This window comes from Cydia splendana, chromosome 26 (assembly GCF_910591565.1).
Source record: "Cydia splendana chromosome 26, ilCydSple1.2, whole genome shotgun sequence".
Taxonomy (NCBI): domain Eukaryota; kingdom Metazoa; phylum Arthropoda; class Insecta; order Lepidoptera; family Tortricidae; genus Cydia; species Cydia splendana.
This window is the reverse complement of record NC_085985.1, coordinates 279,110-351,198: the sequence shown is the minus strand read 5'-3', so window position 1 is coordinate 351,198 and position 72,089 is coordinate 279,110. Positions and strand designations below refer to the sequence as shown.

At 40.5% G+C, this 72,089-nt stretch overlaps 6 protein-coding genes across 6 annotated transcripts in view; 2 read left to right on the top strand and 4 right to left on the bottom strand.

Moving 5' to 3' along the window:
- LOC134803454 (phosphate carrier protein, mitochondrial) overlaps positions 1-12,176 on the top strand; it is a 17,671-nt gene extending 5,495 nt beyond the window's left edge. The window contains exons 4-9 of the mRNA XM_063776272.1: positions 3,749-3,918; positions 4,980-5,141; positions 5,503-5,682; positions 6,282-6,419; positions 10,637-10,768; positions 11,579-12,176. Coding sequence (XP_063632342.1) covers positions 3,749-3,918; positions 4,980-5,141; positions 5,503-5,682; positions 6,282-6,419; positions 10,637-10,768; positions 11,579-11,665 — 869 coding nt within the window. The 3' untranslated portion in view covers positions 11,666-12,176. The remainder of the gene's footprint in view (positions 1-3,748; positions 3,919-4,979; positions 5,142-5,502; positions 5,683-6,281; positions 6,420-10,636; positions 10,769-11,578) is intronic.
- Positions 12,177-17,077: 4,901 nt separating this feature from the next.
- LOC134803102 (zinc finger protein 184-like) lies at positions 17,078-26,473 on the bottom strand. The gene is made up of 4 exons (XM_063775812.1): positions 26,281-26,473; positions 21,475-21,654; positions 18,235-18,627; positions 17,078-17,906 (listed from the first exon to the last, which is right to left on the bottom strand). Exons 1-4 carry the CDS (start codon positions 26,330-26,332, stop codon positions 17,275-17,277), a joined length of 1,257 nt encoding a protein of 418 aa, XP_063631882.1. The 5' UTR covers positions 26,333-26,473; the 3' UTR covers positions 17,078-17,274.
- A 9,098-nt stretch (positions 26,474-35,571) lies between these two features.
- On the top strand, positions 35,572-37,773 carry LOC134803493 (zinc finger protein ZFP2-like). The gene is made up of 2 exons (XM_063776292.1): positions 35,572-35,613; positions 36,714-37,773. Exon 2 carries the CDS (start codon positions 36,842-36,844, stop codon positions 37,700-37,702), a length of 861 nt encoding a protein of 286 aa, XP_063632362.1. The 5' UTR covers positions 35,572-35,613; positions 36,714-36,841; the 3' UTR covers positions 37,703-37,773.
- Positions 37,774-42,956: 5,183 nt separating this feature from the next.
- On the bottom strand, positions 42,957-48,356 carry LOC134803602 (probable cytochrome P450 313a1). Its single transcript, XM_063776404.1, has 3 exons — positions 48,218-48,356; positions 43,469-43,648; positions 42,957-43,202 (listed from the first exon to the last, which is right to left on the bottom strand). Exons 1-3 carry the CDS (start codon positions 48,354-48,356, stop codon positions 43,006-43,008), a joined length of 516 nt encoding a protein of 171 aa, XP_063632474.1. The 3' UTR covers positions 42,957-43,005.
- Positions 48,357-48,983: 627 nt separating this feature from the next.
- LOC134803601 (cytochrome P450 4d2-like) lies at positions 48,984-54,519 on the bottom strand. Its single transcript, XM_063776402.1, has 9 exons — positions 54,363-54,519; positions 53,930-54,019; positions 53,203-53,313; positions 52,470-52,655; positions 51,721-51,917; positions 50,502-50,550; positions 49,965-50,154; positions 49,083-49,234; positions 48,984-49,012 (listed from the first exon to the last, which is right to left on the bottom strand). The coding sequence occupies exons 1-9, from the start codon at positions 54,517-54,519 to the stop codon at positions 48,984-48,986; spliced, it is 1,161 nt and encodes a 386-aa protein (XP_063632472.1).
- A 15,631-nt stretch (positions 54,520-70,150) lies between these two features.
- Positions 70,151-72,089, bottom strand: part of LOC134803396 (probable cytochrome P450 313a1) — a 3,530-nt gene continuing 1,591 nt past the window's right edge. The window contains exons 3-4 of the mRNA XM_063776214.1: positions 70,863-71,042; positions 70,151-70,440 (exon numbers count right to left, since the gene is read on the bottom strand). Coding sequence (XP_063632284.1) covers positions 70,244-70,440; positions 70,863-71,042 — 377 coding nt within the window. The 3' untranslated portion in view covers positions 70,151-70,243. The remainder of the gene's footprint in view (positions 70,441-70,862; positions 71,043-72,089) is intronic.

Genomic DNA, 72,089 nt, shown 5'->3' with positions numbered 1-72,089 from the left:
GCCCTCTATTATGACTGTTATGAGTTATGAGCAACTTTAATTTACGACCGCCAAAGATGTCAACTGACGCGCACAGCTACAGCCAAATATCAACTTTCGTGCATTTCGACAAGGTTCATGATGACGCGCCGCACACGACAGGCGTAGCGTTCAAGGGTTAATTGCATTTTATAAACGAAACGATTTCTATTTATTGTGCTGTATTGTGTCGTGATCACTTTCATTTAGTTCATGCGGTTAATGTGCGAACTCGTGACGGCCGCTATCTCGATGTTATGTCTATTAACAGATGAATCATGAGACTGAGGAGCATTCATTGTTAAAGTTAAGTCTTAATCGCAGGTCTAGAAAGACGCTAAGCGCTAACACCAAAGAATAGAGTGTATAGAGGGTTATTGTCCATAGTAAATTGTGTAGTCACAGTAAATTTACTGCCATTTATCGACACAAGAATATAACTAAAAATGAAAATGTATATTATTTATTTATTTATTATTTGTTAGCCTGTTGTGTCCCACTGCTGGGCAAAGGCCTCCCTCTCTTTCTTCCACGCGTCTCGTTCTATGGCAATATTAGGCCAATCTTTCCGAAAGACGTCGAGATCGTGCCGCCACCTCCTTCTAGGTCTGCCGTGCCGCCGCACTATGTTTGGTGTCCACTCGGTAGTTTTCTTGGCCCACAAGTCGTTTGGCATACGGCAGATGTGTCCGGCCCAGTCCCATTTAAGCTTGGCGGCTGTCAGGGCTACGTCGGCTACTTTGGTTTTGGAGCGCAAGATGGAATTTCTGATTCTGTCAGTCAATTTGACACCTAGAATACTGCGCTCCATCGCTCTCTGGCAAACCTTGAGGGAAAGCTTTTGAGCATTAGTCAAAGACCAAGTCTGAGCGCCGTAGGTGAGGATCGGAAGAATACATGTATAAAATATCATAAAATATCAATATCAATCAAAATCAAAAAAAATGCATGTACCTAAATAAATTAAATAAATAAATAAATAAATCATTTTTTTTTTAGGTTTGACCCATGTTCTTTCACTGATATGTGTTAAAATGTTAAATATAAAACGGTGTTCTACACGAGTAAGGTAAACATACTGGTGCTCGACGCGGTCCCAGTACAGTACATATCATCTTGAAACTTAAGTCATTGTCAATGGAGGTGACAGCAAGGTGTCATCTATTGGGCATTAGCATATCGAGCACTAGTACGCTAGTACGATTACCTTATAGACCAGCGGTCGGCAACCAGCGGCCCGCGAACCTCTCACTTGCGGCCCGCGAGCCTCCCTGGCTATTTTGTATGTAATATTGACAAATGACAATGTCTGATAAAGTCATAAATATTAACAAAGTGCGGCCCGCGTCCACTTAGTTAACTGCTATGTGGCCCTTGGCTGCTAAAAGGTTGCCAACCGCTGTTATAGACCAAAGGTATGGAGCATATTTTTTTTTAGATTTTCCGAAGCACGTTTTTTTCTTAGACTACCGGAGTTAAACGGAGTTACATATATCTTTGCTAACACTTAACCCGTTGAACGCCACGCCTATCGTGAACCTTGTCGGAATGGTCGGAGGTTGATATTGGTTAGTAGCCGCGCGCGTCAGACGACGATCAAAGGGGTAAACACGTCTAATCAATGGCGTCTAATCGTGTGGCGGTTACGTCCAGCTATTTTAGTACCAGCGTACAAGTATGACGCAACGTTCACGGCGACGCTCACGTAACGCAGGCCGTGAACTTTTGGGCGGCTGCCATCATTCAATGATGTTAGTGGTGCAAAGTCACTGCCAATTACGATGTACTTATAGTTAGGTTTTGTAGCTAAGCAATGCGGATAATGATTACACGAGACAATATAATTAGCCAAGGGAACTTGGAAGTTATTTGGCCTTGCAAATACGATAGAATAATATCTTACTCCATAAATAAACTAGCGACCCGGCGGCTTCGCACGGGTTAACAAATTATACACCTAAACCTTCCTCAAGAATCACTCTATTGATATGTGAAAACCGCATGAAAATCCGTTCAGTAGTTTTTGAGTTTATCGCGAACAAACACAGAAAACAGACAGACGCGGCGGGGGACTTTGTTTTATAAGGTGCAGTGATGAAAAAAGTCTTACATAATTCGACTTAGTCCCATAGCTCAACAAGGCTTGCTTTGTGAATATAGTCGCTATTAGGTATATCAGAGCAGCTAGGGTGCACAAAAATATCTGAGCATACATTAACACTTTGAACGCCCCGCCTATCGTGCGCGGCATGTCATTGTAAACTTTGGCGGAATGCACGAAGGTTGATATTGGTGTGTAGGCGTGTCCAGATATTTGTGAGCAGCTTGGCCGCTCCAATACATCTGACGGCGACAGTACTTCTAGTTCTGTAGGTATATCTAAGAAATGTGTATAATGCTTTACACGAGCCAACATAGCGAACTGGCACTTGTTGTAGAATATACGATGCGTATAATATATTACGTATGGAAATTTATCTTACTAGGCAAACATTATCTTACTGATACTGGCTCACAACACATAATTTATGCTTTCGTGTTGCTTTAAACTCAAACAATAATGATGTCTTATTAGCATCTATAAAAAATTACATAACAAAAACTGAAAACAAAATGAAAACCATAGAATTAATTAACTGTATCAACAGACCTTTTAAAGGGAAGAAAAAATATAATTTTTGGTTACAAATTATTTTATTTCATTAAAAAATGTGTCAAAGCATAACTCTATTTTGCATTCCATATTATCATTATTGTTAAATAGCCAGTTCAATCTAAGCCAAGGACATAAATGAATCAATTCCATGAACCTAATGAAATCAATGTAAATGTAATCAGGATAGTAGTATAATTGGATAATTTTCTTGCACTGCACCTAAAGCACGACATTATTTACTTATTCCCCGATAATGCCACGCGATATCCGGATAGAAATAATCACTCAATCACTGACAAGGTCAGATACGTTATCTACAGACTTCTGTGAATTTGGGTTATGTAATCAAACTTAAAACTAAACTTCGTTTATACACACTTATCTGATCCAGTTAAATTTTGCTTTTGTTAGGGTCGGCAACGCGCATGTAACACTTCTGGCGCACAACAACATGGGAAAAACTATGTAACGAAAAGCGCCTACGAACAAAGAACCCGCCTAGCGGGTTGCATGGCAGTGAAAGTGTTAACTTATTCTGATGATTAGTGATGAATGATGATAATGCAATATGCATTAATATGCTAACATGGAGTTTATCTCATTGGAAGGTAGCAAAAAAAAACTCCTGTGGAAACACCGAGTTTAGGCTTATTAGAAAGGTCCCGAGAAGTACTTAATAGACATGCAAATGCGAAGAAGAATGCGATGAAGTGTTTTAGTGAGTAAGTTCTTCTCTCTTTTTTTGTAACTGAAGTGGCGCTGTATGTAGAAGGTTTTTACAATAAATGTCTTTCTTCTTCTTCTTCTTAAAAAGTACAGTCAGCAAAAAGGGGCTACTAATTTTTTTTGACAGTTATATTAATTTTATCCATAAAACTTATGCCACATACTAAATTGACAATTCGATTTGTCAGTCCACATTATAAGAAAGATCTTAATTTTCAATGATTATAATAATTACCAATTGTTCCTACCGAACGACCATGTAGACACACATCTTATGAGCCCCCTCCCTCCCCACCAACCTCAACCATTCTCTAACAAGCATCGCTAACTATACCCGTTTGTCGGCAGGCATCACCCACACGGCCGTGGTGCCGCTCGACCTGGTGAAGTGCCGCCTGCAGGTGGACGCCGACAAGTACAAGAATGTGGTGAACGGGTTCAGGGTGTCCGTCCGGGAGGAGGGCATGCGGGGGCTGGCCAAGGGCTGGGCTCCCACCTTCATTGGATACTCCCTTCAGGTACAGTAGCCAGTTTTTTTATTCCTTTCATAGGGTAAGAAATAAAGATGAGGTATGGAAAGGGGGTGTATATTGGGTCGCATAATAATTGATTGCCCTAATGTAATGTTACGCATAAAACTCATTTCGCATACTTGTTATTGTGCTGAAACTAATAACATTTCTGAAAAATTATACAAAAAACCTAACCTATCCTATTCTACACAACCTATGCAACATATTTTCGAAAATACTCTTTGTTTCAGCTGGAGAAAAATTAAGCGAAAATAATTTTATGCGTAACATTACATTAGGACAATCAATTATTCTGCGACGAGATCGGCACCCATAGAAAGAGGATAGTTGGAGATCTTAAGCGTTAGGAGGAGATCATTTTACTTCAACCCTTAAATACAGCTCGCATTGAAAGCTCACTGCGTGGGGATGGGAATAGGGCGTTAAGGCTGCGTTTCCACCAGAGATGTGCGCTGGTTCTCAATAAATACATCCCTCGCAACGCATCCTCGTACATCAATGATGGAAACGCAGCCTTAATGTAGGGGCACCTTGAAGCATTTTAGTTTCCTCAGAGAAGAAAGTTGTTCAGCATAATCTATCTGTCTACCGTAATGTATGTCCTGTAAGATTAACACATTCAACACCAAGAACCCGACTGTCGGGTACACTGTTCGTAGCGACTACGCGCTACATACGACGAAACCGTGGCTACGCGCTACGAGCGTAACCCGTAGCACTTAGTGGTATTGAATGTGTTAACCAGACCCAGTCCAGACGAGACTGTGAGTATCTAAATGAAAAAAAGCACTACTAACCTACGAAGTCTACGAACTTGGAACTTGTGAATCGCTACTTTATAGAGATTTGGGTTCGAAACTCACCTGAGGTTGAGGTCAATACCCTGTTTTCATTTTTACTCAATTTATACATACATACAATGATTAAAATAAAATACCAATTGTTCCTACTGAAGAACCATGTAGACAAACTTTCTATGAGTGTCTTCATACCTAACGTGACACCTCCCACCGTCACCCCTTCTCTAACACTCCTCTTCCTTCCAGGGTCTGTGCAAGTTCGGTCTGTACGAGGTGTTCAAGGTGGGCTACAACAACCTGCTCGACGAGGAGACCGCCTACACGTACCGCACGTTCGTCTACCTCGCCGCTTCGGCGTCGGCCGAGTTCTTCGCCGACATCGCGCTCTCACCCCTAGAGGCCGCTAAGGTAAATTATTCATATAACTTTTGCAATAGGGACCGTTGGAGGATCTGCCATCTTGTGGCCTGAATCGGAAACATATGTGCACATGTACATTGCCAAAGCAAGTGCTACCATCTACCGTTCTCGTCGGTACGTTTCCTTGTGCATAGTAGGTTCTGCCATCTTGTGGGCTACTTCGGAAGCATAAACGACACATTTACGCCTCGCGCCGAAAATCTGACGGCTCCTATGCTGCCCCCTATAGCTCATGCACGGGGCCTATACTGTATTTTACTAAGTATGTAATAAAAGTAAAAAAAATACCTTTATTAATACACTTATCTTGGCTAAAAATAGAAGCATAATAATGTATGTTTGTGTGTAGGTCCGCATCCAGACTATGCCCGGCTTCGCCAACACACTCCGCGAGGCGTGGCCCAAGATGGTCCAGAACGAGGGCTACGGAACCTTCTACAAGGGGCTGGCCCCGCTGTGGGGCCGACAGATCCCCTACACCATGATGAAGTTCGCCTGCTTCGAGAAGACTGTGGAGCTGCTCTATAAGGTAATCAGGGTCTGGAACGGGGGCTACACCTACAAGGGGCTGGCCCCGCTGTGGGGACAGATCCCCGAGGATGGAACCAGGAACATTTTTGTACAATGTCCCTACTTGGCACTTGAACCTGAGTAACCTGACTTAAGTTTCTGGCGAAAATTAAATATAAATAAAATAAATAAATATTATAGGGACATTCTTACACAAATTGACTAAGTCCCACGGTAAGCTCAAGAAAGCTTGTGTTGAGGCTATTCAGGCAACGATATAATATAATATACCAATACTTAAATACATAGAATGTGTCTGGAACAAATATTTGAGTTCATCACACAAATAAATGCCTTTACCGGGATTCGAACCCAGGACCATCTTCACATGTAGGTTTACTACCCACAGTACCCACTAGGCCACACCGGTCGTCGAATTCATACGTGTACAATTATATGATAGATCCTTTGTTAAATGTGATTGAATTTTAGCCGATAAGTTTAATTTAATTTCATTTTAAGTCATAGGACGAGCTTGTGTCAAAAGCAATATTTGAGGAAAATAGGTGTCAGTACTCAGTAATCATTATCTTAATACTAATCCTTATGTATTTCCAGTACGTGGTGCCGAAGCCCCGCGCGGAGTGCTCGAAGAGCGAGCAGCTGGTGGTGACGTTCGCGGCGGGCTACATCGCCGGCGTGTTCTGCGCCATCGTCTCCCACCCCGCCGACACGGTGGTCTCCAAGCTCAACCAGGTCTGTATATGGTGGCCGAGCCCCGCGCGGAGTGCTCGAGGGGCGAGCAGCTGGTGGTGACGTTCGCGGCGGGCTACATCGCCGGCGTGTTCTGCGCCATCGTCTCCCACCCCGCCGACACGGTGGTCTCCAAGCTCAACCAGGTCTGTATATGGTGGCCGAGCCCCGCGCGGAGTGCTCGAGGGGCGAGCAGCTGGTGGTGACGTTCGCGGCGGGCTACATCGCCGGCGTGTTCTGCGCCATTGTCTCCCACCCCGCCGACACGGTGGTCTCCAAGCTCAACCAGGTCTGTATATGGTGCCCGAGCCCCGCGCGGAGTGCTCGAAGAGCGAGCAGCTGGTGGTGACGTTCGCGGCGGGCTACATCGCCGGCGTGTTCTGCGCCATTGTCTCCCACCCCGCCGACACGGTGGTCTCCAAGCTCAACCAGGTCTGTATATGGTGCCCGAGCCCCGCGCGGAGTGCTCGAAGAGCGAGCAGCTGGTGGTGACGTTCGCGGCGGGCTACATCGCCGGCGTGTTCTGCGCCATTGTCTCCCACCCCGCCGACACGGTGGTCTCCAAGCTCAACCAGGTCTGTATATGGTGCCCGAGCCCCGCGCGGAGTGCTCGAAGAGCGAGCAGCTGGTGGTGACGTTCGCGGCGGGCTACATCGCCGGCGTGTTCTGCGCCATTGTCTCCCACCCCGCCGACACGGTGGTCTCCAAGCTCAACCAGGTCTGTATATGGTGCCCGAGCCCCGCGCGGAGTGCTCGAGGGGCGAGCAGCTGGTGGTGACGTTCGCGGCGGGCTACATCGCCGGCGTGTTCTGCGCCATCGTCTCCCACCCCGCCGACACGGTGGTCTCCAAGCTCAACCAGGTCTGTATATGGTGGCCGAGCCCCGCGCGGAGTGCTCGAGGGGCGAGCAGCTGGTGGTGACGTTCGCGGCGGGCTACATCGCCGGCGTGTTCTGCGCCATTGTCTCCCACCCCGCCGACACGGTGGTCTCCAAGCTCAACCAGGTCTGTATATGGTGCCCGAGCCCCGCGCGGAGTGCTCGAAGAGCGAGCAGCTGGTGGTGACGTTCGCGGCGGGCTACATCGCCGGCGTGTTCTGCGCCATTGTCTCCCACCCCGCCGACACGGTGGTCTCCAAGCTCAACCAGGTCTGTATATGGTGCCCGAGCCCCGCGCGGAGTGCTCGAAGAGCGAGCAGCTGGTGGTGACGTTCGCGGCGGGCTACATCGCCGGCGTGTTCTGCGCCATTGTCTCCCACCCCGCCGACACGGTGGTCTCCAAGCTCAACCAGGTCTGTATATGGTGCCCGAGCCCCGCGCGGAGTGCTCGAAGAGCGAGCAGCTGGTGGTGACGTTCGCGGCGGGCTACATCGCCGGCGTGTTCTGCGCCATTGTCTCCCACCCCGCCGACACGGTGGTCTCCAAGCTCAACCAGGTCTGTATATGGTGCCCGAGCCCCGCGCGGAGTGCTCGAAGAGCGAGCAGCTGGTGGTGACGTTCGCGGCGGGCTACATCGCCGGCGTGTTCTGCGCCATTGTCTCCCACCCCGCCGACACGGTGGTCTCCAAGCTCAACCAGGTCTGTATATGGTGCCCGAGCCCCGCGCGGAGTGCTCGAAGAGCGAGCAGCTGGTGGTGACGTTCGCGGCGGGCTACATCGCCGGCGTGTTCTGCGCCATCGTCTCCCACCCCGCCGACACGGTGGTCTCCAAGCTCAACCAGGTCTGTATATGGTGCCCGAGCCCTGCGCGGAGTGCTCGAAGAGCGAGCAGCTGGTGGTGACGTTCGCGGCGGGCTACATCGCCGGCGTGTTCTGCGCCATTGTCTCCCACCCCGCCGACACGGTGGTCTCCAAGCTCAACCAGGTCTGTATATGGTGCCCGAGCCCCGCGCGGAGTGCTCGAAGAGCGAGCAGCTGGTGGTGACGTTCGCGGCGGGCTACATCGCCGGCGTGTTCTGCGCCATTGTCTCCCACCCCGCCGACACGGTGGTCTCCAAGCTCAACCAGGTCTGTATATGGTGCCCGAGCCCCGCGCGGAGTGCTCGAAGAGCGAGCAGCTGGTGGTGACGTTCGCGGCGGGCTACATCGCCGGCGTGTTCTGCGCCATCGTCTCCCACCCCGCCGACACGGTGGTCTCCAAGCTCAACCAGGTCTGTATATGGTGCCCGAGCCCTGCGCGGAGTGCTCGAAGAGCGAGCAGCTGGTGGTGACGTTCGCGGCGGGCTACATCGCCGGCGTGTTCTGCGCCATTGTCTCCCACCCCGCCGACACGGTGGTCTCCAAGCTCAACCAGGTCTGTATATGGTGCCCGAGCCCCGCGCGGAGTGCTCGAAGAGCGAGCAGCTGGTGGTGACGTTCGCGGCGGGCTACATCGCCGGCGTGTTCTGCGCCATTGTCTCCCACCCCGCCGACACGGTGGTCTCCAAGCTCAACCAGGTCTGTATATGGTGCCCGAGCCCCGCGCGGAGTGCTCGAAGAGCGAGCAGCTGGTGGTGACGTTCGCGGCGGGCTACATCGCCGGCGTGTTCTGCGCCATTGTCTCCCACCCCGCCGACACGGTGGTCTCCAAGCTCAACCAGGTCTGTATATGGTGCCCGAGCCCCGCGCGGAGTGCTCGAAGAGCGAGCAGCTGGTGCTGACGTTCGCGGCGGGCTACATCGCCGGCGTGTTCTGCGCCATTGTCTCCCACCCCGCCGACACGGTGGTCTCCAAGCTCAACCAGGTCTGTATATGGTGCCCGAGCCCCGCGCGGAGTGCTCGAAGAGCGAGCAGCTGGTGGTGACGTTCGCGGCGGGCTACATCGCCGGCGTGTTCTGCGCCATTGTCTCCCACCCCGCCGACACGGTGGTCTCCAAGCTCAACCAGGTCTGTATATGGTGCCCGAGCCCCGCGCGGAGTGCTCGAAGAGCGAGCAGCTGGTGGTGACGTTCGCGGCGGGCTACATCGCCGGCGTGTTCTGCGCCATTGTCTCCCACCCCGCCGACACGGTGGTCTCCAAGCTCAACCAGGTCTGTATATGGTGCCCGAGCCCCGCGCGGAGTGCTCGAAGAGCGAGCAGCTGGTGGTGACGTTCGCGGCGGGCTACATCGCCGGCGTGTTCTGCGCCATCGTCTCCCACCCCGCCGACACGGTGGTCTCCAAGCTCAACCAGGTCTGTATATGGTGGCCGAGCCCTGCGCGGAGTGCTCGAAGAGCGAGCAGCTGGTGGTGACGTTCGCGGCGGGCTACATCGCCGGCGTGTTCTGCGCCATTGTCTCCCACCCCGCCGACACGGTGGTCTCCAAGCTCAACCAGGTCTGTATATGGTGGCCGAGCCCCGCGCGGAGTGCTCGAAGAGCGAGCAGCTGGTGGTGACGTTCGCGGCGGGCTACATCGCCGGCGTGTTCTGCGCCATCGTCTCCCACCCCGCCGACACGGTGGTCTCCAAGCTCAACCAGGTACACACGAGGCTTGGCACAGCTTAAAACTGTACAGCTCCACCATCACCAGAACCTGTACGAAATGATATGTAATATATGCGAAAGCTTTGCGCTCGATCGGTTAAAAATAACCTTGTTATCCCTTTGACCGCCGAAGACGTCACCTGACGCGCTACAGTGCAATATCAACCTTCGTGCATTGCGACAGGGTTTACGATGGCGCGCCGCACACGAAAGGCGTAGCGTTCAAAGGGTTAAGAAGAATTGTGCATACCAACAGATATCGATCACGAGTGTGGGAAGACTCCACTTGAGGAAGTTCGGAGGCGATTATAATTCCTTGAATCTAGATTATTAAGAGCCCACTGTATCCCACTGCTGGGCCAAGGCCTCCCCTTCTCTTTTTCCACTCGTCCATGGTGCTATATCTGACCACCCTCTCAAAGAGACCAAGCTATCCCGCCACTTATGGAATCTACGTAACGCAAGCGCCTCAATTGTTTGGCCGCATTTTTAACCAGGCACAAGAAGGGGTGGCCTGTGGCATCGTAGCTCTCCAACGGATGGACCGATTTGGATGCGGTTTTTCATATGTAAAACCGAATTTCCTTCACTGTGGTTCTATTAGCTATGTTTGATAGAAATCGATCCTGCAGTTTGAAAGTTCTTTTCCAAAATGATGTAAGGCATTTTTGGCATAAAATGGATTATTTGATATATCAATATTATCAATTTAATAGTTATTTGTCGATTATAATCCAAAAGTTTTGCCCCCGATATTAACTCATGTGTTGTTGTTACAGGACAAGACCGCGACCGTCGGCTCCATCATGGGCAAGCTCGGCTTCGCCGGCGTGTGGAAGGGGCTCGGCCCCAGGATCATCATGATCGGTACCCTCACCGCGCTGCAGTGGTTCATCTACGACGCCGTCAAGGTAAATATAACTTATCAGCTAAATCAGGTCATCTCTAACTACTACACGGCGTACGAGTAGTTTGTCAATTTGCCAAATTTCATACAGTCAAATTCCATAAAGGAAGCGGCCGACCGATGTGTATGCAGACTGCATTTTTTTTTTAATGATGAGAAAAGGTTAACTGGTTTTAAGGTTGACTGGTAGAGAATGCCTTGTAGCATTAAGTACACCTTTTGTACGTTTGTATTTTCCTTGTGCAATAAAGATAAAATAAATAAATAAAAAGAAATACCTTTGCAAGGCAAAGCTCGCTGCTAGATTCTCGTCGGTAATTTAGTTAAAACAGATAGATATCCGTTTAGGCGGTTAGGCCGATAGGCTCTTGAGATCAAGAGCCTTCAAACTCGCATTCTCGCAGTAAAATATGCAAAAAAATTACTTGTCATTATATTTCTTCCCTAATTCACTAAAGCGTCGACCGTACCGCTGCTTTAGGCTGCGTTTCCACCAGAGATGTGCGATGAAGCGTAGCGAGGGATGTGTTTGTTAAGAACCAATACAATCACCACACGCTGAGCGAGATAAAACAAAGTGATTCTATTGGTTCTTAACAAACAATCCTCGCTACGCATCCTCGTACATCTGGAAACGCAGCCTTTAAAAACACTGACGCTAAGTTTAACTCTAGTTACTTCAATGATTAATAAATTTACCCAATTGTTCCTACCGACAATTCTGTGGACAACATTACTATGAGCACTCTTCTACGACTCGTATATATTTTTAGAACATTTCCCCTACAAATCCTAAGTAAACATCGTCTTGCAGGTGTGGCTGCGCATGCCGAGGCCGCCGCCCGCCGAGATGCCCGAGTCCATGCGCAAGCGGCTCGAGGCCGAGGGCAAACTCAACTAAACCACACACGGCCCACTGTACTAAATTATGGACAAGACTTTAGTACTCTAGGGTAGCCTCGCCGACGGATGAATAATAAATTTATTAGCTGAAGTAAATTAAATGTTAAAGATATGTCCGTGCCTACTGTGCCGTCGGAAAATGCGACATTTCCACATGGTAAGATTTCGGAAAAATCTCATTTTTGTATGGGGACCGAAATTTTCCATTTCCAGTGAAATTTACCTGAAGTTTTCGGGAACTTTTTGGAAACGTTCCGTAAATTCTTTAAACAGTAAATTTACTTCAGCTAATTAAAAATCATCGCGGCGAGGATTCCGTACACTGTATTAATAGACCCGATGTGATTATAATTAATTACCATTTTCCAGTATAAGTGATCGATCATGTTAATTTATTTTTAAATAAATTATATTTTTATTTATTTATGTATTCCGTTTATTTGATGGCTGCGATAATGTAAGTAGTTGATCGTTGAATGAAAAACGGTAATAAAAGTTCATCTCGACAAGGGGTTTGTTTCTATTTAACACTTTATCCCTAATTATTAACCTTTTCGACGCCGTGTCAAACACAAAAGCTGTCACTTGGACGCCAAGTCACCGAAGTGTCAAAACTGAAATTGAACGAATGCATATGCACGTAGGTCTATGTTGCTCTGTGGTCTGCGACCGATTAACCCATTCATGGCCACGAACCGCTGAGCGTACACAATACGCCGGGCCACCATACAAACCGTTTTTAGCTAAAACGTATGACTCGGCTTATGGGTCTCGAGCCTGGCGCGCACGGTAAATAAATCGCCGCTTATGAAGCCGGCCAGTTGAACAGCATTATGCAACATTTTTACTAACCACCGTTTTTCTGTGCCTATCAAAAAAAAACTAATTATTGCAGTTTGGTTAGGCGGGTTCAAATTCCGGTAATCCATAGCCATGGTCACAAAATACGAAATCACTAAACAGCACAGGAGGAGTATAAAGTCGCCCACGAATAAATCGTGACTAAATAATATTTCCCATGTTACTCCAAAATTAGTGTCCGACCGAAACATGTTTTTTTGCCGAAACCGAAACCGAAACCGAATGTTCGGCTTTGGCTCTAGTTTCGGCCGAAACCGAAACCGAAACTTTTGTCGACTTGTTAAAATCGTTGAAAAAATGTCATATAACCGCTTTTACACACATATTATGACGCTGTCAACACCCAATGTCCTTGAAATTGATGTTAGTTAAGCAGTTTTTTAAGAAAATTACTAGAGTTAAACCAAGATAATTCTGCAACGATTTTGATAACACGCAGTGCAAGTGTTATTTTAAGCGCCAAAACTTCTATGAAATGATGACGTATAAATAACAATTGCACTAGTTGCACTGCGTATGCAGTCAAGCTAACATGTAGATACAGGGTCAACCAAAAAACCAACGAAAAACGCGAGCGCAGCGAGCGCGAAATTTTTTGTTAACAATATCGCAAGGCCGGGTACCGATCTTCACCTAGGCCTAAAAGTCCGAAGTGCTCCAGTGAGGCGAACTTTCATGCGAAGTCAAAGCCGTGCTTCAGGCTTCAGGATAAGTAGTTGAGCACAGACTTCAACCATTGTCCATTGTATTAAAAAGCGAGACCACAGGCCGAGCATGGCGCAGCGAGGCCAAAGGCTAACCTAGAAGTAGAGGACATGTGGAACACAAACCAATGGTAATTTGAGGTAAAAAGTGAGGCTAAGTTCGAGCATTCGTATGAAAAACTGTACTGGAGACACTTTTAAGGGTTTTTTCTTCGTTTTAATCAATAGTCAGCTGTTCAGCCTCGCAAAATATTAACTATTGAGAAAATCAACCTTGCGGCACTAGTTGAGCGTAGCCTTTAGCCTCGCTTAAAATTTGCCATTAGAGGTAGATAGGAAAATGACTGAATAAGTGAGTGAATAAGAGCGAAAAAGACATCGTTCGACTCGGGCCGAGCTGATACTCGGACAACTGCTACGTACGACAGTGCTATCTCATTCACTCCGATACAATTAGACAGTGTGCGCGTTATAGGTGTTGACAGCCTCTTAAAACTGCGTCGACCGTCCAATGGCGCCCTCATTAGTGGAATTGTGTTTTATAATAAACCAATTAATTTCCGTACCTACATGTAGGTAGTACTGTACATGAATCAGTATAAGCAGGTATTAATATTGTTGTCCTACTTATTCCCCAACTTTTGGTCTTTGTCCGAAGTACCATTTCGTAAGTTTCGGCCCGGCCGAAAGGTTCGGCCGTTTTTTGGCCGAAACCGAAACTACAGCCGAAACATGATTTTTTGGCCGAAACTGGCCGAAACCGAAACCGAACCTTCGGTCGGACACTATCCAAAATACATCTCTAATTGGGGGGATGGGATGAATCACTTCTTGAACTCTTGTGACAAATACCACATGAAAGATAATACCGCCGCCGCCGCTCGGATGCATTCCTTGTTTATTGTCCAAGTGTGTCCGATAAGCTTACACCTGGTCGGTCATTTATCGTTGTTTTGGTAAACACCATTATATTAGTAACAATAGAGAACTTAAAATGTATTATAGTACTTACTTTCTAATCTGCCGTAGAAACCACGATGTTTTAAAGAACTTGTAGATATTTGTCACAAACTATTTGTAATACAATACATATTAGTTAGTGATGACTGTTTCAACCGCCTTGTTTTATATTAAAACGAAAAAAATGAACCTTAACATCATCGTTAGTAGGTAATTGCCTAAGATACAATACAACGATCACCAAATATTATGACATAAATGTACAGTGGGAGAAAATCCTAGTTGCCTTACCCCTCATACAAAACAAAATATTATTATACATACTACGGTTTGGTTACTACAAAATGTGGCTTACCATCATCCAAACAGTAATCGGTTGTAAAATGGTACAATACCAAACAGCTTCAACATGAAATAAGCTTTAAAACCAGCCAATAAAGTTTATTTTAGCCTGCTACGGAAACATTAGTAGTTATTACAAGTAGCGCCAGGCCACGGTGACCCATACCTTGAGCCATGTCAATAACTTCTGAAATATATATATTTTTTGTATTTTTTAAATATGGATTTTTCTGTTTGCTTGCAACGCATATGTATCTAGAATTTCAGTATATTAACTATATTGCACTGATAGTAAACCAAACTTGAATATTCTAGACCTGTTTTCATTAAAAAATACGATTTTATATTTTTTTTACCTAATATACCTTATAGAATTGGTTGTTAGCTTATATGATACTTACGTTATTACATCAAATTACGTTTCGTTTAAGTTTAAATCACAATTTATTCAAGACTCACATGTGAGTCACTGGCCCTGCGGAACTGTTTGAGCATGACCCATACGCTGAGTCGCTGGCCCTGAATGGGTTAATCCGTCTTTGGCGTTGGACCTGCGGTGCGGATATATCGGTCATTGGCGTCCAAAAGGTTTAAGGCGCGTGCACACAGACTGCGTGTGAGTGACGTGCGCGTGCGGCGTTGTAGTATACAGATCTTTATGAGAGATGGCACACCGCTTGCGTGACGTGTACGTGTGTGGCTCCAACATTTTACGCAAGCCGGCGTGTGCGTGACGTGTACGTGCTCGCGCGGCGTTGTAATATACAGATCCTTATGAGAGACGGCACACCGCTTGCGTGACGTGTGCGTGTGCGGCTCCAACATTATAGCATTTATAGCGCACGTCACGCACACGCAAGCCGGTGTGCACGGGCCTTTAACCTTTCGTATGCCTTGTCCCGACGTATCACACAATTGTGTACGGGTCAAATCTTGCAAGTTAGAGACCCACTTCCCGACTTCTAATGAAGCTGAAAATTGCATAAATGAGTAAGTCTGGTGACAATGACGACCGGACTGGTCTAGTGGATAGTGACCCTGTCTGCTAAGCCGATGGTCCTGGGTTCGAATCCCAGTAAGGGCATTTATTTGTGTGATGAACACTAATATTTGTTCCTGAGTCATGGTTGTTTTCTATGTATATAAGTATGTATTTATCTATACAAGTATGTATATCGTCGCCTAGTACCCATAGTACAAGCTTTGCTTAGTTTGGGGCTAGGTTTGATCTGTGTAAGATGTCCCCTAATATTTAAAAAAAAAAAAATGCAACATTATGGTACCATCGAGCTGATCTGATGTGGAGACAGGAGGTGGCCATGGAAACTCGGATAAAACAACGCAACCTAATTGTGGGGTTTTTACTTTTTAGAATTGTCTCGATGAGTATTAGTTGCCTGTGGAAAGAATAGTACAGTCTGGGATGCGACACTCCTCCCTTCGGGCAAACTGCTCCGTTTGGCTCAGCATTGCTCCGAGCAATTATTAGGGTTGACACAACTTGACGTCCCTTTGCGTGCACGACCACAGATAATATAATGGCTTGAATTTTGACAACCCTAATTAGCCGAAAGGGATAGTGCCATATATTAGAAAGGGACAGCATGATTCGACCCTGAACCGCTGTCAAACTTCGGTTTTGTAGGAAGTTTCCTTTCTGTAAATCTGTACGGTAGTACTATTATTTATTCTGTGGTACAGTCAGCGATACAAGTTTGTATTAAAAATAAAACAATTGTCAAATCTTTTTGTTTACATTGTTTTGTAATGGCTTCCTAGTCTATTCGTAGTAGTATTGCAATAATGAATACAGCTTCGATGATTTATTTGAAGGCAAGGTTCATTTCTAGAAAGTACAATCTAATTTAAACCTTAAATCGGAAATGTTGAAATTCTATTGACGCGTATGTGGTCGATAAATCGTACTATGCATGGAAAAGGGTTATTAGTAGTTTTTGAGTTTATCGCGAACATACAGACATACGCGGCGGGGGACTTTGTTTTGTAATGTGTAAGATAACACTTCTCGCCATATTTGAGAGCAGACTCAGGTTCGCAAAAATAACGTCATTTTAAATGTTTTTTTTTTAATGAAAATGTTAAACAGGAAAATGTTAAATACATACGTATCCGTTCTGTGTAACGCAGCGAAGGCCGATGTGGGGCCGATTTTTGAATTAGGAGCGCTCGATTTCGTCACTCTAGTGGTAATTTTTGAAATACGAGCGATAGAAATTGTGAATCGAGTGGTATTCACCACTCGTTTTCAATTCTATTAGTACAGTGGTTCCTAACCTTTTCAGTCCGGCCACCCCTATGACTAACTAGGGAACCTGATTTTACCCCTCCTTCCAATGGTAATAAAAAATAAAACGTGTACGTTTGGTGTATTGTTATATTAGGTTAGCTTATTACCCCTGTAAAATACCAGTTTTACCCCCACGGGGGTAATTACCCCCAGTTTAGTTATTATTGAATGAAATACACGATACCGAGCGGTAGAAATTCAAAAATCGCTCCCCTGCCCGAAACGCCGAGTGGCCGTTATTCAGGGTGGGTCTATCGATACTATGCACTATTCATATGCATGCATTAGGCAAAAAAAGTCGGTTATTCAGTGTTTACTCTCAATCCTCGTTTACTTCTTTGGTATAAGTTAGTTATTTTCTCTGTAAATTACATATTTTGCAAGAATGGTTTCTCTCCCATGTTGGTATAAATGATGGATAATAACAACTTGTTAACTCGTCCCGCTAGAATGGCGTCTTCTCTTCCTTGTGTGCGCCCGCTCGTGGTCCCTTAAATGGCGCGTTGTTGCAAAGTGTTTTTTACATTTTCCACATGGAAAAAGTTTTTCATCTATGTGAATCGGTTCATGTCTTTTTAAACTATTATTATCTTTGAACTCTTTTTTACATACTTCGCACGAATATTGCTTTATTTCAGTGTGAACGAGCTGATGTTTGTTCAGGTTATTCAGTTGCGCAAATTCTTTTTTACATATTTCGCATGAATATGGTTTCTCGCCTGTGTGAATTCTTTCGTGGGCTTTCAAAGAGCTCCACTGCCCAAATCTTTTGTTACACGTATGGCACACGTGTGGCTTTTCCCCGGTGTGGGTTCTTAGGTGTACTTTCAAACCGTTGGAATACGAGAACTGTTTATGGCATATGTTGCAGGCGTATGGCCTCTCCCCTGTGTGTGTTCGCTTGTGTATTACTAACTTGTTCGCTTTCTTGAACTCTTTGTTACATACGTCACACAGGTGAGGCCCGGGTTGCCTTTTTATTCGTTTCTTTGTAGAAGTTTCACCGTTTTCTTTTGTTTTCTGTCGTCGCTCGGGAGACTCATTCGCAGCGGAATCATCACGCGCTAGACAAACAAAACTGATTTACACTAACATAACAAATACCTACTGATGCAAAGCATGATGCAAATTTGGAGTTGTTTCCTTATATGTTGGCTGGTAGAATTGCCTTGAACTGTTGCCTGCCTTAACTGACCTTAGTGTCTGTGTTATTCTTAAACGTCTGTCAACTCTAACAAACAGTTGATAATCGTTAGTCATTACCTATCGGTCATTTCGTCATAGGGACAATATTTAACACAGGTTTATAACAAACTGCTAAGTTTTATGGTAAGAATCGAATAGCAAGAAAAAATAACCATGTGAATTTTGGTAAAAGAAGGGATAATTTACCTTCGGATTGAGTGCGGGCCTGCTTTCTCCGCCTGCTCCCCTGTGTGTGGTGAACGAAATTCACACCAGGGCTTGTATCCATTCCAATGAACTTCACACCAGGGCTTGAATCCGGTCTCACGACGTGCTTCACACCAGGGCTTATATCCGGACCAACGACCTTCACACCAGAGCTTGTATCTGGTCCAATGACCTTCACACCAGGGCTTGTATCCAGTCCACCTTGCTCCACAGGTCCCTCCAGCTCCAATCCCTCTCCCGCGTCGTCTATGCGCTCAACTTTAATCTGATAGACGACGTCTGGCGATATCTCCTGCTTTAAGTCCCCCTGATCGATCAGCTCTTGCTTGACGCGAACTGTGGCGATCTCCGGTTTGGCTTCTCTGGCGTACGCTGAAATAAAACACCAACGAATAAATTATAAATAATATCAGGGGACAATCTTACATCATCCATCCATGACAAGCCATCGCCATTGTGTGTGTGTAGGTAGCATAGGTTGACCGGAACACCATGGGGAGCTACCGCAGATGTACTCCGGACTACAGGCCTCAGCTTGGTTTTCTCTGCTGGGGAATACTGGGAAGGTAGATGTTCAATTGCGGAAAGCCATGCGCTGCATATCTGGAACCATACAGTCGACCCCAATCCAGTGGCTACCAACACTGAGCCACATACCCCCACCACACCTCAGAAGACAGCAAGCCCTGCTCAGCGAAGCCACCAAAATCTCTAAAAATCCAGAACTGCCAGCCTATCCTGAATTAATGTGTCCTCCCAGACAACGCCTAAAATCCCGCCACCCGTCTTACTCAACGGCACACCGACTAATGAAGGATAACTTCAACATCGGAGATAAATGGATGGAGGAATGGAATTCCAACCTGCCTACAGCCTACAGCGAATACAATCCCACTGAAAGGCCCAAAGGCTTCTCGGCCCCAAGACGGGAATGGTGCCAGCTTAATAGACTTCGCACAGGGCACGGTCGATCTGGCGATTTTATGTTTCGGTATGGGTGGAAAAACTCACCGGAATGCGATTGCGGAGCGCCTATACAATCTATTAGTGTCCGACCGAAGGTTCGGTTTCGGTTTCGGTTTCGGCCAGTTTCGGCCAAAAAATCATGTTTCGGCTGTAGTTTCGGTTTCGGCCAAAAAACGGCCGAACCTTTCGGCCGGGCCGAAACTTACGAAATGGTACTTCGGACAAAGACCAAAAGTTGGGGAATAAGTAGGACAACAATATTAATACCTGCATATACTGATTCATGTACAGTACTACCTACATGTAGGTACGGAAATTAATTGGTTTATTATAAAACACAATTCCACTAATGAGGGCGCCATTGGACGGTCGACGCAGTTTTAAGAGGCTGTCAACACCTATAACGCGCACACTGTCTAATTGTATCGGAGTGAATGAGATAGCACTGTCGTACGTAGCAGTTGTCCGAGTATCAGCTCGGCCCGAGTCGAACGATGTCTTTTTCGCTCTTATTCACTCACTTATTCAGTCATTTTCCTATCTACCTCTAATGGCAAATTTTAAGCGAGGCTAAAGGCTACGCTCAACTAGTGCCGCAAGGTTGATTTTCTCAATAGTTAATATTTTGCGAGGCTGAACAGCTGACTATTGATTAAAACGAAGAAAAAACCCTTAAAAGTGTCTCCAGTACAGTTTTTCATACGAATGCTCGAACTTAGCCTCACTTTTTACCTCAAATTACCATTGGTTTGTGTTCCACATGTCCTCTACTTCTAGGTTAGCCTTTGGCCTCGCTGCGCCATGCTCGGCCTGTGGTCTCGCTTTTTAATACAATGGACAATGGTTGAAGTCAACTACTTAACCGGTGTGCTCAACTACTTATCCTGAAGCCTGAAGCACGGCTTTGACTTCGCATGAAAGTTCGCCTCACTGGAGCACTTCGGACTTTTAGGCCTAGGTGAAGATCGGTACCCGGCCTTGCGATATTGTTAACAAAAAATTTCGCGCTCGCTGCGCTCGCGTTTTTCGTTGGTTTTTTGGTTGACCCTGTATCTACATGTTAGCTTGACTGCATACGCAGTGCAACTAGTGCAATTGTTATTTATACGTCATCATTTCATAGAAGTTTTGGCGCTTAAAATAACACTTGCACTGCGTGTTATCAAAATCGTTGCAGAATTATCTTGGTTTAACTCTAGTAATTTTCTTAAAAAACTGCTTAACTAACATCAATTTCAAGGACATTGGGTGTTGACAGCGTCATAATATGTGTGTAAAAGCGGTTATATGACATTTTTTCAACGATTTTAACAAGTCGACAAAAGTTTCGGTTTCGGTTTCGGTTTCGGCCGAAACTAGAGCCAAAGCCGAACATTCGGTTTCGGTTTCGGTTTCGGCAAAAAAACATGTTTCGGTCGGACACTACAATCTATCCACCATATAATTCACGAGTGCCCAAAACGAATGTACCCTGGTGACCCTCTGGACTTAATAGCGTTTAGTGATAACGCAGCCCAATGGGTGAAGAACCTAGACATTAATTTGTAAATAAAACTGTGGAACGACTCATAATGAATGCCATACGAATAAATAAATAAATCGCCCTTGTATACAGGGGGCAATGGTATGCAATGGCGGACGACTGGCCATCAGTTTTCTATCGTAGTGAGCCATCGGGAAGTTGTCGGATTCTTTGACACTTCAAATCGCCATGGCAGTGAGTTGGCATGGCCCATCGATAGCCACTGGTACTGGGGCCTAAAGACCACACTTTTGATATTGGTGACATAGTTATATAAAATTTTGCTCTACCTTGATACTGGTTAAATTGTCCCAATGGACAGAAGGAACTCACAGAAGTCATTTTATTAAAAATAATAAAAACCGGCCAAGTGCGCGTCGGACTCGCGCACGAAGGGTTCCGTACCATTACGCAAAAACCGACAAAAAAAATCACGTTTGTTGTATGGGAGCCTCACTTATATATCTATTTTATTTTGTTTTTAGTATTTGTTGTTATAGCGGCAACAGAAATACATCATCTGCGAAAATTTCAACTGTTCTACTATTTATTTTTATTTATTTATTTTTAAACTTTATTGCACATACAAAAAGTACAACAGGCGGACTTAATGCCGTTATAGGCATAGGCACTATCACAGTTCATGAGTTACAGCCTGGTGACAGACAGACGGACAGCGGAGTCTTAGTAATAGGGTCCCGTTTTTACGCTTTGGGTAATAAATGACTTACCACAGAGTTCATCACCTGATGGCTGTAGGGTTTCTGATCCTGCCGTTAGCTCCTTGACTTGAAGGTTGTTCTGCGGGCTAGTTAGCGAGACATCTGAGCCCTCGCCGGCCGAGCATTGGGGCTCCTCCTTTATATACATCACCACCTCTATATGCTCCACGAGAACTCGGCCATTGACAGCTGTGACAATGAGTTGCCATTATTTATTTATTATAGTTAGCAACACAATTCATAACATAACTATTAAATAAAATAAAAAACTCTGCGCATTATGCCAAACAAATACATTTTATAGCAAAAATACCTTAATCAATCAATCAATCAATCAATAATTTTATTTCGTCATCGTAGGTGTAAGGTGATAGGGTGTTTTTTCAATGCAGCAGCTATGATGTACCTTTACGGCTTACGATATTTAAAATATAGCTAAGTAATACAATTATTTACAATTAAAATATGAGTTACAAACTGGAAAAATAGATTTAAAAATTATAAATGTCAACTGACCTTAACATAATATACCTCCCTACTAACTAGTAATAAAAACTTACAAAGTTCTCAGTTTAATATTCAATTAAAATTAGAAATAATTACGTAATAATTTAAATGTCACTATCTCATTACATACTGCTATCACACAAAAAGTCGTGAACATTATAATAACATTTTTCCGAAAGAAATTTGCGCAATAACCTTTTAAATTTCTTTGGACTAGTACTTTTGAAGTCAGATGGTAGTTTATTGTACAGCTTTGGGCCCATTGTTACAATGTTGTTGCGCATAAGGCTAGTTTGACAAGCTTCTAGGTGAACACCAGGGTTCCTAGGACGTAAATTGAAACCTTGTGGGGGCTCTCTACTTTGGAAAAGACCAGGATTTGAGTTAAATAATGTCCTTACCTTACATCATTTTGGATAAGAGATTTTGCAAACTGCTGGATCTATTTTTATCAAACAGCTAAGAACCATTGCAAGGAATCTCACTTTGACCATAAATAGAGTAATATAAGTAAAGAAAGAGTGGTAACTCCATATATCAGTTTTCTACCATGTCATGTAGCGGAATTTATCAGTACTGCTAGTTGATAATAGATGTCTCGGTGAATGAAAACTCAATAATTTTCAGCTAATATTATAACCGGAAGTCTATTTTCAGGGTTCCCCACAACTGGCATAATATTGTTTGTCAGAAATACACTTTGCATAACATGTATCGCAGAAACACTTTTAGTCAAATGATAATTTTGCATAACTATTACTTGGCATTACTATTACTATGCATACAATACATTTTGCAGAAGATTACTTTCGCCGACTTTAGTTTAGCATAATTTTATGTACCATAATCATCCTGCAGCATACTCTTATTATGGCATAGTGATGTTTTCTGCGATTAGCAGAAAAGTGGGTTAAGTAAGAACCGCGACCCCAACAAAATTAAACCTGTGCCAGAAAAGAAGGTTATATTAGGTTGGAACTGCGGCCTCATACAAAAACGAACGGCTGCAAGCAAAATAGGTTAGGTTAGGTTAGAACTACGACGTCATACAAAAACGAACGGCTGCGAGCAAAATAGGTTAGGTTAGGTTAGAACTACGACCTCATACAAAAACGAACAGCTGCGAGCAAAGTAGGTTAGATTAGAACTGCGACCTCAACAAAAACGAACACATTCCAGAAAAATTGATAAGGTTAGAGCATTACATTACGATAGGTACCTATCATTAGATTATAAAATTTATTTCAACATCTTTTTACCTGACAGACTTTATAGTTACTGATTATTGGGAACACCCAAATATTCCGAAATATGTTTTTCCGACTTTCATAACCTCGATTTTCATAATCACGATTTTTTATACGTACGAAATATCGAAATCACGACTTTGAAAACCACGAAAGAAGAAAATCACGACTGCGCTATTTCCGAATACTTAAAATCCGATTGTCATATGAACGAAAGCTTAAAGTTCCGATTTTTAAAAAATCCGAATTTGTCTATTCCGAAAAATCATTGACCGATCGGAAATAAAATAATTCGGAATTCAGAAATTCGATCTACTGTAAACTCGGAATAATGAAATTCGTGATTTTCAAAACGGAAGTAATTAAATGGTCAGCCGTTTTTAAAATTGATCTGCAAAAAAAATGCATTTAAATCATTTGGACATGCTAGAACTGCTACCTTTACAGAAACCAACTGCTACTAGAAAAGTGGGTTAGGATAGAACTGCAACCTTCACAGAAGCCAACTGCTACTAGAAAAGTGGCTTAGGTTAGAACTGCGACCTTTACGGAAACCAACTGCTACTAGAAAAGTGGGTTAAGTTAGGTTAGAACTGTGACCTTCACAGAAACCAACTCCTACTAGAAAAATGGGTTAGGTTAGGTTAGAACTGCGACCTTCACAGAAACCAACTGCTTGGTAGCCGTTGGTTTCTGGTGAAAAGTGGGTTAGGTTAGGTTAGAACTGCGTCCTTTACAGAAACCAACTGCTACTAGAAAAGTGGGTTAGGTTAGGTTAGAACTGCGACCATCACAGAAGACAACTGCTACTAGAAAAGTAGGTTAGGTTAGAACTGCGACCTTTACAGAAACCAACTGCTACTAGCGAAGTGGGTTAGGTTAGGTTAGAACTGCGACCTTCACAGAAACCAACTGCTACTAGAAAAGTGGGTTAGGTTAGAACTGCGATCTTTACAGAAACCAACTTCTACTAGAAAAGTGGGTTAGGTGAGGTTAGAACTGCGACCTTCACAGAAACCAACTGCTACTAGAAAAGTGGGTTAGGTTAGGTTAGAACTGCGACCTTTACAGAAACCAACTGCTACTAGAAAAGTGGGTTAGGTTAGGTTAGAACTGCGACCTTCACAGAAGCCAACTGCTACTAGAAAAGTGGCTTAAGTTAGAACTGCGACCTTTACGGAAACCAACTGCTACTAGAAAAGTGGGTTAAGTTAGGTTAGAACTGCGACCTTCACAGAAACCAACTCCTACTAGAAAAGTGGGTTAGGTTAGGTTAGAACTGTGACCTTCACAGAAGCCAACTGCTACTAGAAAAGTAGGTTAGGTTAGGTGAGAAGTGCGACCTTTACAGAAACCAACTGCTACTAGAAAAGTGGGTTAGGTTAGAACTGCGACCTTCACAGAAACCAACTGCAACTAGAAAAGTGGGTTAGGTTAGAACTGCGACATTCACAGAAACCAACTGCTACTAGAAAAGTGGGTTAGGTTAGGTTAGAACTGCGACCTTTACAGAAACCAACTGCTACTAGAAAAGTAGGTGTAGATTAGGTTAGAACTGCGACCCCTACAGTAAATAACTGTTTTTTAAAAATTAGGTTTAGGTTACGTTAGAACTGCTACCCCCCGTAGAAACGTAGGTACCTTTATTTTTTAACAAAAAATTCGGAATATCGTTATTCGGAATTTAAAAAATAGGAATCACGTCCAATCGTAATTCAAAATTTCGGAATTATGACAATTCGGAATTCGTGATATCAAAAATCGTAAATGTTAAATTCGGTGTTTCTCCATATCGGAATTGTTATATTCGGAATTATGTGGTTCGGAATTTAAAAAATCGTCGGTTTTACTATTCGGAAATATAAAACTTCGTGATTTTCATCGTTCGGTAATTACGACAATCGGAATTTTGATGGGTCGAGCATTTAAAAATAGGAATAATAAAATTCGATATTTTAAAATTCGGCATAAAATATTTCGGAATTATGTAGTGTACCCCTGATTATTTTACCGTATAAGCCGACGTAACACACTATAAAAACTAGCAAACAGCAATTCCATCATAACTCTATCCGTCTGTATAGACTGATTATATAACTTCTAAAGTGATTTTGGTATGCACATAGTTTGAGACCCGTGGAAGGACAGAGGGTAGTTTTATTAAATCTTTAACACCATTCCTCGTTGACGAAGACTCAACTTGAAAACTTTATGCCACCTAAATATTATGCAATACATTTATCTGCGAAAACAATATTCGTTTAAAAGACTATTATGAACATCAACAGTATGCCAAAACATGGTTCTGGATTTTAAAACTCTGCGAAGTGTTTATATGCTAAATGATATATGCGAAAGGTAATTCTGCCAAACGACATTTCTGCCAAGTAACATTATGCAATACAAAAATATGTCAAAAAACTTTCTGCAACACATTAGTAAACCATCTGGTGTCAAGTAGGGGTACTAATAGTTCCACTACTTGACTTTAGATGTCGACGACTATATAATAACGCTTGTTTTGGTAAGAAAATGGATGTATGGAGTTACCACTCTTTCTTTACTTATATTACTCTATGCTTTGACGTAAAACAAAATCGCATCGGACACTACTGACTAGGCCAGATCGGTCTTCACAATATGAAAAAATAAATCAAAATCAAATCATTGTTTTGAGGACAGTTTACATTGAGCCTGAGAGCGTTTTCACATTGTCCGATCCGGCAGCAGACAGCAGTAATATATATTATGTGTTTACCCATATTTATTTATTCATTTAACAAATCTACATGGCAAAAGCAAAACATTGGCGCCCAATAAAGGCGGACTTCATGCCACATCTTTCACCTCTCTATCGGCTGCGTCATGGGGTCATCCGACATCCGATATCGGATTGGCACTTCCAATAATTTTTGTTTATGTGCATATATCTATAATTGTGTAAGCATGTTTGCTGTAGTGTGTCGCTGAAGCGGGGAGACCCGCCCCAGTAAACGACGCGACCAGACATTGTAGATCCTACATCCGCAATGTGACAACGCTCTGACTGGCGACTACTTACCCTGGTCGGGCTCAAGACCAGGCTCCGTCTTGATGCGATGCTCCGGCGACATTCCGCCACGTCTCCCTTCTATTCGTCACTATCGTAAGTCGCGAGTAAACTAAATAAATGTTATATCTATGCCAATGTATGAAACTTAAGAAATTATTTTTCATGAAACATATTGAAAATAAAATTTTGCAGGGCGCTTATTATACGACGCTTGGCAGTCTTCGGATTGTCACTGTCACTGTCAAGTGTCAAATCCAGGTCAAGTCAATGGTCAGAGGGCCTACAGCCCCCTCCAGACTATGCGCGTGAATCGCGGGTGAAGCCGCGATTCGCGCACGAGTGTGGAGGAGGCTTACCGCAAACCACGTTCGACGTGTTACTCCCTGTCACACTTACGTACGAATTAACAAGTGCGATAGAGAGGCAACACGTCGAACGTGGTTCGCGGTAGGCCCTCAGATGAGTGGAGATGTCACAGATAAGAAAGAAAATAGTAGGCATTCATAATAGTACAAAAGACCACGGCCGTGATTTGGTCTCATTTTCTTTTTCTCGCTTTCATTCATAGGTGCGTCCTTAACGGATGTACGGCGAATGGCAGTTCAGACGGGATGATCAGAAAATTTATTAGCGTCAGTCTAAAAGCCGTAACAGACTACCGCACCGCACTGCGACCTTGGTGCGCTGTACCCATAAATGAGAGCGAGAAAGAAATATCTCTTTCTCGCTTTCACGTTACAGCTTTAATCTAGCGCGCGCGTGCTTTTTTTTTTATAATTACACAGTTTGGTCGACACAGTGACTAGCGACTGCTTTTTTTGTGAAGGGATTGGTGTCGTGGCCAAAAGGGCCACCGGCCACGTCACCACCAAGGACGAAAGGGAAAGGAAATTTACAGAGATAAGGAATAGAGAAAAGGAGCGCCCACGTGCTACACAAATTTAATCACTAATTTTAGATTTTATTATTAATTGCTAACCCCGGCTACACACGTAACTGTAAATCGTAGCGATTAAACTGTGCAGTCCGAACTGCGCAGTTTTATCTACCGTGTGTATGACAAATCGTTACGATAATCGACAACGATTTGTCATACACACGGTAGCAGCAGTTCGCACGGACTGTACAGTTTAATCGCTACGATTTATCGTTACGTATGTAGCCGGCATAAGCCGGTCACACTGAAAACGTCACTTTCATCTGTCAATCAATAGCTGAACTGGAAGTCCCAGAGCCCGTTATAATCTTATATTATTAATATTTATTATGTTATGGTCCTTAGTACTCTGATTACTCCGCATTTATTCAGTTTATCGTTAGTTTCATCTATGAATATACCTTTCGTTAATGTGGCCCCGTATATTTCACGCTTGTATTTCATCATATCCATGAGACTCTTCACAATAATGCAGTAGCGTGAAACTTTGATTATCCTCAGCATGGAGATGGTATGGGTGAAGGAGGAGCCTCCGTGGGAGGACGCGGCGGAGCCCCAGGGCTCGCCGGGACACGCAGAGAACCCAGCCTCGCATGGTGAGTCGCATTACATTCAGGGCCGTCTTAAACTATGCTGGCGCCATGGATGTAAGTAAAAAGAGGTAGATATGGTACCAGGCGCACGATCGTGAGCCATCAAATATAGGTTCCGGAACCTATATTTAGTTAGTCGTATGGGTGACGGCAACATGTCAAGTTGTCAAAATCGTTGGACCAAATTTTAGTTTTGTCAACTATGAACGTCACACGTCTACATAAATAAAAGGTCATTGGCTGGCGCCCTTGAGCACATAAAAATTTGGGGCCCTTTTGGAAAGTAAAAAAGCGAATCAAAGTAACATTTTTCTACTATGATCTTCTATTTATTATGGGTAATCAAATATACTGTTACCATTTGTCCTTCGGGGCCCCCTGAGGATGGGGGCCCTGGGCACGGGCCCCGTGTGCCCTTATGGTAAAGACGGTACTGATTACATTGTCATGAGACACATTCGTTACATTTTTATAATTAATATTCAGAATTAGGACTATTAGGAGTAAAATATTTTGAAAATGCTTTTAGATTCAGGTGTATTTACGTAAAAGTATGATTGAGATGGTATGGAATCACATAAATAAAAGTAACTTTAAATCATAAAAAGTATCATACTAGCCAGCCATAAGCTGAATTTGATTCCAGCATCTGCCACCAAAGGGTTCCCCGCAATAACTCGCGGTTTGGTAAGAAAACTGATGTATGTCAAAGTCAAAGTCAAAATATACTTTATTCATGTAGGCCTAGGAACAGGCACTTACAAATAGTTAGTACATATTATCTTAATCTAATTATCAGAGCAATTTATTGATGTTAATATTATTCCATAATAACATTGGATTAGGGGTCATCCATTAATTACGTCACACGTTTAGGGGGAGGGAGGGGGTCAAGAAAATGTGACATATTGTGACATGGGGGAGGGGGGAGACACAAACTTTGTGACGTCACTTTAACTTCATCAGTAACCGATTTTTTTTTTTAAATTATTTTATTCGCTGTACATTTAAATAACAAGTTTTTAAAACGATAATCGTTTTTATGCTTTTAATTTCTTTCCTAAGCAGTTTTGGGTTATAAAATTACTAATATTTATATCGTCAAAAATATTTTGATAAAATATGAATAATACTTAGGTACTTACTTAATTCGATTTGGCGATTTCGTAGAAAAAATGTGACGTCACACTAGGGGGGAGGGGTTTGCCAAATGTGACCAAATGTGACAAGGGGGGGGGAGGGGTCAAAAAACCTAGAAATTCGTGTGACGTAATTAATGGATGACCCCTTATTATACAGATCAAATTTAACACTAAGAATTTCACAAAAGGATCGTCAAACATAAAATTTTTTTTATAAAAAATACTAGTCTAGAATTTCTAGAATTAAATCTAAATGTCAAAAAAAAACTTAACAAAAGAATTACATACATCGGAATATCCATTTCCTCATCAATATAGAGTTACCACTCTTTCTTTACTTATATTTCTCTATGCTATAGTATAGTAATTGTAGTATTGGACTAGAGTTGGGTGGTATTGCAGTACTTAAATGGATCACTTGATCATTATAAATACACATCGGTAACTCATGGCATTTAGGTAGCACTTAAAAGATTAGTGATGAGCACACATCGGTAACTCGTGGCACTTGACAGTTTCTAACAGACTAGTGATGTGACAATGTTCTTCCTATACGAGTCAAGAAAAAGAAACCACTAAAAAAAGGAATTAATTAAACTAATCTTTTAAGTGCTACCTAAATGCCACGAGTTACCAATGTGTAATTAAAAATGTACATTATTTGCAGATGATGTTGCAGCAGCTCCACAACCGGAGTCTGCAATCGTGTCAGTAAAGCAGGAGCCCGTATGGGAGGACGGCACAGGCGAGCCCGGCGAGGCCCGGTGTGGAGTTAAGGAACACAGTAAGCAATCCATACTTCCATACTATCCATACTTTAATATTTTAATGCGAAAGTGTGTCTGTCCGTATGTTACCTCTTCACGCTTAAACCGCTGAACCGATTTAGTTAAAATTTGGTACAGAGATAGTTTTAATCATGGGGAAGGTCATATAATAGATTTTATCCCAGAAACCATCCCGTAAGATAAGATCCCATAAGAGGATGAAAAGTGGGGTGAAAGTGAGATAATTGATGCACCGCTTTATAATTGATATGAGCATATGATCAAATTGAACGATTGCCATTACACTTTATCTACTATCTAGGCATTAATAGTTGTCTCTAGATAAAAAATAAGCTGCCCAAATTACTAATTCCACGCAGACGAAGTCGCCGGCAAAAGCTAGTTAGCTAGTAACGAATATACAAAATATTACTATTATGTAAGGTTTACTCGGGTAATTCCGAATGTCGAAAACTGTCGGATAATTCCGAAAAGAGACTTTTATCATTATGGAATTAAGGGTGATTTTCATCTGAATTTCGGAACTGTCCGACATTTGGTATTACCCGAAGCATTATTTAATTATGTCACTGCATACCGAGTTGCCCATAAATAATTTTATAGTACATATGGTGGTACTTTACCGCACTAGTGCGATAATCAGCACATTACGTAACTATGTCGAAAATTTAAAGGGCCATATGTACTGTAAAACATTGTAAGATACATGTGCGAATAGGTAATTCGTAATTATCGCACTTGTATCGTTATGTACTAAACAACCTTCTAACACCTTAGGCTCGTTTAGAAAATGGGCTTCTAGGTTTAGTTAAAGTTTCGTGGTTTTCGTTATAATCAAACTTTTCTTTCTTTTAGGGTTCCGTACCCAAAGGGTAAAACGGGACTCGGTGGGCGAGTCCGACTCGCACTTGTCCGGTTTTTTTATAAGCTTTTATTGAACTTGCAATGTTTGTTCACATTCATATGTGAGTCAGGTGACAAGGCAACATTATGGTGCCATCGAGCTGATCTGATGATGGAGACAGGAGGCGGCCATAAGAACTCTGATAAAATAACGCAAACTTATTGTGTTTAGGGTTTTTTAAATTGTCTCGTTGAGTATTAGTTGCCTGTGGAAAGGAAAGTACAGTCAGCGATGAAAACTTGTACCAAAAATGAAATTGTCCTCAGTGTGGGTAGTTATGGCGACCGGTCTGGCCTAGCGGGCCCAGCCTATGAAGCCGATGGTCCCGGGTTCGAATCCTGGTAAGAGCATTTACATCATCGAGCAATCCCTGCGCGCGAGCAATAAATAATCGGAGTGAAATACCTACACGGTTTTGTTTTTTTACAATGGTTAAATGTTCGAAATGTGGCAAAAACGTCACGAAGAAAGCACCTGGATTGCAGTGTGGGAAGTGTAGTAAGTGGCTGCACGCCTCATGTATTCCAATAACCACCGAACAGCTTAACGCAGTATGCGGCACGGAGGCGGTAGAATGGAAATGCAAAGCTTGCAATCCGCAGCATAGAAACAAGCGGATTTCTGCAATCCTTCCCGATCCAGAGGATGACGACAACACGGACACCGAGCAAGTCATCGTGGTCAAAGATAACTGTAGTGAGGAATTCCTGAGGCAGCTGCGAAGCGACATTCGCGAGGCGATCAAAGACGAAATGGAGCGTACCCTCAGTTATTACTCCGATAAAATCGATGACTATCAAAAAAAAACTCGATGACTATGAAACAAAGATGAAAAGTATCGAAAACCAGAACAAGGACCTGCAAAACAAATACACAAATATTCAACTTAAATACAACTCGATGGAACAGAAACTAAATCATATTGAGCAAAACCAGCTAAACAGTAAAATTGAAATTTGCGGAGTAGAGAAGAAGGAAAATGAAAACACAACAGAAATTGCGAAAAAAGTCGCACAAGCAATCGAAATAAACTGTGATGACGTCATAAGTGCATACAGAAAGGAACGTCGAGCTCCGGCTGCACAACAACGAGTCGCTTCCTCCATCGTCGTAACCTTGAAGCCGGGCCAGCGTGACAACTGGATCACAGCCGCGAAGGGCAAAACCATCACGGGCCAGGACATAGGGCATCCAGAGGACACGAGAATTTTTTTGCGCGAGGCACTCACTCCAGCTACGGCATTTCTATTGTGGAAAGCTAAAAGCGAGCTTAAAAAGGACGAACTTTTTAAATATGTGTGGTGTAAGGGAGGCAACGTACTGGTAAGAAAGAACGACCAAGACAGGATTCAGACCATAAAATCTGAGCAAGATATCGAGAAACTGCTTAAGGTGAAAAGATGAAGCGCTTATGGTATGTCTTTTTTAAGTATTTTTCCTTAACGGTAGTGTTTATCAACTCTTAAGTTTTTATTCAATTTAGTTATCTGAAATAACAATATAACACCTGATTGATGTCTGATGAACTACTTATTAACGAAAGTAACTACAATACCTGGAACGAGTACGTTGACTCACTTACACCTCATCAAAACTTAGTTATTTTTCTCCACGTTAACATACGGTCTTTAATTTTAAACTTCGCACAACTTGAATATATAACGAGTAACAGTAAACGTAGTATTGATGTTATAGTATTAACAGAAGTAAATATTCGTGAAGATTGTCTTTCCCTATTTAACATTACAAATTACACTATGTATTCCAAATTAAGATGTAAAAGAAGGGGCGGGGGTATAATCTTGTATGTGCATAACAAATATTATTTCGAACAACAACAAACACAGACACATTTCTTTGAAGCTATAGTTGGTTGCCTACATACGAACCCCCACCATAAAATAAACATATGCGCAGTATATAGACCGCCGGACACCGAAAAGACTTGTTTTGTACGGGAATTGCATACTTTGTTGGACGGCGTCGATAAAAAAACAGATTTGCTATATACAGGTGACATTAATATTAACTTGAAATTAAATAATAATATATGTAACTACTACTTAAACACAATGAGTGAACTAGGTTTGGCATGTGGTATAACGCAATATACACGGATTGAAAAGAAAGGTAATTACATAAGTAGCTCATGCATAGATCACCTGTTTGTGCGTAGCGTAAGTGGAAACCAGGCACAAACCTGCGTGATACATACTGCACCAGCTGATCACTACATAATAGGATGCGCGTGTGTGTGTGCGCGGCCTGGCAATTCACCGCTGCAGGAGCGGCGCACGCACACAATTATAGACAATAGGCGCGTGTTATCGCTTATCAAATCTGTTGACTGGAGTACGGGCCTCGCTTATGAGCGCCCCGAACAGGTGGTAGATTTTATTATTAGCCAATTTCAACGCATTTATAAAGACTGCGAAATAGTAGTCAAATCAAAGCGCGGTTATATGAGAAAATCATGTGAATGGGCAAATAGTAAAATTAAATTTATGAGTAAGAGACGAAACGAACTGTTTAATATCTGGAAATCGGACCCGCACAATTTAAATAACAGAATAATATACAATAAATACCGAAATATTACTAATAAATATATAAATAAGGTTAAAAACCGATTTTATCTAAATAAAATAAAGGATAATTTTAAAAACACTAGAGTAATATGGGGAATAGTCAACGCGTTATGTGGGAACGTTAGTAAATCAATAGAGGACATTGTTCTACGTGCATTTCAGTGCCAAGAAAAGACTCTGGCTTGTAACTTTGCTAAAGAATTTCAGCGTAATCTAGAATCAATTACACAAATGTGCAACACACCAATTCTAACCGAATCCACATACTGCAACAAACCGGATGTAGTCATGAGATTAGGAAAAATAACAAATGACGTGACAAATAAAATTATAAGGAAACTTAACATAAATAAAAGCCCGGGTTACGATGGAGTTCGCGCCGTAGATCTTAAATACATTGCAAATGATATCACGCCCTTAATTACACACTTAATTAATACATCCTTAACTTCATGTACTTATCCAGATATATTAAAAATAGGAACTATCCGGCCGGTACATAAAAAGGGTTCAAAAGCAGACTACAATAACTATAGACCCATCACAATACTTTCGTGCATTGACAAAATAGTCGAACGTTACGTAGGTGATAAAATTAATTTATTTCTACAACAAAATAACATTATTAACAAAAGGCAATTTGGCTTTCAAAGAAACAAAAGTACTGTTCAACTTTTAGGTCAATTTTGTGATGAAATAAACGGGCACTTGAACAAACAAAGACATATATTAGTAATTTTTATTGATTTTAGCAAAGCATTCGAAACTTTGTTGTACAATACCTTATATAAAAAACTTGAACAAAATGGAATTCAGGGTCCCCTTTTAAAATGGTTCACAAGCTACCACAGCAACAGAGTTACTGCAGTTAGGCTAGGAAACTCTTATAGTGACATGATAAAAACATCAAAAGGAACGGCACAAGGATCAATAATTGGGCCGACCGAATATATTTTATATGTCAACGACATGTGTAATACGGTCGGAGAACAGTATGTGTACCAGTTTGCCGATGACACTTGCATAGTGGTTGCGGATAGGGATCTAAAGACTGCCTCACAAAAAATTCAAGATATATTCGACACCATCTGTAAGTGGTCACATGACGTTGGCCTAATCCTAAATGCGGATAAAACGAAAGCCATGCACATACGTTCTTCACATAACAAATTTTCCTTCATTCCAGTAATCAAGGCGCACTCACACAGTTGCCTACACATACAACACATAAACTGCGACTGCCCTACTATAGATTTTGTGAAAGAACATATGTACATTGGTTTATTAATTGATTATCGGTTCAATTGGCAGCCACATACTGAATACGTATGCAATAAACTTAGATCTGTCCTAGGAAGGCTAACAATTTTAAGACATAAGATACCATACAACACCTTACGAATGTTATACCTCTCTCTGGCGGAATCGGTAATACGATATGGGCTTAACAGTTACGGAAGATCATATAAAACCAATCTTGCTAAAATATATAACCTACAGAAAACACTGTTGAAAACCATTGTGCCCAACAATATAAAAACAAAACATAGTGATGGCTATTCCCACCTGTTCCAATTTTGTAACGTACTTCCCGTACAAAACCTAGTCCAGTTAGCAATGCTTAAAGAAAATTGCAAGGATATATCTGATTTAAAAGAATACAATCGTAACAGTAGGTTAAGAGGTTTACCTAACTCACATCGATTTATATTACCACCAACAAAAAATGTCTACGGCATGAGAACCAACTATTATTTGCTTCCAAAAATATTAAACACCCTTCCGAAACATTTACAAGATTTATACCTAACCAATCCTGAATCAACTAAAGATGTAAAAAAATACCTGTTATCATCTAGTAATTATGAATATATTTTATAAAACGTAACTTTAATGTAACATGTGTACAATTTCATAACATACCTATGTAGTGCATTTAGTCCGAACTCTAGCTGTAAACAAGCCATTTTTGGCTTAGCAGTTAAGAAACATGAAACTCTGCGATTCATTTAATTGTTTAGAACTTTAATAAATGAAAAAAAAAAAAACATATTTGTATGATGATACAGATATTTGTTCCTGAGTCATGGTTGTTTTCTATCTATTTAAGTATTTGTATATTATATATATCGTTGTCTGAGTACACACAACACAAGCCTTCTTGAGCTTACCGTGGGGCGTGGGGTCTTAGTCAATTTGTGTACAAATGTCCTATAATATTTATTTGTTTATTATTTATTTATACTTGCCTGTTGTTACAGTTCGAGTCGAGATTGAAGTGGAGTGTGTGAAGCGGGAGCCCGCGGGGGAGGGGGAGGTGGGAGGTGGGAGCGGGACAGCCAGCGAGAGCGAGAAGGAGACCGCGCAGGAAGTGACACAAACACCGCAAGGTAAATATTAAACTTGTCAGGTGGGTTAAGAGAAACATACATAGTTTATGTTGCTCAGGGCTCAGGTAAGACGTTAGTATTTTTAAGTTAATTTAATGTATGCATTATAGTTCGTTTTTTTTAGCATTAGAAAGAACTTGAAAGAAGGTAAGCGATCTTGACATGTCTTTTAATTCATAAACGCTTTTTAAAAATCAGTAACTATTACTTACGAAAGCAGAAGAATATAAATAATCGTATTAGATTCATAATTGTTACATATTTGCCGTAACTTATTTTTAAAATGTGTTTTTCAATTAAAAGACACATCAAGATTGTTTACCTTATATCTAATGCTAAAAAAAACGAACTATAGTTTTATTAGTAAATTAGGGTAATTCGCCATTAACTGGCGGGTAACTGGCCGCCCTAAACTAAAAATGAATTCTATTCACCTGTAAACAGAATTCATTTTAGTATAAGGCGGCTAGTTATTGAAGGCTGGCCTGTTATTGAAACCTTATACTAAAATGAACTCTGTTTATAGGTGAATAGAATTCATTTGGTGGCCAATTACTAACAGTGGCCAGTTACGGGCGAATTACCCTATAAGCAACTGTTTCGTATCAGTATTAGTCAGATCAACGTTACTTTTTTTGTCGCGTTGAAAAAAAGTTCTTTTTACGACATGCATGGTCACCCTACATTTAGAAAACTTCCGTCAAATAGTCTGTGACAAGTGTCAAATTGAATGTCATCAGTCTACTTTTAAAAACTCGTATCTCACTCAAGTTTGACAGTTTATTTTCTTCATAATGTCATTACGGTTAAAGAGGTTTTGTGTTGTAGGGTGACCATGATTGTACATAATTAAATTTGTTCTCACCAAAAAATTCAAAAATAGGTTGAAGTGTGGTTCTTTCACCTAAATACGACGGTGACCGATCAATTAACAGTTACTGAGTGTGCAGGATTCGTCTTGCTCACGTCTTATGAATCAACCTGTATAGTGTAGTGTGGCCTCTCAGTTATTATGCACTCACTTTTACGATTTGATCTTGCTTGAATAAAAATGGCGTTTAAAAGCAGTACTGGAAGCTGACGCTTGACGCTTGTTCCAGAGTCTGGACAACCACAAGAGCAAGCGCGCGACTCTCAACCGACCAATCACGTCCAAGTCAGCCGCGGGCCCAACTCGTGCGAGATCTGCGGCAAGGAGTTTAAGCAATCCTACAACATCAAAGCTCACATGCGAATACACAGTGGTGACAAACCCTACGCCTGCGATATGTGCGACAAACGCTTCATGACGCCGCGCGACCTGAAGACACACGAACGGACGCACACCGGGGAAAAACCCTACATGTGTAAGATCTGTAAAAAAGTATTTTCACAATTGGGCAATTTAAAGACACACGAGCGGACACACACGGGCGACAAACCACACTCCTGTAAAATATGCAATAAAGAATTTGCGGAGACGAGCAGTTTGAAAAAACATGAGCGTATTCACACTGGTGAAAAGCCGTATTCGTGCGAAATATGTAGAAGAGAGTTCCGGTTATCGAGTATGTTAACTAAACATAAAAGAGTTCACATGGAAGAAAAACCATACGCCTGTGGTTTTTGTAGCAAGCAGTTTGTGTTACAGGGAGATCTACAAATACATGTCCGTATACACACGGGTGATAGACCCTACGTGTGCGGAATATGCGACAAGGAGTTTACACGACCGAATACTTTGAAGCGACATGAACGAATTCACACCGGAGAAAAACTGTACTGCTGTGAAGTCTGTAAAAAAGAGTTCACTAATTCCAGTGATTTAAAAAAGCATCGGCGAATACACACTGGTGAAAAGCCGTACTCATGTGAAATCTGTAAAAAAGAGTTTACGGGCTCGAGCAGTTATCACAGGCATAAACTAGTTCACACAGGGGAGAAGCCGTATTCGTGCGAGATTTGCCATAAGGAGTTCAGGCAAACGAGTAGTTTGAAGGATCATTTACGAATCCATACTGGTGAAAAGCCCTACGCGTGTACTTTATGTGATAAAGACTTTAGGGAATTGAGCGGTTTAAGAAGGCACAAACGGACTCACACGAGGTAAAACTGTTGGAATGTGAATAAAATATACTTTTAACACATTACCAAGGTTTTATTTTAACGCCGCGTTGTTGCCACTATAGCCTATCTGTTACGATAGTGAGCTTTGAGATTTTATTTGAACTTTTACAAAATAAAAATAAAGTTTCGTTCGAAACAAAAAATTAAACAAAGGCTTCTTATTTTTTATCCCTCTTTAGTAGCTCAATATATTTGCTGTAAATTGTACTTATGTTTAATTGCATTTCAAAGATGTTTCGTACGTCATATGCCTTGTCTCGCTCTACGGGGAGAACCTTGACCTCTTTAACGCTAATGACGGATACATCCGCACCGCAGATCCAACGCCGAAGACCGATTAATCCGTCACAGACCACAAAGCGACATAGACCTACGTGCATATACATAAAGTTCAATTTCAGTTTTGACACTTCGGTGACGTGGCGTCCGAGTGACAGCTTTTGTGTTTGACACGGCCATAGAGAAATATAGTAAGACAAGAGTGCTCACTCCATACATCAGTTTTGGTACCAAAAATATTAGTATTTTCATAGTCGACATCTAGCATCGAGTAGCGGAATTATCAGTACTTTAAGTAGCAGTAGTAGTACTGTCAAGTGACTATAGATGTAGCACCGACCGGAAACTCTAATCTCAACAACATAAGACTTTCCGGTCGGTGCTACATCTATTGTCACTTGACAGTACTACTACTGCTCCTTAAAGTACTGATAATTCCGCTACTCGATGCCAGATGTCGACTATGAAAATACTAATATTTTTGGTACCAAAACTGATGTATGGAGTGAGCACTCTTGTCTTACTATATTTCTCTGTGACACGGCGTCGAAAAGGTTAATGCTCAGAATAAGTACAGGTTTGTCAGATTTTAGTATTGAGGTATTATTTTATTACTATAGAGAAGCCATAGCAAACAATGAAATTGTCGCAATCGCAACCTGTACCACGCGCCCAAAACGTCGTAAGCGCCGTAAAATTCATGGCGCTTACGCGTTTAGGTCGCGAGACTTACGCTCCGCTTCTATGGTTTGATGTCAAAGCAACATAAACTAATGGCGCAAAATACTGGTTCTCTGTTCCGGTTTTATATAATAAATAAATAATTTCTTTATTCAGACAAAATACAGTCCACATTTGTTAGTCTGTTACTTATAAACTAGGTTAATTGTACTTACATATCAGGAATCACTGACTCCCGAGTCACAGGCTTGGACCTAGTTCGGGAGGCAGAGGCTCAACCCCACTACCTAAATGTGTTACAAACCTGATACATCTGTTTTATAATGTTAATACATTTTATAATGTAAAAAACAATGTAATGTTTAAGGTTTAAAAGCAATAAAGATTTTTTTATTATATGTAAATATACTACATGTATACATTTATACAGGTTTATACGTAGTAATCATAATTCAATGCATTTTAGAGACTTTATAAGTAAATGGACTTTTAGAATGCAATCGTTCTTCAAGACTCACAGGAGTTTTATACGGGGTGGGGGGTGGCTAAAAAATAAGTGCGTTCCCGTTGCCAGGGAGGTTTTGGGATTACACTGAACAACTTTTACTTTATGGGACCAACCCGGAAATCGCGAAAAAACAATTTGGCTGTTTCATACATTTTGGTTGGTCCGTTTTCTATGGGAGGGTAAATTTTACAAAAATAAAAGTCGTGTTTTATGTACAAAGATTTTTATTTATAGAACAAACAATTACAATCTATCGTCGACACTGTTAACTGACCATATGTGACCCTTGTTCAACTGTATAAGGGCGACCAATCGTCAGTCAGTACCAGGGATGTTGCGGATATTCGCATCCGCATCCGCATCCGCGGAACATCCGCATTATTTTGAACATCTGCATCCGCATCCGCATAAAATCGATGCGGAGCATCCGCATGATGCGGATGTCGACCAAGTCGGTAACAGAAACGTATTAGCGGCGGCGCCGGCGGCGTTAAGTGCTAGGTAATTTCGTCATTATAGGTACATGTATAACGAAATCGTCTAGATCCCGAAATGTCGGCCAAGTTACTGTTTCTTAAATAAAACGCACCTATATTCTTGCTCAAATACTAAACGTTTCGTTTTTTTTAAATAAAAAATGCTAAAAATGGTATATATGACGTTTTTTAAGTACCAAATCTGGATGTCAAGATTTGGTACTTAAAAAACGCATCCGCGGATGTGAGGCTTTAAATATCCGCATTCAGGGCTAATTTACGAATGTCACAAAGCTCTGTCAGAGGTATGTACCACCAATGGCGTAACTCTGCAGTGGATCAAAGGACACAGCAACTCACGAGGTAACGATGCAGCCGACATCCTGGCGAGAGGTGGCTCGGAACTGAAGGTGGCAGGACCTGAGCCAATCCTACCTCTGTCATATGCCTGGCTCCGGAACACGCTGCGACACAACACCAAGGTAAAACACCAACAATACTGGTCTAACCTAGGCACCTGCAGGCAGGCAAAGGAAGCCCTCCCGACACTCAACCCCAATCTGTCGCGGAGACTTCGACAGCTGAAGAGACCACAGCTCCGGCTTATAGCCGGGGCAATAACTGGACACGCCTCATTTAACAAGCACCTACTAACCCTACGTGTTACAGATAGCCCCCTCTGCAGAGCGTGCATGGAGGCAGAGGAGACAGCCGCCCACGTCATTCTTGAATGCCCAGGGGTGGCAAAATACCGGGCACAACACCTCGGCTCACCGGGGTCTCTCCCAGAAGTCGTCGGCAACGTCAAGGGTCTGCTAGGCTTCTTGGTAGAGTTGGGTTGGCAGGAATGGTGCCGCCAACCCAATACGCAAAATAGGCGCGATATTATGACGTCGAGTTGCGGAAACCAAGCCCGCGAAAACCTATAACCTATAACCTATATCCGCATCCGCATCCGCATCCGCGGATGTCAAAAAATCTGCATCCGCAACATCCCTGGTCAGTAGGTACATTAACTTTAGTAATACAACTGATAATCCTCCTTGGACTCTTCGGTTTTTATTACCAGATAATTAAACACTTAGAGCCACTTGCCCCATTTACTAACCTGGGGTTGTTGATGTTTGATGTTTGATGATGATGTTAAGAGGATACACTCCGGCCGGTTCTCCATACAAACGTAGTTCCCATTTTCCTCTCTGGATATTGACATTATGGAAAATGTTTTAACATATTTTGATGTATAACATAGCTCCATATGACTGACTTTTTTCGATTTTTTTATTTGTGTAAAAATTAGGAGTGAAAAACAGATTTCATACAAATTTTTAAATGCTCCTAACTCTTATACCTAATATAATTCAAGATACGAAGAAATCAAACGTAGGGGCATAGCTCTGGTTGATATACAACAAACTGTCAAAATATTTTTAATAATGTTAATAAAATAATAATTAATCTATTTCAGAATTGAATTATTCCTTATACAATTACTTAAAACTTAAAATCTATACTGCAATGTTCTGCCGCCGGAGTGCAGCACTAAGTGCACATAGTAAACCATAGAGTAACTTATACATACTATAGGCCTTAAACAGTTTTTTTATAAATTTTCACTATGACATTGATGCATCAAGGTGGTTTGTTTACAGGTGGCCTACCGCGAAAGGCTAAAATCTCTCTATTGATCGAATAGGCAAGAGTAATAGAGGCAGAAACCGAACTTTCGATTTTCGTGTTTCGCGGTAGGCCCTGTGATTGTGCTAGTGACGCCCTCTACGCAGAGTTTTGCGTAATATTATGAGAAAACTGTACAGTTCGGACGAACACACAATTTCTCTCCTGTGGGCAATAGTTAATAGCTTTTGGGCGTGTAGGTAGGTACTTAATAATTTTATCATACTTATCCAAATAGAAGGAGTACCTTTTCACGTGGATAAGGGTTAAATAAGAAAATTAACCTATACGGCCCTTAACTTTTAGGTATGTCTACAGGAAAGACGCGAACACAGTGTTGTGTTGTGTTTGCTCTTTTATCATCTACCTAATATATAGTATGCACTCTCTTCACTCTCTTGCTTACGTACTATCGGGAGCGTTCAGCGTTGACGGTGAACCACACGCGAAAAAATTAGCCTCGTTCCTTGCAACAAGTTAAACCCCCCACACAGATAACCAATTAGGACATCGTATTAAACATAGTGAGGAAACCGGACTAATCTTAACTAGTGGCTCTGTGAGCTGTAGACCTCGCAAGCAGAGCTTTAAATTACATGGTGCTAAGAGCTTTAAATATAGTAAATAAAAAAAAAATACGAAATTAAAGTGTAAAAAAATAAAAAAAGTTATATCCCAGCATACAAATACTGGGGATCGAACCCAGACTCTCTGTGCAAACAAAAAAAGCGAATGTTTACAAACTGAGCCAAACAGTTCTTAGATAAGCTGACGAAATTTAGCTACTCATTCTCAAATTAAAATTAGTTAAAATTAAATATCTCAATACCTCCGAAACCAGCGAAATAATTTTTCTGAATTTTTGGCCATTTAATCTATAAACATCTCAAAAAGAAAACACTCGTATGATACCGATATGACTATTTGTTTAGGCGCGAGCTATCACAACATATCCATTTTGAAAAAAATCCATAAACAGGCTCGACAAAAATTTTTTATCGAGTCACAGAATTCGGTTACAAAATTTCACGAGAATCGGTTAAGAATTGCGACCTGTAGAGGAGAACATCCGGACATACAAAAGCAAAATGCGCGAGTCAAAACGTAGACCTTCGCTACGCTTCGGTCAACTAGTTTACCCTCTGGGTTGGAAGGTCAGATGGCAGTCGCTTGTGTAAAAACTAGTGCCTACACCAATTCTTGAGATTAGTTGCCAAGCGGACCCCAGGCGCCCATGAGCCATGGCAAAATGCCGGGACAACGCAAGGAAGATGATGACAGATAAGATAACCAATTAGGATGCAATCTAGCTAGAGCATTTGTAAACTAAGATGAGGAATCCCAAATGCATCTGTATGAGGAGGCAACCTCGCGTTCTCATACAGATAACCAATAAGAAAGCCCAAACAACCAATAAACTGACTCTATTACCTATTGTTTGTCTCATTACCTGCCTTTAGCCTTTTCACAGTTTTCATTATTAAGATAAGGAATCTTAAATGTGTTCTGATTGGTTATCTGTGTGAGGGGCCAGAGCTGAGCTCACTGCAAGGATCGAGGCCAATTTTTGTAATTGGAACACTGCCAACGCTCTCGCCCGTTCTAAGAATGACGGTAAACGCACATCCAACTTAGACCCTCATTCGCGCGCACTATTTTGCTGGATCACTTTTTCCCTTGTCCATTGTGTCTACTCCGTATCCTGAGCTCGAAGTTGTCGCAGTGCTTCATCATGACGTCGAACTTCACCCTGAAGGGGGCCAGCAGCTGGTCGGGCGGCACGCTCAGCGGCGGCAGCATTTCGTAGCGACGCAGCAGGTTCGATAGGTTCGTCTTCGTTGACATTATGGCGTAGTTACCTCCTGAAATTAACGGTTGCAGTTAAGGTCAAGGAGAGGACCGGCATATAAGTGTTTTGGTTGGCAATACCGTTTATTTGACTATACGCGACTGAATGCCAAATAGAATCTTGTCAAGCTTTCATGTTTTAGGGGCAAGCGACATGAGGTCAAAGGTGATGCAGATCCTCAGCGAGTGATTCATTCAGGGGCCCTTCGAGGAACCTCTCGGGCCGGAACTGCTCCACGTCGTCTCTAATATATGGTGCAGGAGACCAACAGATACGTACCGATGCAGTTCCGCAGCGAGTAGCTGAAGGCCACGAACTGCGCGGGGTGCTTCAGCGGCCCTTCCAGGAATCTCTCGGGCCGGAACTCTTCCACGTCGTCGCCCCAGTACTTGGTGTTGCGGTGCGTGGCCCAGAGGTGCAGGAACATGGCCATCCCGGGGCGTAAGGTCACGCCGTTTGCTGGGAACACACAAGGACAAACTCAACCGCTATTGTGTAATGCCTCGGCGCGATAAAAAAGCGTTGAATGACGCAAATGGATAGGTACAAGTGTAGGTATATTTATTCACACGATCGATGGCGGTGGCGCTTTTTAGGGTTCCGTATCTCAAAAGGAAAAAACGGAACCCTTATAGGATCACTCGTGCGTCTGTTTGTCTGTCCGTCTGTCACAGCCCATTTTCTCCAAAATTACTGGACCAATTAAATTGAAATTTGGTACACATATGTAAATTCGTGACTCAAAGACGGACATCTTACGTAAACAAATGAATTTTAAACATGGAGGCCACTTTTGGGGGGTAAATGAGAAAATTAAAAAATAATGTTTTTTTAAACTGTTCCGTAGAGGAACAGATTAGTATTAATTACTTTCTATGCATATTTAAATAGGTATTTTTCGTACATACAAAGCAACACAATTAGGAAAGAATATATTTTCGTGTAGAAGCTTGAACTGGCAACTGTATTTATCTCAAAGCCCTTCTGGCGCGATCTACAACCGCGCCACCTAGCGAGGATAAAAAAAAACTCTTCGCCTGCCGTTAAACCAAATGGCCGCGTTCGATCCGCGCTCCGATTAAAATAATTCATATATCGGTTCCCGTCGCTGCGATTTAAGTGAAAATCAACCAGAGACTAATTAGTGACCCAGTGCCCCTTATGTAGCTGTCGATAAGGAAGAGGATTTCCAAATCATCATACATAGACCACCACGTGGTACGTCAAGGTGCTGCTGGATTTATGTGAGTTGTTCTCGATTATCTTGGCTACATAAACTATATCGTGTTACATATCTAATGAAAGAGCTCATTTTGAGAATTTAAATATATTTCTTTCGTAATTTTAAAATAAATAGTTTAGAAGTCATTTAAGAAAATAGCCAAAAAATTACCATTCCCCCCCTTTATCTCCGAAACTACTGGGTCTAAAATTTACAGAATAGTTCTTTACCTATAGATGACAGGAAAACCTATTAGAAATGTGCAGTCAAGCGTGAGTCATTGTGAGTGAGTGAGGTCATTTTTTGGCTATTTTCTTAAATAACTTCGAACCTATATATTTTAAAATTATAAAAAAATGTGCATCTTTGGGTCACTAATTTACATATGTGTACCAAATTTCAACTTAATTGGTCCAGTAGTTTCCGAGAAAATAGGCTGTGACTGACGGACAGACAGACAGACGCACGAGTGATCCTATAAGGGTTCCGTTTTTTCCTTTTGAGGTACGGAACGTAACGGAACCCTAAAAAATACATTGTTAAAAATTTACCACTCGCGTTTTACATATAAAAAATACATTGTTAAAAATTGGGTAATGTACGGAACCCTTGGAACGCGAGTCCGACTCGCACTTAGACATAGACATAGACATAGACATAGACATAGAAAAACTTTATTTAACATCACAAACATCACATTAATGGTACATTTGAACATAGATCTAATGTATTTAGTCTAAGCATTTAAACATAAAACCTTAAAAACTTTTAAAACAAATTAAATTTATGTTTACATATAAACAAAACAGCGTGATGTTAAAAAGGGGCTCGACTCAGCATGATGTTACAGTAAAATTAACTGCAACGCTGGTTTTCAGTCGGACCCTAATAAAATAATAAAGAACCTAAAGTAGGTAAAAGAGGAAAATAAAATATGTGACGGAACGGAGAGCGGAGTGCAAGTTATAAAAAATATATGTGTAATACCTACTGTGTATTTTATGTGTGTTCGTTAGTTTGTGTAATACAGTATCATATTAAAATATACATATTAAAAAAGGAACGTTTTGTGTATATAGATTGGGATATATATTGAGTGTGAAGTGCATACGTATTTGTTAAGAATATAGTCTAGTGTATTGTTTGGCTGGGCTATTATCAGAGATAAGAAGGTAGGTAAGAGGGTATTGCTCTACCGCCAAGAGGTAGTTCTTTTTGAATCTGAAGAAGATGTCGCTTAAGTCGGGTTTTGAAACTATGAAGACCATTTAATATCTGTAGTGGTGGAGGTATATTATTCCAGCACTTAGTTGCTGTGTATTTAAAACTACCTCGAAAAGCGGTGGTGCAGTGATGTGAAGCTACTAATTTGCTGCTGACCGATCTAAGGCCATATTTCATTGAAGTGTTTGAGCGCCAGGTGAACTTTTCAAAGAGGTACTCCGGTTTTGCAAACTTTACTACGCCGAACAATAAGGAAGAAAGATGGAGTTCTCTTCTGTAAGCCATTTTGAGAATGCCTGGTGAATTTAAATAAGGAGTCACATGCGCTCGCGGGGAAATTTTAAAACAATAGCGCGCACATGCATTTTGGACTCTTTGTATGATGCGGTCTGTCCGTGCTAATAAGCGTGGACCATATACTACATCCGCGTAATCAAATCTTGAGAGTATAAGCGTATCACAAAGTTTGATTCGAAGGTCTTCGCTAAGAAAATCACGGATTCTATAGAGGATTTTTAGTCTATAAAACGAGTTTCTGGCAATATTTGCTATGTGACTTTCAAACCGAAGAGTCTCGTCCATTATAAGACCTAAATTACGCGACTCGAAAACACGATCTATTTGTTCGCCTGAAATGAAAATTATTGGTTTATGGCTATCTATTTGTATTAATTGGTGTTTGGAACCGAAAAACATAACTTTTGATTTGCTGGGATTTAGAACTAAAGAATTTGAGGAGGACCAAGTTGTTATATTGTTCAAGTCTTCATTTATTTTGGCAACTGCTACAGCAACATTAGTAGGATCACATGGGATGTAGATTTGGATATCATCAGCGTATAAGTGGAAGTTACTATGTTTTATTACATCACGGACATCAGCTGTATATAAAATAAATAATAGCGGGCCTAAGATCGATCCCTGTGGCACTCCTCTTGATAATATAGATGGTTTAGACTTCAAAATCATACCGCTACTATCTTGAAGTTTGACCATTTGTGTTCGATCAGTAAGATAACTCGAAAACCATTTAATTGTGTCCGGTTCAAAACCATAATATTTCATTTTGGATAACAATAAGTTTGTATTTATGGCATCAAAGGCACGAGAGAAATCAAGCAGTGCCATTATAGTTCCCCTGCCCATATCTTGTGCAGATAGTATATTGTCTACTACATCAAGAAGTGCAGTTGCCGTGCTATGCGATTTACGAAACCCAGATTGTAGAACAGGAAGAACTTGATTTTTTTCAAGAAAAGCAGATAACTGAGTATATACAAGTCGTTCGATTATTTTAGATATACAAGGAAGAATGCTTATTGGTCGCAAATCTTTAAAACTACTTACGTTACTTTTTTTGGGAAGAGGCGTTACTAATGCTATTTTCCAGGCATCGGGAAAGACTGAGGATATTATAGATTTATTTATTATTGCAGTGATAGTACCTAGTGAATGAGGAAGAGTTAAAAGTAGCATATCTAATGAAATACCGTCATCGCCCAGAGCAGAGGATTTAAGTGATCTAATTATTTTTAGTACTGAGATTTCATCTACTGGCTCTAAGCTAAATGATAAGGCATGGTAGCGATTGGATTCAAAGTAAGATTGATATGGCTGAGGAGCTACAGGATTACCTGCAACTTCGAGAAAATGCGAGTTAATAAGATCTGGGTCACGTAAATGAGTAGGAATATCATGGTTTTGAGATTTCTGAGTTACTTTCACGGTGCGTTTAAGATTGTTCCACAGAGATCGAGAATTACTAGCATTACGGTTAATATGTTGATTGAAATATGCCCGTGTTTCATTAAATATAGCTTTGTTAACGCAGCTTTTTAAATCAGTGTAGTATTTTTTATGCTCATCTAGTCCAGATGCCCTAAACCTATTATGAGCCTGATCACGCAGACGCATCATTTCCCTGATCGTATATGTCATCCAAGGATAGCTTCTTTCTCTGATAATAACCTGTTTTTGAGGTGCATATAAGTCAAACAATGATAAAACTATGCTATTAAAAGAATTTACCATATCATTTACAGTTGATAGTGAAATAATGTTGTCCCATGGAATACATTCAAGAGTTTGATTGAATATTAGTGAGTCAATATCTTTTAGTGGTCTTAAAATAATTTTCTGTTGTACAGGTTTACTTTTCTTTATATTTAGTTCACAAGTCAAGAATGCATGATGACTAAGGGTAGGTATATATTCTACTTGAGTATTTAAAACGGCTATGTTGCTACTAATTAAATCTATTAATGTACTGCTATGACTTGTAAAGTGAGTGGGCTCATTTACATGTTGTGTAAGATTGAAATAGGTAAAAAATTGGATGAGTTTAATGCGATTCCTGTCGTTACTTAACAAATTTACATTAAAATCTCCCATTAACATAATATAGTCGTAACTGGAGAACGAGGAAATAGTTTCAGTTAGTGAATCTATAAAAGTATCAATGTCAAACCACGGTGGCCGGTAAGCTGTTCCTATGAGTAAAACTACGCCTTTAATAGATAATTTAAGCCACATTTGTTCAACTGCGGAGCCGGAGGGATGGGCACAGCGCCGCGCAGTAATACCTTTTCTGATGTAGAAGCCGACGCCGCCGCCGCGCTCGCGCACCGATCGCGGCCGGGGGACGTGGCGCAGACTATAGTTCGGCACGACCGGTGCCCGTCCCTCCTCCCCCTCCCTAAGCCAGGTTTCATTTATAGCCATTATGTCTACATTATGCTCTTGAACTGCAACTATAAATTCGTTATGATTATTCCCTAGAGAGCCTGCATTGAGAAGTCCTAATTTTAAATTTATTTTCTTAGCCATTTATGAATAATATAAAACCGCGATTGTTGGGAATTAAATAAATAAGAGGAGACAGAAGCAGACTCTGTAAGGCAATCATACTACCTTTTTGGTTGAATAGCAAGGCAAGGGAACATAAATATGGCATTATAGTTACATGTAAAATATGACATAAGATATATTTGTATAATACTATAGAACTAAGTAGGTACTTTCCAGTTAAGTTGCAATAAGGCAATTGTGTAGTGTCAATAGGTACAAGTATTATACGGTGTAACATGGAGTGGTCGCAGTACATATTTTTAGTGTCATTACTTGGCCGGTTTTTATAAAGCGTTATTGGATTTTCGACTTTGATCGTTGGCCTTTAAATCGAATTTACCGTAGAACTACTAACGTCACGTTCTATAACGCGACGCTTTTTAAACTCTCGCGCGAATGAGGCCTGAGTCAATGTAGTTACAATATGTGGATCCTGGTTTTCTAAATAAAAAACAATTCTCAAAAATTGGCACCGCTGACACTATTACTACGTTAATTTTTTTACCCAGTTTGGTAACGACGGGTCTGATCTAGAATAGACGTGCATAATTATGGGTTTGTGGGGAAATAAATGATTTGATTGATTGTTTGAATACGTACGCAGTACAACCGTCTCGTGCACGTCCCTCACGACGACGGGCGCCGGCGGATACAGCCGCAGAGTCTCCTTGATGACGGCCTCCATGTACGTCAGCTTCGGGAGGTCCTGCCACGTCACAGGCCGGTCCGAGTCGCCGAACACCTCCTTCAATCTAGTGAGAACATTTTATAATTTCAGAATTTCACATTACAATGGCATAACTATTTATGTTTTAGATTTTTGCCACGGCTCATTGGAGCCTGGGGTGGCAATGTGCAAATTAAGAGCATTCTCAAAATTCCCGAAATATTTAGAAAATTACATGAGAAAATTCTCATGCAAGTTTCCACTTAGAAAATTCCCGTTCAGATTAGGAGTTATTGCTCAATGTTCTAAACTGTTGACGACTGTTTCATTTAACATTTCATCACTCATTGGCGTCTAGTTCGAGGGTCTTAATAAATCGAAACAAACTGAAAATTTTGTGTTTTAAATTCTAAAGCATAGTGTTCTAAATTCTTGCTAAACCCATGCAGTGGTGTCGCGGAACACAAGTTTAGAGTATGGCTGCATTACAGAACTTTGCAATTTTTGAAAATTCACTTTGGCATATTGATAGCCTGGGGTCGCTTGGCAATTCATTCTTGCAATGAATACTACACAAATTAAAAATTGGCTCCCTAATAAAACATAATATCATACAGGTACGTAATTGTCAGAAAACGTACCAAAATTTGACAGATAGTGAGAATCTTTGAACACCTGAAATAAAACATTCAAGAGAACCAGATTTAGTAGAATGCCGTTATTCAGCACCTATACTGATTTATTTTTGTGGAAAGTTATTGTGATGAAAACCATAAAATAACGTTTTTTGGTTAAAATATTTTAATGATACGTACTCTTCGTAGACCTTGTCCTGCACCCTGGGATGTCTGGACAGCATGAGGGCGACGAAGGCGGTGCCGACGGCCGAGGTGTCCGTGCCGGCCGACACGATGGAGATGATCTCTTCCCTCAGCTCGATGTCCGTGTAGCCCCCGGGAGCCAATATCATCATGTCCAGGAACGGTCTGTTGCGGTCCTTGGGATCTAATAAGTTCGCAAAGAATTAGATATGTATATTAGGGAATTGTAGGTAGACAAAGGTGGGCATCAAAGCTAACTTTTCTTATCTAGGAAACTATTTTTGTATTTTTTTGCTTAAATAATATTTTGAAACATAATAATTTCCTCATAGGTGATGTGAAAAGCAATGTGTGTCACATGGTAGCAAAATTATTTCAACCTTGGGCGTTAACCTTGGGAATTTAGAATCCGTCGCTTCGTTCAGGATTCAATGTACACCCATTAAATATGTCATTTTGCTCCCTTGTGACACAATCTAGTAGGTAGTACTGTAAAGATTTTTGTGAACTCCACTATACTCAATTACTTACCGTAGTAAGCCCCTTGTTCTGCCAATTCTTTTCTTCTATCACTTATAATCTGTAACAAACACAAATTAGCCATTACTAATAGCTTGTCAAAAGTGGGGTAGTCCCACGGTGACTGGTTGGTAGTCCCATCATGACACATCACACTATGATACTAGGGCATAGGGCCATAACACTACTGCTAGCTTGGCTTAACAACAATAGGGGTTTACCTTTATTTTGCCGTAAATTTTTCTGCAGATTTTCGTTTCACAGAAATTTTTTCAAGTAATTTCAAATCGCAAAATAATCTTTAGGTACATAGAATACTTATTTACTTCAAATAATTTTAGTTCGGATTAGTTATGTTTCACCAAAAATTTAAAACATTAGTTTTGTTTCAAGAACAATTTGTTCATGTAATTTCATTTCACAGAATCATCGATCTGTAGAAAAGTCACTTCTTATAAATACGGTTCACCAAAATTTAATATACAGAATAGTTATTTAGTCGAATTTTATTTATTTAGTCGTTAATTTAACGCAATCTGCTTCTCTGGAAGGAATTCGTTTTTAGGGGTTGCCGTTCTAACCTAACCCACTTTTCTGGCAACAGTTCGTTTTCTTGGGGGTCGCAGTTCTAACCTAACCTAACCCACTTTTCGGGCAACAGTTCGTTTTCTTAGGGGTCACAGTTCTAACATAACCTAACCCACTTTTATGGAAAAAGTCCTTTTTTTGGGGGTCGCAGTTCTAACCTAACCTAACCCACTTTTTTGGCAACAGTTCGTTTTCTTGGGGGTCGCAGTATGTGAAAGGTAATTAAGTAAAATAATAATTGTTGAAATTAATATTCTGTGAACTGTAGTGTCGCAAAAATAATATTCAATGAATAATAACTCTACAGTCAGTCTTTTATTTTATTTAAAAATCTTTGAATAAATATTCTGAATTTTAATCAAGTTACAAAATATGTTTCTTTGAAATGAATAATCGAAGAAACAGAATTAATTGTAACAAAAATGTGCGATTCGATTCTTCTATGAATAATTTTCTGTAGAACAAAATTCTGCAAAAAATTTGGCGGTAACAAACACAAATTAGCCATTACTAATAGCTTGTCAAAAGTGGGGTAGACTTTCCATCATGACACATTACACAATGATACTAGGACATAGCTTAGGGCCATAACAGTACTGCTAGCTTGGCTTAACTATAATAGGTATTATTTATAAAATTGTACCTTATCAAAAAACGCGTAAGCTGTCTTCCTCTGCTCGATGAAGGGCTTGTAGTTGGAGGTAAGCCTGAAGACCCAGTCCCAGTAGAGCCAGGGCGACAGCATGCGCTTGGCGAGGATCTGGACGACCACGTCGAAGGCCTCGATGAACAGGTGGTGCCGGTTCTTCTGCGCGTTCAGCTCCATGCCCAGGACAGTCTCTGAAATTTTACAACGCAGATCATTTATAAACTGAAATAGATGTCATATATTATAGAAAAAGGTTCGAACCGGCGTCTTTAGCTAAGAACGCCTTGAACCCCCAGGCCACATCGCCACGGCGGAACCCTCAGAGGTCTGTGCGCCATCGGAGATCGGAGGTGCGGCACATCTTTTCCTGTGGCTGTAAAGTCCAATCGCCGCACGGCACTTCCTCCCACAATGATCGCAGGTGAAACGCGAATCTGTTGATGGTTCCTGTGCAGCCTGAAGTCTTTTCTGCTGTAAATCGTCGAGCCAGACTTCGTCATGCTTCGCTTTCACGTCATGTAAAAGGTTACGCCATTCCGCTCTCGGCAATATGCCATCTTAGCCCCACTTGCACCATTTGCACCATCCAACTAACCCGGGGTTAACCGGTTAAACAGTTAACGCAGTGCAGTGTCAAATTGTACCCATGGTAACTCCAGGTTTAACCGGTTAACCCGGGTGAGTGGGATGGTGCAAGTGGCCCTTAGTAAGACTAGGCGTTTTTGACCAATATCCTGACTTACCGCAGATAGCATCAAACGTGTAGGAAGTAATGTACTCCCAGAAGGAGAAGTCCCCGCCGCCGTCGTGTGCGCGCAGCTGCGCCACCATGATGCGGCTCTGCTTGTCGAACACGGTCACGAACTCGTGCAGGTTCTTCATGCTGAACGTCGGCGCCATCACCTTGCGGCGGGGACGCCAGATCTTAACTGTGAAGCAATATTTCAAACTGGTCTCAGCCTATTCCAATTTTAAAATAGTATAGGCCCGTCCAGACGGGACAATCAAATTGCCTTTTTGATCAGAAATTAAATTATAATAACTTTTGATAATCATTGTTATTTATGTAAATTTCTATTCCTAATCGGTTTAGTGTTATGAAATTTCTAATATTCATTTTATCAAAAATATTTTATTATTAAAATTATAAAAGTAAAACTTCAATCCATAGACCGGTATACTGTTCACTTTTTCTAGAATAGTCCCACAATGCCTGCTGAGACCGGTTCATGGGTGTCTATTGCTGCACCTGTGAACGGGTCCCAGCAGGCGTTCTACATGACATTAAAGCTCTCCAAAGGGTGTTGGATCTATATCCCCACACAAGCCTATCTAAAGACCGGGATTAATAGGCCCGTGAAATCCAAAATGGAGATAAAAAAAAATAGCCTATATACGTCCCAATGCTGGGCAAGAATAAAATCTTAAAATTCGTGTGACATAATTTATTATTATTATATGTAAGGGTTGACGTACCCGGAGCAAATATGAGTCCGTTCCCGAGAGCCAGCCTCAGGAACTTCGTAATGAAGTCTTTCTCCAGACACGCCTTGGCCACCACCTCCAGCAGCTCGGGCTCGCTGATCACTGCCGACAAGGTCAAATTAAATTATTAAATACAATACAATTAGGTACTTTATTCCTACTAGTCAAATCAGCTTCTTTTAAGGGTTCCGTACCCAAAGGGTAAAAACGGGGCCCTAATATTAAGACTCCACTGTCCGTCTGTCCGTCACCAGGCTGTATCTCATAAACCGTGATAGCGAGAGAGTTGAATTTTCACAGATGATGTCTTTCTGTTGCCACTATAATGACTAATATAAAAAAGAAAATAGCATTACGCCAAAGAGAATTAAAAAAACATGCAAAATTCTCATGGAAAATTCTAGGTATTTTTTATTGCATATTTATTGCCAATCGCTGATGGATTTCACTTTAGATGGCAAAGTAAGATAGATTGTGACATTTGTAAAATATCATGCAATTAGGTATTAACAAGAAATAAATTATCTAATCTAATAATTTTACACAGCTAGCTCGTCGTCTATATTTTTCGTCCAATGATTAAACTATTTGACCCGTATCGTGCCACGAGACGACGTCGCAACGTTACAAATGACATCGCATCGCATCGCGCGACGACGCGTCGTCGTATCGTCTATAATAAATTGTGTTTTGGCTTTAAGGTTTGTTTAAAACTTACCTGCATACAACTTCGGCCCCATCCATATCGAACTGATACCTCCGTTTTTAAGGGACTTGTAGCCCATTTTTATAAATGAGTTCATTCGGTCTGAAAAAGTAACAAATAACACCAAATAATTTAAATATGTACCTATATAATCTAAACCTAAAAATTATCAACCTACACATTTATTTAAAAACCGGGTTAAAGTAAAAGTATTATTATAATCTCGTATAAAAAAATTAAAACGGAATCTGAAGAATCTGAACGATCATTCAAAAATTACTTATTTATGGATGTCGAAAGAAAAGTCAAACTGGGGTTTGTGTCCTGAGTTCATTAATTTTTTGAATTACTCAATGATTTAATTTTTTTTCAGTGTCCGATTCCATATAGGTATTGTGTATCTGATATTGTGATAATTGTACAATAAATCAAATAGATATCTCACCTTCATCGGTACCCGCGAATACGTACGACTGGCCGATGAGAGGATAGGTCGGTATGCCAAGAGGGTACTTGTTGGCGAATTCGTAAAGCGGCCGCCTTCGCCACGCGTACAGCGCGAGCGCAATGGTCGCGGCTAGGAGGAGCAGCGGCCAAAACATGGCTGCTTATTGTCGCAGGGCAATGACGATCTACGGAGAAAATACATTCATATTACAATTTTACATAGCATGCGATAGAAATATCGTACCATGTACCATCAGCCGCAAAAGTGCATGGCGAACTTTATCAATGAATTCATTCATTTCTCCATGCAATTTCGCAGCTCACTGTACATAATTATTTTCCATCGTATTTTCACGGAAACGTGCGAACGTGTCTTGCTATTTCTGCCAGTGTCGGTACAAACAGTACTGAAGGTTGCTTGAAGTAGCATGACAAATACGAACGTTTCCGAGAAAATACGATGGAAAACAATTATACACTAATACAGGTGTTACGGGGAGTGCTCCGAGGAAATGTTCCGATTACTCCCTGCCGCCTCTTTCCGCCATCGCCCTACGCGACAGCATTTCCATCTTCACCACTTGGATGGTTGCCATTCCTCAACTGTGGGAATGAACTGCCGCCTGCGACAATTCCGGACCGATACGAACCTTCCAGAAAAGAGCGTACGATCTTAAAGGCCGGCATCGCACTTACAACCTCTCTGGTGTTGAAGCTCTCCATGGGAGGCGGTAATCGCTTACCTGAGTAACTAACGCTACTCAGTGTTACAAATCGACGTAACACCTTAGTTTGCTCTATAGATATACTTGTATGAGGTACATAGAAGACATTTATAACTACAGAAATATTTGTGATAAACACACCAACCAGGATTTTATTTTATATTTTATTCCGGGATCTCCTGCTGCTCTGTAAGCCAAAGATACTACGGACTAGGCTAGGAGTCAATTATTTTGTAAATTTCAATTGTTTTACTTATTACATTACTTTGTAGATTTAATTAATTAGTGCGTGCGTGCGTGAGTATAATTAATGTATGTATTCCATGATCCGTATAATAATGAGGACGGGTCGCTAATAGAGTAGTTAAGGGTCATCCATTAATTAATAAAATCTTGCGCAACTACATATGTACGAAATTTCAACTTTTCACTACACGTACTAGTCCAGAAAATTAATAATATATTCGCATAATATGCTTAAGTGAGTTGTTATATCAAATATTTTATATATTGGTGTGGAAACACTCGGCCCGTGGGGTGCCAGTGCCCTGAAAATTTTCGGAGCGTTATCAAAAAGGCTGGTGGATCATCCACCAGTCAGTCCAGTCACATCCACCGTGGATGTGACTGGACTGACTGGGGACCATAGGGCTGGCAGCTTCCTCGCACAGCGCATAAGACATCCTATGTTTATAATTCCTAATAGAGTATTTGACTGTATTTAAAATCAATTATTTTATACCATGCATGAAATAAAGCACCAGAGGATTGATAGGGAAACGTAGATAGCAGTTGCTTTTGGATACAATTTCTTTTTTTAAACCCATATAAAACTATAAAGAGTGGGTAATTTTGATTGTGACGTCACATGCCAGTGTTTCATATAAGTAATTTCCATAGTAGCAAAATTGCTTTGACAGTTCGAAAAAAGAAACTGATCTGACTAGTGGTCAAATAACCTATTCCCATTTCCATTTTATTAATTTTGTGTGTTTTTATGTTTTAATTTTAATATTAGCTGCATGTTTGTTTGTTGTTGTTGTTCTTGTAGTTAAGTTAAGTTATTTATGACATAATTCAAACACAATGTAAAATTGTTTTATGAATAAATGAATAAGAATAAGAATAAGCATTGCAATTCAGCGAGGTAATGCTGCCAGCGTCTACGGGACCTTGCCGAGGGTGATTTTTTATTGTAGTTTAGGTTTAGGGGTGTTTTATTTTTTAAGTAGGTACGTAATTTACATAATGTTAACAATATTATTCTTGGCATTACTACAGCTATTGATTGCATAATAAATGTTTTAATATACTACATAAATATTATTCAACATTATTTATATTTAAATTTGATTGGATATAAAAAAATTGATACCTAACTGACTTACAACCTTAGTTGCTAAGGTATTTGGAACTGCACATCACAAAATACTAAGTACAAATACTTTATTCTGACAACTCGAAAATTGATTTGTGAACCTTACGGTAAGGTCCTTACCAATAGTGTAGGAAATAAAGGTAGTGGACCCCGCAGTAATTCCTCAGCCGGAAAAAACTTTACAGTATGATAAAGTATCAATAAATAAAAAGTATTGTATAAATTTCCAAAGAATAATAATAATAATTAAAGTAAATACCTAAAGTCTTAAATCGTTAATATCTTTTTACGGAAAAATGCTCCGTTCAAAGTTTTTATTTGCTAGATATTTTAATGAACAACAAAATTTAAATATTTATTTCGAACGGCAAAAGCCGTTAGAAACTGTTTTTCAATATAGTCAGCTAAACTGGGGTACAAATTCAAAAACTCACCAGCAGTTTAGCTTCACGACCTTCCAGATGGGAAAAAGCAAGCAAATGACTTGGAAATTTGCTTTGGCCAACTGTCAATGTCAAAGGCAACTGCCTAATTTGGTGGGAGTGTAGGAGAGAGAGGGACGTATATGCTAGAAAAGGACAATACGATCAACTACAGTGTTGTCACTCTCAATATTATTATTAGGTTCCGAATATCGGTACAGTTGTTTAATGTAGTGTAAAGAATCACACACCAGTGGCAACTTCCTTCTTAAGTGCGGGCTGCGGGTCACGCGGTCGGGTCGTACTAGTAGCACAAGGACGCTAATCTGCACTTAACTGCTAAAGGAAGACGGTACATTATTGCGTAACCGCGAGATGGATTTATCTTCACTTTCAAAATTTCGGTGTTCTGGATGATAATATATTTCTTTTGGATATTTTGGATTTAAGTTTATACGTGACTGCTTAGTATAATATATTTAAAAAGAAATCGGGCTGATAAATTTTTCACTCTCTGTTTTTAATAGTTCTATAATACATACATTTGGGTACGCATTTTTTTTTGGATTTTCTTACCCACTACGCCAAATTATATTCTAAGATCATATAAGAAGAAAAAAATGACAGAGTAATTTTCCGATGAAAATGAGCCTCAAAAAAGGAATTATCATAAAAATATATTCTCATGTTTGACATAAGTTTTAGATTTTTTTCTAGTATCTCATACTGATACAAATAACTTATTTGGTAAAATAATTTTGGACTGAGGAATTACTCGGTTCAATATATAAACAGATTTGTATTTTTACGTATAAATACCTAACTTAGGAGTGTTTTTTTTTGGATATTTATGTTAGTTTCGGCTCATACTATACAATAACCAAACTAAATTTCATCGACTGAGAAATTAATGCATGGGTCTCCATCAAAAAGAATAGATGGTATAGAGGGGTCCTGTCATTGTAAATTTTGTAGTCACTGTAAATTTACTGCCATCTATCGACACACTGCTAAAACTCAAAATGAAATCGTATAAAGTTATCAAAAAATGTATATCTATGGATAAATGATTTTATTATTTTTATATCATTTTGATCCATGTTCATTCACTGATATCTATGTGTTAAAATTGTTAAATATGAAACGGTGTCGTCACGCCATCTAGCCGAGGATAGGCTAAAGGTGTGTGTGCCATCTATTCGAGAATGACTTTTGCTTGAATTCCGAGGCACGTTTTTTCCTTAGACTTTATTCGTCTTATACGAAGTTACATATGTCTTTGGTCTCCATACAACAACTTGCTTCATTTACTACACTAAATGACATGCCCGCAAAGTGCCCGCTGGAGTGCGACGTACTTATGTATGATATGTGTTAAATATCAAACGGTATCGCCATCTACACAAGTATAGGGCAAAATTATGGCGTCATCTTTTCGAGCATAAAAAAACGTGCCTCGGAAAATCAAGAAATTACCTTTTAAAGGGCACCTTTTTTCTCAGACATTATTTATCTTATACACTTCATAGATCAAAGAAATAATAAAAAAAACCGGCCAAGTGCGAGTCGGACTCGCGTTCCAAGGGTTCCGTATATTACACAATTTTTAACAATCAGTGCCGGATTAAGATATTTTGATGCCCTAAGCATTTCTAGGTGCCCCCTCTCCCTAGGGTCATCAAGATTACATTGATTTTTTGGTAAATTGAGAGAAGTACTCATTGCCGCATTACAGCTGAGAATGGAAATCAGTCACATCATTTTATCACGAAAATTGACAGTGCCGCAGCAGTAATGTTGCAACAGAGTACCTAATGCTGTTGCAGTCGCCACCCGAATGTCACCTTTATCATAGCTTAGAAAGTAATAGAAACGCGAGCGAAGCGAGCGCGGAAATTTTTCGATATAAAAACGCAATATGATAGACAGTTGTACATTTTTACTTTTAGTATGGAAATCAGTCACATCATTTTATCACGGAAGTTGACAGTACTGCAGCAGTAACGTTGCAACAGAGTAATGTTGCTGCAGTCGCCACCCGAATGTCACCTTTATCATACCTTATAAAGTTATTGAAAACGCGAGCGAAGCGAGCGCGAAAATTTTTCGATATAAAAACGCAATTTTAGTTATAGTCCCAACCAGGCGCGAATCCAGGATTTCATACAGAGAAGGGATGGGACAGTTTTCTATCAGCCTAGCTTCGCATAGGGCTCGATATTTAAGGGTCTCAGCGAGGTTGTTTTCATGCATAAAATATGCAAGAAAGCAGAGAGCTTGGAATTGAATTGGCGAAGTGTGAGAAAGGCAGTAGGCCCAGCTGCGAAAGAGGAAAGCTTGGATTTGGATCCACGCCCAAGTGTAATTAAGGCAGAAGATCAACTTTGCCGTAAGGCAGAAGGCCTCGCATAAGACCTAACGCCGAACCGCAAAAGAGTGGGTTGAAATCGAATCTATGCATGTAATCACAACTCTTCTACTGCTACCGATTGTTTCCCAAAGAACGTGCTTGTTTTGCTTATTGGTTACAAAGTCTTTATTAATTCAACCATTAAAGTCGACGAGTACAAAAAACTTTGAACTAGCTCTCAATTTAACATATTTTTTTAAACATTATTTTTAATTTGACCTTACAATTACTCGTAAGTAGGTAAGACCGTTAAATATTTAAAATGATTATCTTATCAGAAAATTATCACCAATTACTCTAAGAAAACTACTACTCTAAGTAATCCGGCACTGTTAACAATGTATTTTTTATGTGAAACGTGAGTGAAATCTCTTTAAAAAATCCGTAGGGGTCGGATCAAAAACTGTAATTAAGTCCGACTCACGCTTGACTGTACATTTCTAATAGGTTTTCCTGTCATCTATAGGTATAGACCTATTTTATGTATTTTTTTTTTAATTTAAGACTTAGTAGTTTCGGAGAAAAGGGGGGGGAATGGTCATTTTTTGCCTATTTTCTTGAATAACTTCTAAACTGTTTATTCGAAAATTATAAAAAAAATATATTTGAGATCCTTACAATAAGCTCTTTCATTTGATATGTAACATGATATAGTTTGAAAAATTAAATTTTTTCATTTTTTCATTTACCCCCCCAAAAGTGGCCCCCATGTTTAAAATTCATTTGTTTACGTTACATGTCCGTATTTGGGTCACAAACTTACATATGTGTACCAAATTTCAACTTGATTGGTCCAGTAGTTCCGGAGAAAATCGGCTGTGACAGACGGACAGACAGACAGACAGACAGACAGACGCACGAGTGATCCTATAAGGGTTCCGTTTTTTCCTTTTGAGGTACGGAACCCTAAAAAAACAAAATATATTTATTTCAGAAATTTATTTACACGAGTACAGTGATCCCCACACTAGGCTCAGCCTGTGACCTGGGGATCTTAGCGAAATACAGATGACCGACATGTCGCGGCTATTATTTTAACAGAATATGATCTAATTATTATTAAAGCTAGTACATTAAAACTAAGAATTTTTATTAAATGACTGAGCAGCAATCCAACTTAGTACAAAGACTTAAGTCGGTTAAAAAGGTCTTATTAGTAATTAAGTTATAAGTAAGTGAAAGTGTTTATTTAGTGAAGTTATATATGTATGTATGTACCTATGTATTATGGACCAAGTGATTAATGAGGGCATTATGTATAATGCCCGGGCATTATGGATAAAGACAAGCAATATCGGGCCAAGTGATTAATTATTATCTAAACTTCATTATTTATCGCATTGTCTGGTCATTATGATTATTGCCAAAGAGAATAGAGTGTATAGAGACGGATTGTCAAAGTAAATTATGTAGCCACTGTAAATTAACTGCCATCTTTCGACAGAACATAAAACTGTTAGAACGCCATTTGACTTTGCTCCTTATTCTTTTACTGGTATGTGTTAACTTATTAAATATTAATATTAACGCCATCTACTCGACTATATAGGCCAAAGGTATGGTGCAATCTTTTCGAGCGATGGCGCCACAACCTTCAGCCTACTCTCGAGTAGATGGCGTTAATATTAATATTTAACAAGTTAACACATATCAGTGAACATTACACTTTGGGATTAAAGCGTAGGTAGGTAGGTAGGTGAGGTTTGTTAGGTAGCTTCAGATGCTCGAAGGGCAAACCGCCCAGAAATAGGAGCCGGGCTGTGAAGCGGGGTTCCGTTTAGTTACATTGTGAAGGAAATGATTTTTGAAAAGAAACAGTACGGTGGGACCATGGTTTCGTACGTCAGACTGTTTAAACTAAGGTCAGTTAAACGTAGGACAAAAGTCGTTAGAAATTTCGCAATTTATACCTAAACTTAGGTCAACTGGACGTAGGAAAAAAGGTCGTTACTATTTTCGTGCACTAGCAGAATTGTACTTTAGACATCTAAAGAATAGGTTGATTAACCGTAGGACATGCATCTTTAGGAATTTCGTACATTAGACATTTTGATTTTCGATGTTCTGTTTATAGGAATTTCGTACTTGTGATATTTGATTTTATAAATTATGCTACATAACGAAAAGAGCAATATAGTAAGCAAAGAGGGCTCACTCCATACATCACTTTCAATACCAAAACGCCTATTATTATTGTAGTCGACGTGCATCCAATTATTTGAATAGTAATTATCAAATTGCCCAATAGGTGATAGACATTATGTAAAGTGCCCAGGCAATTTAATTATTTGAATAGTAATTATCAAATTGCCATCTCATATTGGTCATTTTTCATAATGCCCGGGCACTATGAAAAATGCCCGATTTATCACTTGGTCCATAACATATGTATGAATTAAAAGCGTGAAAGAGATAAAACAGAAGAGAAGAAGAGTAGCCGTGCATGTTATTCATCTTTTGGGATCAGACGCAAAAGAATGTTGAAGTCTATAACTATAGTCATAATAGACAGCAGTGTTGGCCGTAATGGTTAATTCTAATTAACAATTAATCAATTGCATTAACCATTAATTCCGCAATTAATCAATTGCATTACGCATCAATATAATTAAAATTAGTTAGAATTGAAGTTTGAGACGTTTAATTACATTGATTGTCAATCTGCATTAACGTTTAATGGAATTAAATAATTTATTTCATAAACTAATAATTAATGTTACTTTTGCTTGGAACTATTAAAATTATAAATAAAAATAACCATTAATACAAGCTTCAGTGAATTATCAGATCGTGATACATATTTTAACATGAGACTCTACACTATATGTTTCTATACACTCATTATAGGTGTATTCCTATTTGTCGCTGCCATATGTGAGTTGGAGACAAATGGGAAACGGGGACAAATGGGATTTATATGCAGAACCTATTCCATCTGTTCCAGGTGGGAACAAATGGGAAAACATCAGAAAATGATGTGTTCCCATTTGTCCCCACCTTATTGGTGTGGAGACAAATGGGAAACGGGGACAAATGGGATTTATATGCAGCGTCTATTCCATCTGTTCCAGGTGGGAAAAAATGGGAAAACATGGGAAAATGATGTGTTCACATTTGTCTCCACACCAATAAGGTGGGGACAAATGGGAATGTTTTATACGAATGAATATGAACGGCGGGAAACAAAAGGGATACGCCCGATATTAGTGTTCCCATTTGTCTCCGCTCCAATGAGATGGGGAAAAATGAAAATATTTCTATGCAGCGTCTTTTCCCATGTTTCTATACACTCATTATAGGTGTATTCCTATTTGTCCCTGCCATATGTGAGTTGGAGACAAATGGGAAACGGGGACAAATGGGATTTATATGCAGAGCCTATTCCATCTGTTCCAGGTGGGAACAAATGGACATACGTCAGAAAATTATGTGTTCCCATTTGTCCCCCCCTTATTGGTGTGGAGCAAATCCTAAACGGGAACAAATGGGATTAATATGAGGCGTCTATTCCATCTATTCTAGGTGGGAACAAATGGGAAAACATCGGAAAATGATGTGTTCCCATTTGTCTCCACACCAATAAGGTGGGGACAAATGGGAAATATTTATATGCAGTCTTTTCTTACATGTTCCCCGCGGGGACAAATGGGAATACACCCATTATTGGTTATAATGGGTGCATTATTGGTGTATTCCCACTTGTCCCCTATGCATGTGTCCTACGCCATACATGAGAAGGGACAAATGGGAATACATCATTTTCCGATGTTTTCCCATTTGTTCCCGATTCGCGTGACCTACGCCATGCATGAAGCTGGGACAAATGGGAATGTTTTATATGAATGAATATGAACGGCGGGGAAAAAAAGGGATACACCCGATATTAGTGTTCCCATTTGTCTCCGCTCCAATGAGATGGGGAAAAATGGAAATATTTATGTGCAGCTTCTTTTCCCATATGTTTCTATACACTCATTATAGGTGTATTCCTATTTGTCCCTGCCATATGTGAGTTGGAGATAAATGGGAAACGGGGACAAATGGGATTTATATGCAGAGCCTATTCCATCTGTTCCAGGTGGGAACAAATGAGAAAACATCGCAAAATGAAGTGTTCCCATTTGTCCCCACCTTATTAGTGTGGAGACAAATGGGAAACGGGGACAAATGGGATTTATATGCAGCGTCTATTCCATCTGTTCCAGGTGGGAAAAAATGGGAAAATGATGTGTTCCCATTTGTCCCTTCTCTCATGTATCGCGTAGGACACGTGGATAGGGGATAAGTGGGAATACGCCAACAATGCACCCATTATAACCAATAATGAGTGTATTCCCATTTGTCCCCTCGGGGAACATATAGGAAAAGACTGCATATAAATATTTCCCGTGTGTCCCCACCTTATTGGTGTGGAGACAAATGGGAACACATCATTTTCCGATGTTTTCCCATTTGTTCTCACCTGGAACAGATGGAATAGACGCTGCATATAAATCCCATTTGTCCCCGTTTCCCATTTGTCTCTACACCAATAAGGTGGGGACAAATGGGAACACATCATTTTCTGATGTTTTCCCATTTGTTCCCAACTGGAACAGATGGAATAGGCTCTGCATAAGAAATCCCATTTGTCCCCGTTTCCCATTTGTCTCCAACTCACATATGGCAGGGTCAAATAGGAATACACCTATAATGAGTGTATATAAACATATGGGAAAAGACGCTGCATAGAAATATTTTCATTTTTCCCCATCTCATTGGAGCGGAGCCAAATGGGAACACTAATATCGGGTGTATCCCTTTTGTTCCCCGCCGTTCATATTCATTCATATAAAACATTCCCATTTATCCCCACCTTATTGGTGTGGAGACAAATGTGAACACATCATTTTCCCATGTTTTCCCATTTTTTCCCACCTGGAACAGATGGAATAGACGCTGCATATAAATCCCATTTACTCCGTTTCCCATTTGTCTCCACGCCAATAAGGTGGGAACAAATAGGAACACATCATTTTCTGATGTTTTCCCATTTGTTCCCACCTGGAACAGATGGAATAGGCTCTGCATATAAATCCCATTTGTCCCCGTTTCCCATTTGTCTCCACACCAATACGTTGGGGACAAATGGGAACACTTCATTTTCCGATGTTTTCTCATTTGTTCCCACCTGGAACAGATGGAATAGGCTCTGCATATAAATCCCATTTGTCCCCGTTTCCCATTTGTCTCCAACTCACATATGGCAGGGACAAATAGGAATACACCTATAATGAGTGTATAGAAACATATGGGAAAAGAAGCTGCACAGAAATATTTCCATTTTTCCCCATCTCATTGGAGCGGAGACAAATGGGAACACTAATATCGGGTGAATCCCTTTTGTTCCCCGCCGTTCATATTCATTCACATAAAACATTCCCATTTATCCCCACCTTATTGGTGTGGAGACAAATGTGAACACATCATTTTCCCATGTTTTCCCATTTTTTCCCACCTGGAACAGATGGAATAGACGCTGCAAATAAATCCCATTTACCCCGTTTCCCATTTGTCTCCACACCAATAAGGTGGGAACAAATAGGAACACATCATTTTCTGATGTTTTCCCATTTGTTCCCACCTGGAACAGATGGAATAGGCTCTGTATATAAATCCCATTTGTCCCCGTTTCCCATTTGTCTCCACACCAATAAGGTGGGGACAAATGGGAACACTTCATTTTCCGATGTTTTCTCATTTGTTCCCACCTGGAACAGATGGAATAGGCTCTGCATATAAATCCCATTTGTCCCCGTTTCCCATTTGTCTCCAACTCACATATGGCAGGGACAAATAGGAATACACCTATACTGAGTGTATAGAAACATATGGGAAAAGAAGCTGCACAGAAATATTTCCATTTTTCCCCATCTCATTGGAGCGGAGACAAATGGGAACACTAATATCGGGTGTATCTCTTTTGTTCCCCGCCGTTCATATTCATTCACATAAAACATTCCCATTTGTCCCAGCTTCATGCATGGCGTAGGTCACGCGAATCGGGGACAAATGGGAATACACCAATAAGCACCCATTATTACCAATAATTACCAATAATGGGTGAATTCCCATTTGTCTTCGCGGGGAACATATGGGAAAACCCTGCATAAAAATACAGAGACAAAAATTACGATGTTTATTCTTGTTAATTGTTAATTATCAATCACATTTTTAATTTTCATTCAAAATTGATTTAATTTTTAATGGTTTGTAAAGCAATAACCATTAATTCTTTTTAATTGTTAGTGGTTCGAAATAAATTAATATTAATGCAAATTGATGATCAATGCAATTGATAATTAATTTCCCTTCAATGGTTAATGGTTAATGGCAATTAACCTTTTCAATGGTTAATTTTTAATGGTCAATTGCATTAACGTTCGGCCAACACTGATAGACAGGACACTTACATTGATTTCACAAAACCATGAGACGTGTTTTCCCACAGCAGTCAAAAACTTCACTAGAGACGCAAGTACTGACGCACTGAGACGAAGAAAACGTCACTGTGGAATATACGCTAGTCACCTCACCACCAACGTACGATTTTCAACTTCAAAAAACATCAAAACTTCATCATTTATTCAGCAAATAGGCCAAAAGGGCACTGTTACACGTCAACATTGAATTTACATACAAAAATAATAACAATATATCAACATAGATTATTGGGAAAGACGTGACGCTTTTTTATAAAATGGGTGCAAACAAGCACGCGGCTCGTGATGGTAAGTGGCCATGGTAGATTATGGACGCTTTCAACTGTCGGTGTCATAAGCGCTATTATGCTGTTCCTTTCAATACACTAGGTTTAGAGGTTGCCGCTCGCCTTTAGAAGGTTAGTTTTCTGGAATTTTTTACTTGTCAATCCAACTTTTTGTTCTTGGAATGTAAATATTTAAAGTAGTAACAATTGGTCTTTCGAACCGGATTGAGTTAGAAAATCGTATCACACTTTTACCTCATCCTAAATACCTACAAAGCTGGTGATCCATTTACCTATAGTACGTTTTTTTAGAGTTCCGTAACTCAAAAGGAAAAAACGGAACCCTTATAGGATCACTAGTGCGTCTGTTTGTCTGTCTGTCAGTCTCTCTGTTTGTCTGTCCGTCTGTCACAGCCCATTTTCTCCAAAACTACTGGGCCTTTTAAGTTGTATATTTTTGACACATATGTAAGCTTGTAACGTGAAAAGACGGACATGTAACGTAAACAAATGAAATTTAAACATTGCCTTTGGCGGGTAAATGAGAAAATTAATATATATTTTAAGTTTTTAATACTATATCGTGTTTCATATCAAATAAAAGAGCTCAATTTGATAATCTATTTTTTTTTTGTTATTTTAAAATAGTTTAGAAGTTATTTAAGAAAATAGCCAAACTGTTACCCCCCCCCCCCCCCCCCTTTATCTCCAAAACTACTGGCTCAAGTTGACATCAACATCTTCTAGCCGCGCGAGTTTTTCGAACTACCCGCACTTGGTCTTGTTTATCAGTTTGAACGTTTTGCGCACTAGGGAAAACTAACTACTACTAACTAGGGATTTTGTTTAATAATCGTGAAAGTTTAAATCATAAAGTTTTTTAAACTATATCATCTCACATATGAAATAAAAGAGCTCAATTTGATAATCACAATTTTTTTTGTAATTTTAAAATAGTTTAGAAGTTATTTAAGAAAATTGCCAAAAGAAATGTACAGTCAAGCGTGAGTCGGACTTAATTACTTAGTTTTTGATCCGACCCCTACGGGTTTTTTTAAAGATATTTCACTCACGTTACAGATATTTCACTTAAAAAATTACGCTGTTAAAAATTGTGTAACGTACGGAACCCTTGAAATGCGAGTCCGACTCGCACTTGGCCGGTTTTTCAGATTAGAAATGTTATAACCTGCGCTGTACTGCGCCATATGTTTTGCGGTCACTATGAATTGTCAAACGTCAACTTTTGACAATCAGAGTTACCGCAAAATGTATGGAGCTGTACAGCGCCATCTCGTTTACCTTTCAAATTCGAAGCACGATGTCTTAGATTTTACGCATCATACTCAATCAATGTATCTTTGTTACAACTTTTTAACGCCTTGTCACAGTTACCCCAATGCACCACACATTACATTGTATAGCCCATTTCATAACTAATCAATAGCGGGATTCCACTTGAAACGGTCATTAGGCGTAAATAATATTATACTCCAAAACGTAATTCAAGACCAAAAAAATTAAGAAAATGTTGCCACTTTTTACTAGCGCGTCTTGTATTTAAGTAAATAAAAGTACTTTTTAAAATAGTAGGATTAAAATAACTAATAAATAAATTATCTTAGCGTGATTATTTATCAAAAGGAATTTACTATTTTACAAACAAATTATTGCAGTGGCAACATTTTCATACTTTTTTTGGTCTTGAATTACGTTTTGGAGATTAGGAGTAGTGACAAAAATAGCCAGCAAACTTTTTTTGCGGCGTCGTGTCTTACAATATAACTTTCCAGTCCTCCTCCTCGTCCTTTGCGTAATACCACCACACGCTGACTTTGAAGAGCAGAGCTCATAAAGCAATAGTAAAACCATAGATCAAAATTATGCTTCACTTTGTGCAGTTTCAAGTGATATGAAATGGGGTATACAGTGAGCTGCGAAATGGCATCCAGAAATTATGAATGAAATGAATTCATTGATAAATTCGCCATGCACTGTCACGGCTGATGGTACAGTCACCTGCAATAATATGTTACTCTTCGAACGCCGCAAAAATATGTGACACGCTGTTATGGCTCTACAAATAAGATCGTGTCAGATATTTTTGCGGCCTCCGTGGTGTAACATATTATTGCAGGTGACTGTACCTACCAGGGATGTTGCGGATATTCGCATTCGCATCCGCATCCGCGGAACATCTGCATTATTTTCAACATCCGCATCCGCATAAAATCGATGCGGAGCATCCGCATGATGCGGATGTCGACTAAGTCGGTAACAGGAACGTATTAGCGGCGGCGCCGGCGGCGTAAGTGCTAGGTAAATTCGTCATTATATAAGAATATATAAGAAATCTTATAAAGAAATCGTCTAGATCCCGAAAAGTCGGCCAAGTTACTGTTTATTAAATAAAACGCACCTATATTCTTGCTCAAATACTAAATGTTTCGTATTTTAAAATAAAAATTGCTAAAAATGTAATATTTAACGTATTTAAGTACCAAATCTTGACATCCGCATCCGCGGATGTCAAAAAATCTGCATCCGCGACATTCCTTACCTACGTGTCTCCGATGTATTACAAATGTCGCTTCTCTACAAAGTGTATTCATTGCCAAGGGTCACAGACAGTCAATGGAATACCGACTCCAATCACGCAGTTAGTTATAAAAACAACTTAATTCGTTTGAGCTGTTTGCGCAGCGCGACACCTTCATAACAAATACGTTAACACCGTTACTTATATACAGGGTGTAATCGTTAAGTGTAGCCAGGCGATAATTCCGTAAATATAACAGATATCAGAAAACTTCAAATTGATATCGAAAGTGCGTTACCCAATGAGTAAAATTACATTAATAACTTAAAAAAAAATAAAAGCAGATATATCCCAAATATAAACTTCAATTCAAACCCTTCCATACATTTAGTACGACGACTCACCCCTCAAAGACCGTCGGTGTCGTATTAAGAGATAAGACTGCTCGAAATTCATTATTTGCGATAATAAACTGTAATAAAATAATAAAACTACCGTTTATGAAATAATACATCTAACATTTATTTTTGCTAGCTACTGAATGGCTACTTTAAAGTGATATTTTCCAGAATGAAGAATACATGGGCTACATCGTCCAATTTTTTTATTTGGTGCAAATCGCCACATTGTGATTGTAACAGCCAAAATTGTCACAAAAAATTACATAACCTTTTAATTTTTTTGTACAAAATACATTTTTTGTATGCAAAGGTATAATAATTATTTCAAAAATGAATTCCTCGTCCCTAAATTATACGAAAATGATTATATAACTTGCCCTAGTTGCTAAGAACAGGAAGAAATATAGCATAGATTGGACCTGGGGAGCCGACCTTTTCACCCCCCCTTTTTGGGGGGTATGCTCGGTACGATCTCATGGCTACCGGGAAAAATCATCTTTGCTTGACCTAAGGAACAATCGTACCAAGCGGCATCGCCTGAGACAACAGTGCATTTCTGCTCATTACTAACCCTACTACTGGGCATATTCATGTACATATAAACATATTCTAATCGGCAAATGGACAAAACACTAGTGGACATTGATATGACTTAACAGCTTTAAGCTGCCTGTGCGTTCATATACCTACCGGGTGTGGCCTGTAACACGAGCAAGTAATTAAAATGTGGATTGTACTCCTCTAACGGTGACACTTTTGTAATTATACTTCCTATTTCTCACACACTTACTATTTTTCATACTAAATAAATATTATCTTCAATGTACGCTATTATTATCTTTGTGATTGACGTTGCTTGTCACGCCTTAAACATAACAAAACTCGCACTACATTGCGTCTGTAGAATAAATGTTAAAGTGTGCTAAAAATCAAAACACAAGTTATTTTTAAATATCGCTGAACAAAAGTTGGTCAGTATGAGGACTACAGCCTATAGTTTATTTTTTTGTTCGTATTACAGGCCACACCGTATCATAGTAAGAGAGTAACTTTTACTGCAGCCTATTCAACACTTTTACCGACCGCTACATATGTAGCAACTTTACCCTCGAGGATAGGATGGCTCAAGGATGGCTACTATTTTATTGTCTATAGTGTGCCCTCTCTTACCTGCTTCTTTAAAATTACAGTTATTTACACAGACTATACAAGCACATCCATCTAAGACTCTCATTCGCGCGCACTATTTTGCTGGATCACTTTTTCCCTTGTCCATTGTGTCTACTCCGTATCCTGAGCTCGAAGTTGTCGCAGTGCTTCATCATGACGTCGAACTTCACCCTGAAGGGGGCCAGCAGCTGGTCGGGCGGCACGCTCAGCGGCGGCAGCACTTCGTAGCGACGCAGCAGGTTCGATAGGTTCGTCTTCGTTGACATTATGGCGTAGTTACCTCCTGAAATTAACGGTTGCAGTTAAGGTCAAGGAGAGGACCGGCATATAAGTGTTTTGGTCGACAAGACCGTTTATTTGACTATACGCGACTGAATGCCAAACAGAATCTTGTCAAGCTTTCATGTTTTAGGTGCAAGCGATATGAGGTCAAAGGTTACCGATGCAGATCCTCAGCGAGTGCTTCATTCAGGGGCCCTTCCAGGAACCTCTCGGGCCGGAACTGCTCCACGTCGTCTCTAATACATGGTGTTGCGGTGCAGGAAACCAACAGATACGTACCGATGCAGTTCCGCAGCGAGTAGCTGAAGGCCACGAACTGCGCGGGGTGCTTCAGGGGCCCTTCCAGGAACCTCTCGGGCCAAAACTCTTCCACGTCGTCTCCAATACTTGGGGTTGCGGTGCAGGAGACCAACAGATACGTACCGATGCAGTTCCGCAGCGAGTAGCTGAAGGCCACGAACTGCGCGGGGTGCTTCAGCGGCCCTTCCAGGAATCTCTCGGGCCGGAACTCTTCCACGTCGTCGCCCCAGTACTTGGTGTTGCGGTGCGCGGCCCAGAAGTGCAGGAACAGGGCCATCCCGGGGCGTAGGGTCGCGCCGTTTGCTGGAAACACACAAGGACAAACTCAACCGCTATTGTGTAAGGCCTCACTTGCATGAGCGCTTTTACAACGCGCGTTAAAAAAGCGTTGAATGACACAAATGGATACAAGTTTAGGTATATATTATTTATTCACACTAGGGTTCCAATACCGGGATCCCGGGATCCCGAAATACCGGGATCCCGTCTGTTTAATCAGATTTTTCAATACCGGTATTTTTTAATGAAATACCGGGATCCCGGTATTTTCAAAAATAAGGAAAATGTGCCTATTATAACGTTTAAAATCTATTAAAATGGTCAAATTCGGCTGTACCAAAAGATAACTTGCCAATTTAATAAAAGAAGATCATTTAATTGAAACAAGATCTGTGCATATGCGTTAGATAAATATTTGGTGATGAATTCTGATGTTCTGGATATATTAAGGGGCCACCCCACGCGAATGACCTTCGATCTGAATCCCTTAGTTTTCTAATGTTTTTTGTAGCTTATTATATTAACAACAACAGCTTGAAGCAATATATACTGCAAAACGTAATTCAAGCCAAAAAAAGTAAGAAAATGTTGCCACTTTTTACTAGCGCGTCTTGTATTAATGCAAAAATAAGTATATAAAAGTACTTTTTTAACTCGCAGGAGTAAAATTACTAATAAATAAATTATCTTAGCGTGATTATTTATCAAAAGGAATTTACTATTTTACAAACAAAAAATTACAGCAACATTGTCTTACTTTTTTTGGTCTTGAATTACGTTTTGCAGTTTAGTATCCTATATTTACTTCAAAGTTCATTGCCTTCGAGATATTTGGCATCAAAGTTGAACAATTTTAGGCTTTAAACTGGTTTTCTGGCCATAACTTTTGTGTTAATTAGTTTAAAATGAAAACCCTGGACACGTTTCTCGAGACGTCTAAGACGAACCCAAATATTTAGATTTCGTACATGTAATTGTAAGATTCTTCACTGCAAACTAGATACGAAAAAAGTGTTTTTTTTTTCTATAATTTTATAATAATTAAATATAATTAGTTCTTAAAATTTTATC

Bases quoted from the DNA above. Each gene is read 5' to 3' on its own strand.
- LOC134803602 (XM_063776404.1), bottom strand. From the start codon at position 48,356: ATGGCTATAAATGAAACCTGGCTTAGGGAGGGGGAGGAGGGACGGGCA. The intron at 43,649-48,217 runs GTATTACTGCGC...GTGTGTTCCCAG, and splicing joins CGGCTTCTACATCAGAAAAG to CAAACGGCGTGACCTTACGC. The intron at 43,203-43,468 runs GTACGTATCTGT...CGTTAATTTCAG, and splicing joins CTCGCTGCGGAACTGCATCG to GAGGTAACTACGCCATAATG.
- LOC134803493 (XM_063776292.1), top strand. From the start codon at position 36,842: ATGCGAATACACAGTGGTGACAAACCCTACGCCTGCGATATGTGCGAC.
- LOC134803102 (XM_063775812.1), bottom strand. From the start codon at position 26,332: ATGTCGCCGGAGCATCGCATCAAGACGGAGCCTGGTCTTGAGCCCGAC. The intron at 21,655-26,280 runs GTAAGTAGTCGC...TCATTGTCACAG, and splicing joins TGGTCTTGAGCCCGACCAGG to CTGTCAATGGCCGAGTTCTC. The intron at 18,628-21,474 runs GTAAGTCATTTA...GTTTTATTTCAG, and splicing joins ATCAGGTGATGAACTCTGTG to CGTACGCCAGAGAAGCCAAA.
- LOC134803601 (XM_063776402.1), bottom strand. From the start codon at position 54,519: ATGTTTTGGCCGCTGCTCCTCCTAGCCGCGACCATTGCGCTCGCGCTG. The intron at 50,551-51,720 runs GTACAATTTTAT...TGTTTGTTACAG, and splicing joins CTTACGCGTTTTTTGATAAG to ATTATAAGTGATAGAAGAAA. The intron at 50,155-50,501 runs GTAAGTAATTGA...CGAACTTATTAG, and splicing joins AGAACAAGGGGCTTACTACG to ATCCCAAGGACCGCAACAGA.